Source organism: Lacerta agilis, chromosome 1, assembly GCF_009819535.1.
Source record: "Lacerta agilis isolate rLacAgi1 chromosome 1, rLacAgi1.pri, whole genome shotgun sequence".
In the NCBI taxonomy this organism is placed as follows: Eukaryota; Metazoa; Chordata; class Lepidosauria; order Squamata; family Lacertidae; genus Lacerta; species Lacerta agilis.
The window spans coordinates 70,862,509-70,934,597 of record NC_046312.1 but is presented as its reverse complement, the minus strand read 5'-3'; the positions used below and the strand labels follow the sequence as shown (position 1 = coordinate 70,934,597).

Genomic DNA, 72,089 nt, shown 5'->3' with positions numbered 1-72,089 from the left:
AGAGTCAGAAGAAATATTCGCTGGGGATCCTATTGGTAAGTACCTGCCCTGATTCTGTTAGATAAGATTGCCATCTAGTTGCATGCTTAGAGCATTGAATGATAACGTTTGCCATTATCCAGTGGGGTTTTTTAGGCTGGTGCTGGCCTTATCTTAACATAAGGTTGCACATGAAGAGAATTACTTAAAACATTCTCTTATGAAAGCTCAATTTGCAGGCTTGGGTTTTGGTCAAAATCCAAGTCATTGCATTTGTCAGGAAGGAATGTTTACCTGGGGCAGAAATCATGTTGGCTTTTAGCATCTTAGCCGATTCATGGAGTTGATTTAACTTTAATCATGTGCCCCTTGATCTACTTAATGCTACATCTGGTCTGTATATTATGGGATAGTACTGGGTAGAGATGGTCCTGCCTGAATCACTTAGATTTCTAGAACTCCTCTTGATGGGGGTAAGAACCCTTTTTCAGCCTGAAAGCCTTATTGACAACTTTCTGGGGACTGCATACCATGGCCAGGAGTAATGGGCGGGTGCAGGTGCAGAGGTAAAAGTGGCGGGAACAGTAGCTGTGACTCTTGCCTTGATTATAATTTCATAAAAAAGCAGCTAAGAAAGAAAAGGCTTCCACTGTAGTCCTGATTTCCTTTGTCCTCAAATTCTTTTCAGATCCCCCAGGTCAGGCATCTCAACCTCAAGTTACTGATGTTACCAAAGATGCGATTACTATTACCTGGAGTCCTCCAGCTAAAGATGGTGGCTCTCCAGTAATGGGGTATGTTGTGGAAAGGAGGAAGAAAGGCAGCAACCTTTGGGTCCCAGTGTCCAAAGAACTCATTCAAGGTCAGAAATTTATCCCAACCAACACACACACACACACACACAATTGCAACTGTCAAGAATGTAAAGCAATGTGTGTATTAGTCTCTCAAGAACAAAGTGTAAAAAAATGGCCTTGCTCAGTCAGACCAAGATTCGTGTAGTCCAGTATAAACACAACCTGGAGCACAATCTCAGAATACCTGTCTATTATGTTTTTACTAAGCGCAAAGTACCTGCTGGTAGATACCACCTTCCCCAAATACAGACAGCGACCATTTTAAGCATGTCCAAATGATGTGCCATCGTCAACATGCAGGTCCTTTTGGACCAGGAAGAGGGACGAATGGGGCCATAATGGGGGGGGGCACACTTATGCACGCTCCACTGATGCACATGGGGGCCAGGAACGGAACCCCTCATGCAAAATTTACTCTCTCCAATCACACTTCCAATTTTACAGATGGCTCACAGTTAACCATTTCGTCTTAACTTTCAAATGGTAACTGAGCCACACAATTGGTCCTGGAAACCACCTGACTGTTGATCTCACTACCTGATTTGTCCTCTGTTCCCGTAAGAGGGTATGGCCTTGGTTAGCTGAAGTTCTTTTCCTCTTCTGTTACCCATTTGGAAATCCAGAATGCGTCTAAGCTAAAGACAGATATGCAAACTGACTTAAAGGCATTTGTGATGTTACAGAAGCGAAGAGGGCATTGTTTGTTTGCCAATGTTGTTGTTCTGCTTAGTAAGCTATCTTGGAGGTGCCTTGAAGCCAAATGGCAGCATTAAAATAGTTGGGCGAATAAATGCAATGTATAATTACTGTATTCCTGAATTTGCTGCTGTTTTGTTTTGTTTATAATATGACTCTCCTGTGCACAACTGCTCTGTATTTGCTGCTTTTGTTACCATTGCATGTGCTGCATGTCAGCTTGAAAGTCTGTGGTGCAGAAGTGCTCCAAGTGTGCAACTACAGTTGTACCTTGGGTTGCGGACACAATCCATTCCGGGGTGCCATTCGCACCCCGAAAAGTCCGCAACCCAAGTGGCAATTTTGTGCATGCGCAGACTGCGCAGAGCGCTTCTGCGCATGTGTGGCGAAACCCACAAGTAAACACTTCCGGGTTTGCTGCATTCGTAACCCGCGCTGTTCACAGCCCACAGTGAACGCAACCCAAGGTACGACTGTATTGCAAACTTCTCTTTGTCGGCTGGAAGCTGTGTTCGTGGCCAGAAGGTGGCAGCAAAAAGCTGCAAGATGCCCCAGTTATATAAAATGAGAAACATTGTGTCCGCCATGAGTCCTAAATGATCATCACCCTTTAAGACTCAAGGGGGACACGATGTTTCTCATTTCTCACTTGAACATTCTTCTGTCTAGAAAACACCTCCTCTCTAGTAATTACGATACCTGTGTTCTTCTGCATTCTCTTTAGATACGAAATGCAAAGTGGATGGCTTATTGGAAGATACAGAATATGAGTTCCGTGTCATAGCTGTGAACCGAGCGGGACCTGGGCAACCTAGCAGTGCTTCAAATTCGGTTGTGGCAAGAGATCCCATCAGTGTGTCCCTAACATTGATCTGTTCCTAAGTGTTCCATAAATATGTTTAAAAAACAAAAGGTTTGCTGTACATGCAGAGAAATGGGGTAGACCCCTGCAACAACCGTTCCCTATCTGGCTGTTTGTTTCTATAACCAGTTTCAATAACAATTACAGCGGGTATCAAGGTGGCCCTTTTTCAAATAATACTGAGCAGGCAAGGCACAGCTGCTGCTATTTGTTTATGAATTATTAGACCAACACATATCATGGACTAGGTCCATGATCTTCCATGTACTATCTGTTACACAGGCTCTCAAATCTAATTTCTGCCTGCTTGAAATGGCTGGTCATTACTGAGGCCTATGCATTACAAAATGGTGGTTCACGGGCAGGGCCAGTCACAAAATGGTGGCAGACAGAGGCAGAGTTTGGTGTATATAATGAGCTAGCAATTACTGATAACACTTTCTGCTGATATCTGATCCATCTTTGAAAATTGCTAAATTCTTTGCCATAGCGTTTTCATTGTGACAAGGAGTGTCACAGCTCAGCTTTCCGCAAGCTAAGTACAAACATTTGCTCTGGTGATATTGTGACTCAGTCTCATTATTTTGGGCAGAATTTGCTGATTCAGAGGCAGTAAGTGGAAACTTTTTGTTTTATGGTTTTCCCTTCACATCCTCGCATGTCTCAAAGTAATTTTTACCCATCTCCTGCAATTCTCCCATGTTCCAGTTTCTTTCATCCCTCTTCCCTGGTCCTTTTACATTCAGTTCTGTCTTCTAAGCAGGACTTCTTTTTTCTCCCTTTCCTTTGTTTTCCCTGATTATTATTATTAACCTGCTATGTCACTTTCCTATTTCCTTTAACACCTCCTCTGGTGCTTTCATTTCAGAGGAAGGAGGTTGACTTTCCTTCTCCCCACTCCCCGAACTTTTCTGTCTCCTAGCCACCTTTATTTAGCATCGAAGGCCTAACCAGAGCTTGCACTGGTCCAGCCCAAAGGCTATGGGACAGCTATGGGATGGGATAGGCAAGTGGAAAAGGCATGGGGCAGACAGGCTGTGGCACTGAGGCCCACCCAAAAGTGACCCAAGGCCCACTGGTGGATCCCAAACCACTGTTTAAGAAACACCGATCTGTTCCATAAAATTGTGCACACATGTGCACAGACACGTTCTCTCTTTTCCACAGTCACACATTCAGTCTAATCTAAGCTGCCCCTGTCCCCCGAGTGCAATTTGGCTTGGGGGGGGGGGAATACTTCTCTTGGAGCCCATATGGATAGCCCTCATGAGATGACCTATAACTAAAGAAGAAGATCCAATTGAGATATATCTGAATTTTAGAAAAGAAGAATCTAGAATTGTAAGGATGCACAAAGTCTCAGGAATCACCAGCATCGAAAAACATTGTGGGAAGGAGGGGGTTATTGTTTTGTCATTTTTGTTTTAACTGCTTTCTTGTGTTTTAGCTTGTATTTTATCCTGTGAACCACCCTGAGATCTTGTGATGAAAGGCGGTATATAAATCTAATAAATAATAAATAATGATAATTGTTAAATAAATGCAGACAGCAACATATTATTAGTCTTTAAGGTGCCAAAGCATCCATTGCTCACACTTGGAAGGGTAGGACTGAATGTTGCACCAGGGCAGAGCAAATGTGTTTAAAACAGTATATGCAGCTGTGCCTTTAAAGTGGATATTTTGCTATTTCTCCCAGAGCCTCCTGGACTGGTGAAAGGTTTGCATGTAGCCGATTCTTCCAACTCCAGCATTTCCTTGGCCTGGCAGCAGCCAGAGGAAGGTGATCCGCCATCAGGATACATCCTGGAGATGCGAGCTGAAGACACCAAGGAATGGTCCAAGTGCACCAAGATCCCAATTTCTGGAACCAACTATACAGTGGGAGGACTGCAGGAGAGGCAGAAATATTTCTTCCGGATTCGAGCTGTGAATGAAGCTGGAGTGGGAGAACCAATTGAGTTAAAGGATGGAGTTCTGGCCATGCCCCCTCCAGGTAAGTCAGTGTGCATAGACTCCAACTACATGGGGACTGCATTTGCCTTGTGCTCCCTTTCCCCCAAAGTGGAAGGAATGCTACCAAGATCATCTGGTGTATGCTTTGTGATATTTTATGCATTGTGGTTTGCTGTTGTTTTTATTGATTATAGATTGGCCATTCTTTATTGTGTTTGATAAGTGTGAACTGATTATTATTTGCTGGTGTTTAAGTTTACTCTTTACTATTAGATTCTGATGGATTGTTGAATATTGCTTTGTTCAGGTATACTGAACCGACGGCCTTGGTCCAGTATACCTGAAGGAGCGTCTCCACCCCCATCATTCTGCCCGGACACTGAGGACCAGTGCCGAGGGCCTTCTGGTGGTTCCCTCGCTGCAAGAAGCCAAGTTACAGGGAACCAGGCAGAGGGCCTTCTTGGTAGTGGCACCCGCCCTGTGGAACGCCCTCCCACCAGATGTCAAAGAGAAAAACACATACCAGACTTTTAGAAGACATCTGAAGGCAGCCCTGTTTAGGGAAGCTTTAAATGTTTAATAGATTATTGTATTTTAACATTCTGTTGGAAGCCACACAGAGTGGCGGGGTATAAATAATAAATTGTTGTTGTTGTTGTTGTTTGTTGTTTATACAAGTTGTTTATTTTAAAGTTATTGTGACTTTTATATTGGGTCAGATTGTTACTATTAATGTTTGATTTATTATGCTTTTATGTGTTGGAAGCCACCCAGAGTGTCTAGGGCAACCCAGCCAGATGGGCAGGGTATAAAAAATTATTATCATCACCATCATCTTCAGTAATGAGTCCTGCAGTCCACAGATCCCTCACTTTGGTCCTTTTGTTGTAGGGATGATACCATGCCTGACCCTGAGTGTAGTGCTGCTAGGGATTGTAGTGCATGCAACAGGACAAATCCTGCACATTGAGAGGCACCTAAAACAGCTCCAGTGCACAGAAAACCCTCATGCAGTCACAACCAAAAGCACATCAGTTACCAATGTATACTGGACTGGCAACTTATACAAGAGCAAATGTGCAGAGATATTTTTCTGTTAGGAAACGTCAAGACTCTGGTGCAGAGAAGCAGGAGGAGAGATGTGCAAGTAGTACAATGGGACACTTCCTAATTACCCTTGAACTACAGCCCACAAATAGCATTTAAAAATCCCACCAAGGATGCAACACAAATAGAACACACCTTTGAGGACATTATTCTGACTGCATAATTCATCTTTGTTTTGGATTTATTTGTGTTCTTGGTAAGTTCCTTGCATACATCAGTAATATTAAAACCCCTGTGCAGTGTTTACTGCTGGTGCCTTTATAGGAAGGAACTGGGAAAGCAGCTGGAGAGGAAGGCAGTTTTGCTCTAAAAACTCCCCACAAGAAAAGGCTCAAGCCCTTCCTCCCTATGCCCTACACACTGATCAGATTCAGAGCCTACTCTGACTACATTAAAACAAAGGAAGCACAAACGCTGGGAAGTGCTTCACAAGTCTCCTAAGCTATGTAGTTACTCTGTCAATTCTTGGTTTACGCACAGGGTGTGAAAACTGAATAAATTTAACTGTACAGTGCCGAAGTGACAATATAGGTAACAGGGAAATGTGTGTTTTCTGATTAATAGTTTTAACTACTCACTCCCACCCATCTTTCTCTGTTGTTGTCCCGGTGTGTCTTATAGCTGCTCCGAAGTTTGATCTGAGTGCCAGGCTGAAGAGTCACATGGTTGTTCGCGCTGGGACTGCCCTCTGCATTCATGCCTCTTTTACTGTAAGCTGCTCTTCCTATTCCATCAGAGAACTTGCGCCTCTAAATTGCAATGGATGCTTTTTATATCCCACTTGCAATGGCCTTTTCACTGACAGAGCTTTCCAGCACCCATAACAAACCTCAGATCCCAGGATGCTCTGGGGGAAAGCCATGTGCTTTAAATGTACGGTGTGGATGTGACTCGCTCTATCTTTGCCTGTATTGTACGATTTCAAGAGCAAGGACCTGTATTTTTATTATATTGCTTAGTAAAGTAGTTACAAAAGTTGGATGCCACCTCCAATCTCCGCCGACCTGTGGCAAGATTTGGTGGTGGTTTCCCAGTGCTCACCCAGGGTCTGTGTTCCTTTGAGAATCAAGATGCTGCAGAGGCTGTTGTAGCTTTAAAAATAATAATGATTTATTCACATATGTACTCCATCCTGAATTTGGATGGAGGGAGTCCAGCTCTTACAGTGTGGCCATCTCAAGAGGGGCTTGTTCCCCACAGCAGTGCAGCACTGGAGTCCAAGGCACCTCTCCCAGCTTGCCTTCAGCCAGCCAGCCTAGATCCTTCTACCCATTTTTCAGGTATTCCAAGCCTAGTGCCAAAGCCCCCAAACTCTTCCTGTGACACCATGCCCAGTTACCCTGGCAACCTTCCAAATCTCCTGTCTCTGCCCCACACCTCAAGGCAGGGGGTGAAGGACAGTTTTATTGCATTGCCAACGGCCCTGTATTGTTTCTTAATTTATTTATTTTGCATAGGCTAGCCCAGGAATTCCTCTGCAGCTTGTATTTTTCATTCATATCCCAAAAAAAAAAAAATCCTACCATTTATTAATTTGTGCTATTCCCTAATAGATCCTGTTACCTCTTATCTGTAGCAATACATTAACCGCTTAAGGATTTTGTAAACTATTGGTTTATAAATGGATTTCAATAAATAAATAAAGTTTAGTTTATTGATTCTATTTAAGGAACTCATATGCCGTAGTACTCAGGGCAGCTTGACCTAAGTAAACAGCAACATTAGGCAACTATACCCAGTGGCAAGTTTGCTGAAGCAATAATCATAATGACATTGATGTTCCCCCCTTGTTATCTCTTAGGTGCTAGGTAAAGTGTGCCACACTTTTGGCATTTAATTTGATTGCTTAATTTTATTTGCATTGTTTGGCTTAAGTTGCTGATATGCTTGTGTTTTTGTTTGGTACTCCGTTTCTGTATGTAATCTGTAATCACACATAATCAGTAATAATCAGCTATTTCCTTGCCAGATCAGTTATGGTTGCTCTAGACTTCCAGTAACAGGAAGTTATGGTCCCAAGAATTTCCTTATTTGTTCAATTGCACTTCCTCTTTGCTCACCAACCTTGTTCATCCCATTGATGTCTGGACACTGTCTTAAACATTATTATGATTCTTATTAAATATTTTATAACCTTCTAAAAGGGCATCCAGATTTTAATGGAGGAAAGGGTTTTAAAAAAAAAGCCTGCAGTCTGGCTGCTTATTTAAAAACAAAGTAAATATCAAACACATAAAACATGATCAAGCATTGAAGATAAAGTATACTTTGCCCCTAAGAGATCACAAAGGCAACCTTCCCAGACTAGGAATAATTAGGTAGGACTAGGAGAGAGGTAGCATTTGAAACATGTATGCTTCTCTGTTAAAGTACTCACAGTAATGCAGAATAATACTGATTGGGATGCCAGACTAATCAGGGCTTTACAAACCCTGTAATCTCCTCCTCTCTGCTCAAATCTGTGCCATGAAGCTTTATCAAGGGGGATCAGGCAGTGCTGCTAAGAAGAGTGGCTTATTGAATGCGGGTTCATTAAGATTCTCAGGTTTAATTCTGAGTGATTTTATGTATAAGAAGTTGTCCGGGTTTGTATGCATGCATGCATGCCCATCTTTCAGCTGTTGCCAGTGCTTACAGGATCACGGGACTGGGATAAATAACTTAGCAAAAAAAGCTATCTCCTTCCATTGCTTCCCATGCCCATTTTTTTGCAACTGTCTCAAGAGTTCCCACCTTCCTACAGCTTTTAGGGTTGACAGCTTGCAACCAAGAGAGTTGCCTTGTTGTTCCCTTGAAGTCTGGGGTAGCCCTTCATGGTGCCCTCCAGGTGTTGTCGGACTCCATCTCCCATCATCCCTGCCCACAGATCATGCTGGTTGGGGCTGATGGGAGTTGGAGTCCTACAACATCTGGAGGACCTAAAGCTAATCATTACTTGAGAGAAGAAGCCCCAGCCATGGTTTCTCCTGCCCATTTCTTCCCCATTCCTTTAATCTTGCCTCCTTGCCTCGGCAGCTGCAGTAGTAATTACAAATGCACCACCCACAGCAGATGAAACAGAGTCAGATTAAAGGCCAGGGTGAAGAGTGAATGGGGAAAGCTATGTCTCCTGCTTAGGCTTGACATATTCAGCAAGTTTTGCTTCTGGCAGGGTTCCCCTCCGCCAAATGTGGTGTGGCAAAAGGATGGTAATACCACAAGGGGAAGAGAGAGCATCACTAAAGGCAAGAACCACTCCCAGTTCCTCATCAGCAGCACCAAACGCATGGATACTGGACTCTACCGTATTGTACTCAGCAATGACTATGGAGAAGCCCACTACGACATTCATGTGCGAGTGACAGGTAAAGAGAGTGTGGTAAGGGCTTGGGGTGGGGCGAGCCTGTGAAACTTGATGAGAAATGAATGCCAACCTCTTGACAATTGCTCAGCTGATCAACAATTTGAGAAGAGGTTCTAATGCAGGCGGTTGGTTGCCAGATCATACAGTACAGGCAATGTTTGCCATGCTTAGTTTAGCTTTTCAAGCTTAAGACCATCATGGGTATGCTGAAAAAGCATGACTCTGTCTACCGTTCCAGAGGGAGATGCTGCCTCCCAAATAAATTATAGAAGACTGCAAACAGAAAGATGAAACACTGTTTCATACTCAGTATTTCTGCCTTAGATTTCCCAAGGCCTCCTACTAACCTGAACCTGTATGAAGAGGTGCCAAACACTGTATCACTGAAATGGGATCACTCTCCAGACATAAAGGAGGATGGTGGTGCCCATTACGTCATCTTGAAACGCGACACTAGCACAGCCACCTGGTTCACGGCCGCAGAGAAAGTTTACAGCAACAAGTACACTGTCACGGGCCTGCTTCCTGGCAGGAAATATTTCTTCCGGGTTATTGCCCGCAATGAAGTTGGGGACAGTGATCCTCTAGATTCAAAGGATTCCTGGCATATCAACAAAGATAAAGGTAAGCATCTATGTCTGCATAAGTAGCCAAATAGTGTTTTTGTTGTGTCTCAGCAGATTGAGGCTCAGTTTGCAATTTTGCCCTGGGCTTTCTGAAACTGGAAATGGACAGAGAGTTGAAAGTAGAAGTGTTGCCAAAGTTCATCATTACGTGGTTTGGAAGAAAAATCTGTCCAGCTCAAAATGCCCAGGTGTCTTATGAAATGAGGATTATTTTTCCCCAGGAAGTTCTTCTCCATTTCAGCATGTAGAATAAGATTCTACATAGGCGCTGTCATGCATTCCAGGTGGCCACAGTACTTTATAGGTGGAAGCACAAAAGTTTTTCCATGGAAACCGTCCTTGGGCACTGAAAGAAAGTGAACTGCAGAGCTAGCTGCTTTATAGGCACATGAGCAAAAGTTCCTTAAAGTTGTCCCATTCCTCTTAAGTCATAGACAGCTGTCTATGACCCAGCCAAGCAGCCTTTTGTCTGGAGAGCAACTTCCCTATTTTAAATAGCACTTTCAACTGCTTCTTGTATATGTTTCATGCAGAGCTACAGCATCTCTGTAAACCCATCTAGTCCAGCATTCTTTCCCCCCCCCCCAAAGGGCTGGACAGATGTTTCAAAAAAGCCCATATGTAGTACATGAACATGACACCTCTTACCCACTGTTACTCCCTATCAAATGAGGTTCACAGACATTGTCCCTAAACCTGAAAGCGCCACACAGCTATTACAGCTAACAACCATTCATACACCTACCCTCCATTCGTTTGCCTAATCTTTTAAAACCATCTAAGCCAGTGGCTTAGCAAATTCCATTAATATATTAATTATATCTTGTGTGCCTTCCATGTCACTGAACCACACTAGTTAATCTATCTTAATGATAGCTGCTGGCTGTGTTCAGGAAAACCTCCTTCCAAAAGAGCTATATTTAATGACAACTCAAGCACATTGCAGGTCAATAAATACCCAAGCAAATGACATTATGCCTCCCTTTTCTGTTGTATAAGTTCTGCAAGAATGAAGCCTAGGACCACTTAAAAATCCTGTGACATAGTCACATCAATGTACAAATGAAGAATAACTTCTTCCACTTAATCCCGTGCAAAATTAAGTTTACCAGAACTACCTTGGAGAAAGTTAGCCATTGAATTCAATGGCCTTCCAAAAATAGGGTGGGTGCATTCAAGGATAAATGGGCATTGGAGAACAGAAGACAGCTTGATTCATCTCCAAATGTCCACATGTCTGTGGAGTTTTGGAACTACTGTTTTCTGGCCCAAGTATCTCAGTTGCTAAAAGTGAGGCTGAGTCGAGCTGTCTTCAGTTGTTCCAACCCCTCTTTCCAATGTCATTTATTATTCCAGCAAGTCTTTTAGGGTTAGGGACGCGGGTGGCGCTGTGAGTTAAACCACAGAGCCTAGGGCTTGCTGATCAGAAGGTTGAAGGTTTGAATCCCCATAACGGGGTGAGCTCCTGTTGCTCGGTCCCTGCTCCTGCCCACCTAGCAGTTCAAAAGCACGTCAAAGTGCAAATAGATAAATAGGTACCACTCCGGTGGAAAGGTAAACGCCGTTTCTGTGCACTGCTCTGGTTCGCCAGAAGTGGCTTAGTCATGCTGGCCACATGACCCAGAAGCTGTACACCAGCTCCCTCGGCCAGTAAAGTGAGATGAGCGCCGCAACCCCAGAGTCGTCCGCAACTGGAACTAATGGTCAGCGGTCCCTTTACCTTTACCTAAGCCTTTTAGGTAGATATCTTTTTCCACTCTGCATCTGTATTGGAATTGATTTCAGATCCATCCAATGCTTAATCATTTGTATGTTTGCTGCCCTGAGCTCCTTTTGCAGGAAGGGCAGTACAGAAATTTATTAAATGAGTAAATAAAAGAGATCAGTAAGAAATGAATGGTTGTAACAAATAAATGCCCTGCAGCTTTTGAGGAAGTCCATGGCCTGAAAGCAAAGTCATAAGGCCATGTCAAGTATTTGAGCTTTGTATCATCATATCATGGAGGCACAGACAGCCAAACATGGATATCTGAATAGGAGGAAACCCCTTTGGAACCAGTATTGATTATGCCATTCCTTCAACAGAACTTTTCCATGCCAAGATAAAAGAATATCATGAGCGAGACTGGCGCCATGCTCCCCGTTTCATTACCCCACTGAAGAATCATGCCGTGCGCCGGGGCCATGACTGCACCATGAGCTGCGCTTTCCTGGGAAACCCCCGTCCTGTGGTTACATTGTACAAGGGTCAAATCAACATCACAGCCAATTCCAAGTTCTGGTACAACTCAACTAGTGGCGTCTGCACACTGATGATCCCCACTTGCACTGCCAAGGACACGGGAGAGTACACCATAGAGATTGAGAATGAGCTTGGGCAGGAAAAATGCAGTTGCACCTTGATGGTGTATGGTAAGTTGAACTCCTTCCTTGGTGAAGGTTGGCGTAGTTAACAGCACCAGCTTATTAGTGTAACTGTATATATAGAGCGTGAGAAAGCCAAACAGGACAGGCCCCCTCCAGAATGATGTTCTATTGTGGGTGTGCTCTGCAACATGTTCCTCACACAATAATAGTGAATTCGTGGTGGATTTATTCATTGTTCAACAATGTTTCTATAATGCTGTGGCATTCTGGCTGTCCAGAAAGGCTATGATGCAACAGAAGGAGGGCCAAAAAAAAGAATATTTGTGGTATGAAAAGTTACGGGATTTCACCCAGGATGTGATTGTACATGAAGCAGAATGGCCACCCCAAACTTTCGGCTGGAGCAATTAGCATTGAAAGGAGAATTGCGTGTGACGGTTCTGATAGCATCATTAGCATGAACCACCATGAATGTGGAATAAAAAGGACATCTGGAGGAGGCCAACATGTGTCTAAAAGAATTAATTCTGCCCAATGTGGCAGTTCGCTCAACCTGCACAGGTCCCCCAGACGTTTAACGGTCCGTTGATACCTGCACTCACCACTTTATTAATTAACCGCTGCCACCAACCAGTCTGTCTGGTATTTACTTCACTCAGTTCAGTCAAGGAGAATATTGGAACAAAACTGTTTTATTTGAAGTTTAGTACATAAGCATGTGGTTTCTGAATAAACAGTACTTTCTTGGTTGTGTTCTTGTTAACAACAGTGCCCAACGATTTCTCCCAACCCTGTTCTTACTCCTTCCCTTGCCACCCTTCTTCCAACCTCTCAATATCCACAACAAGCCCCAAAGACTCAAGACTAAAGAACCAAAGAACTAAAGAACCAACAGACTAAAAGAACCCCCTTCCTTCCCCGGGAGGGGTTTATATAGCCCACATAACTCCGCCCCCTAAAGGCTTTTACTGGTTAATCCTTTTAACTCCTTCTGTGCCAATCCTAAGTTTGGGTGATCGCCACACCCAAGTTGGTATTTTCTCGCACTAGCCCCGATCTAGCCTGGGCCAGATCATTCATGCTGGGAATAAAAACTTAAATAACATCAAACCCCCCCCCCCCAGTTTTCCTCTTGGGGATTATTAAGTCAATATTTCACAGAGCAGGTTGAAGGGGGAGAGGGGGAGATAAGTGGCATACAGGATGGGTGATCTATGTGGGAGTCCTTGCTACCTATTTCCTGCCCTTGCTTATTCTGCCTGCCTGTCTTCTGCCCCTTCGCCCCTCTCCTCCCCATGTGTCAGGATCCCTGCCTTGTTCTTTTTAAGTGAAAGCTGAGAGTGGTGTTTCCAGGCACAGCTCAGAAAGAAACTGATACAGCACCAATAGAAGGGATCTATATTTGGCTGGTACTGCTCAGCTTTATTTTTGTATCTGTGGCTACTGCTTCAGCAAAACAGGCTGATGGGAGTCAGTAACAGCCTGCAGTTTCAGTTCAGTATCATCTGGAGAATGGAGAAGTCATCCAGCTTCAGCCTGCAGTCTGCATTATTACTTCAGCAAAAACAATGGTTCATTGGAGGTCGCCCTGTGAAACTGCCTCCCACCAACCTTTTAAACCTCTGGAACTAGGGGTGAACAGGTTTCTCATTTTTCCTATCTTCAGTTCTCCACATTTCCACATCAGTTTCAATTCATCTGCATTTCCATGTGCATTTCTCCTAATGCACACATTGTGTGTACAATTTTGACCGGTGCACACATTTTTTGCAAGGAATTTCCTCTAACATAATGACTCTTTGTATGCTCTGGTCCATGGGGTCACGAAGAGTCGGACACGACTGAACGACTGAACAACAACAACAATGCTTTTTTTCTATAAGTTTTCCTAATGTGCATTTTTTGCACACATTTTTTGGTTAGAGAACCACACTGCAAAATTTGGGGAAGTGCCGATTTTGAAGGATAGCTGTTGTTGTTGTTGTTGTTGTTCATGTATCATGTTGGGCAGTGTGAATTTCTTACCATCTGGAAAAAACAGGAATATATTTTCAGACTAAACAGTAAAATTACCTATCTGCATGATGATAAACTTACCATGCTACTTGAAACTTACTGTTGAAGCAGGCATGAATGGAATTCAGAAAGTTTAATAGACAGCCTGCCTGCTGCTATGTCACCAGGTAATAAGTTTCAGACAGATAAGATTGTGTGATAGCATCAGTCACAAGCACATGCTGAAATATGGGAGTGACTGATTTTGATTTGCTTCAGCTCACAAGTGTGCATAACTTCACCTTCCAAAATCTATATATACTGACACCAGTTGATATGTGTCACAATTTAAATGGTGTTAAAATTATAAGAGGCCGAGTTCCCCTTAACTTTTGTCAAAGTCTCTTTAGCTATTGATTTTAGAAGGGAATTATTTGCCTAAAACAGAAGAAAGTCAGGTTGAGGGGCTTGTGGCTCTCATTAAGCCCCCCACCCACCCTCCAGTACAAGCACTGTTCTTAAATAAACATTCAGGAGGAGTACACACCTGCCACAAGCTCTTGACCTCACAACCCTGAACAGAATTTTCCATGAGCTCAGTAACAAAAAATCCACTATGTGTTAATATCTGGCGGCCTTTCTCTTTTAGATAAAGATGATAGAAGCCTCCTGGAATCAGTGACTGAGAGCCTGCAGAAGTCAAAACACCTCATGTGAGCAACACACAAAAACCAATTTTAAAGTCGGCTGAGTGTTCAGAATAATTATAGTTGCTGTGCATGGCTTTAAGTACCACAACTGTGTTATCACTTGTAGTCATTAGCCTAAAGATGCTGCTGCAGGATTCATTATAGGCTGCCTTCAAAGCTTCATGATGGCAGATATGGTTGCCAATACCTTTCAGAGAACTTGGAAATAAAGAAGATCCCAGTAGAACTGCTTGTTTTCCTTTATTCCCACCCCACCCACCTCACAAACAAATCAGGATGAACACTCATAAAAGACCAGATGTAATCTAACCTCTGTGTAAGCTTTGTGCAAGCAAATCTGAATAAATAAGAGTGTCTGGAGGGGCCCTGTATCATTAAAAACAAAACAAAAAAACATTAAGCTTAAGCAATTTGAGCCAATTTAGTTCCAAATACTTCTTCCTGATACCAAACCAATTTATCTGGTTTGTGGACCAAGCTAAATGAAATTCTTTACACCGTTAACTTATGGAACCCAGCCAGATGGGTGGGGTATAAATTGTTGTTGTTGTTGTTGTTGTTGTTTTGTTGTTGTTGTTGTTAGGGTCTGGGCATATTGATTTAAATTATGTTTGAAGCAGATTCTTTAAGAACTTGAATGGCCTTGCCTTCTAAGCACATCAAGCCGCAGTTATAAACCTTTTCTCACATAGCAATACTACTGATAGCCCGCTAGTGATGACAAGGCACTTAAAAAGGTAAAGGTAAAGGGACCCCTGACCATCAGGTCCAGTCGTGTCCGACTCTGGGGTTGCGGCGCTCATCTCGCTCTATAGGCCGAGGGAGCCGGCGTTTGTCCGTAGACAGCTTCCGGGTCATGTGGCCAGCATGACAAAGCTGCTTCTGGCGAACCAGGGCAGCGCACGGAAACACCGTTTACCTTCCCGCTGGAGCGGTCCCTATTTATCTACTTGCACTTTGACATGCTTTCGAACTGCTAGGTGGGCAGGAGCTGGGACCGAGCAACGGGAGCTCACCCCGTGACAGGGATTCGAACTGCCGACCTTCTGATCAGCAAGCCCTAGGCTCAGTGGTTTAACCCACAGCGCCAGCCAGTGAATTGATTGAGAAAGGTTTAATAGTGGTCCAAAGGAAGATCAGGGACTGAATGTTAATCTCCTTAGTCCTATTCACTTCATTGTGCATTAAACCACACACACAAAATGCAGAGCATTGAATGTTGCCATGGAAACATGGGAGCTGGCAAATCAGAGCAAATGTGCACATTTTGCTAGCATACACTTCACATGTTTTCTATAAATCAGAATGGACACCAGACCATGCCTGTGAACTGGTAAAGTACTGTTGAGAGGAGCATTTGTATGCATTAAAGTCTTGAGGCTGGTTCACACACTCACCCACACACCCCAAATGTGCTGGGCATATATGTGCAACAGAGTGCAGGGTACAAATCTCTCCTCCATGACTGTATATGAAACTCTCCTTGGAGGAGCAACTATGGGGCAGTTTTGGGAGCAGCAGAAGCCAAATGGCAGTAAATCCCAGCTGAGCTGATGGACTGGGACTTGCAGCTTTGCCTCATTCCCTCTGAAGTGAAGATAGTTCTGGGAGGGCAAGAGCCCAGTCAGATGGGCAACAGATCAATAAAAAAAATGTTGTTGTTCAAGCTGCAATGGATGAGGTCACCGAGGTAAATAATTGCACTTCAGGAGCAAATTTTACAGCTTCCTGATATTGGGAAAATGTGACACCAGTCTGACTCCTGCAGGTGCACACAACAGAGATGCCAGGCACGAAGCTTTTACTTGCCAGTGTAGGCTGCTTGTGTCCCCAGCAATCGCTGACTATCTCCATCTCTTGGTGACCAGAGAGATTAGCTTTTAATCAGGTGCCATGTAAACAAATACAGTATCCCGACTGGCAGTGACTTTGTGCAGTTCTCTCAGTTTTCCTTCCAACCATATACTTGCTCTTGGGAATCGCAGGTGAAAGCAGGTGAAACCTTTATACCAGGGGTGAGGAAAAACTTTCAGAGGGTTATATTTCCCTTCTGGACAACCCTGAGGTGGGGAAACTTGACAGTGGTTGATGGGGCAAGAGGGGAAAGCATATATATATATAAATTTTATTACGGTCCCAGACCAGTTTTGAGGGGAAAGCGAATGGAGCAATGAATTTACATTTCACCTTTGCATAGAAGGCTAGTTTTACACACACACACAAAACCTCTATCCAGGCAAGCAAGAGACATTATCAGAGTTCAATGACAAATGACAGCCTGGCAAAGCACTCAAGGTGGGTCCAGAATTGGACCAGTGAGGATTATGGCCTGGGAAACAGTCCTGAGGGCCACAGAGAGAAGCCTGGAGGGCCAGAATTGGTTTCCAGGCTTGAGGTTCTCCAGCACCACTTTACAGTTCTACAGCACTGTGAAGAATCATAACCACCACATTTGTGAGCAGGGCTTATGCACAGCATTTTGTTGCCTGAGGCAGAAGAGCAAATTACACCTCCTCGAGTCAAGGTAGATAAAACCCATGTTATCTTGGCACCTAAGGAAGGAAAGCCACTCCCCGGAAGGAAATGTACAATAAGAATGCATTAAGCAAATTAACAATTTGCTGCTCTTTCATGATACCCAAAATAGGCATCACCCTGCCAACCATAACTATGAACTGTTTTTCATTAAAGTTGGACTTCCTCTGCCTCTATGGTTTTAGCAGGATCATGACAATTAACAAACAAACAAAACACAAATGAGGCCAGTGAGGGTTTTTTATTTTACTTTTAGTACATCTATATGCACAGAGCGTTTTACATTGGGGGGGGGGGATGCCCACAATAGAACAAACTGAAAATAAAATAAATTTGAACATGAAAAGAAAAACACCAGTGTTTGCATTGTATCTGCTTCTGAGTTGAGATCAGTTTAGGTTTCATCGCAGCTATTTGGAACCTATGGTCTATTTTTATGTTGTTTTTTGCGTAAACAGTTGAAGCAAATATAAAATGATTTGCGCTGTGTTTGTATAATGGTGAAAACATTGTTAGCATGTGGGGGAAATAATAATTTGCAACTCACCAGATGAGGTTTGATGTCTATCAAGCCCAACTTGATCAATACTGGGAAGTAGTAACCCTCTGAAGCCAAAATTCTATTGGGGAGGGTTTCTGTCAGTAAAATAGTAGAAATGCATCTCATGCAACCTCTGTTACATTACCACACATAAATGCTAAAGAATGTACAATTTCTGTTATCCAAAACCTCTAATTATTCACTATGTATCCACCCTCGGTCGCATCCTCCTCAATCTCATGTGGAGGCTTTTCATTCAAACCTGGAACCTGAGCCTACTTTACAATGCCCTTGAGAGTTCACAGGTGTAAAGCCATTACCAAAGGCCCTGCATGATGTCACAAGGCAATGCTGCTCCGTCTGTTGGACTCTGGCCCTTTCCTAAACCTACTCTGCATTTCCAGTTCAGCAACAGCCATCTCCTTCACAGCCAGGTGTGCACACACAATCCACTGCCACGTGCATGGAAATCTGTGGACAGGAGTGTTGCTAATCAAACACTGTCATTAGAAATAGACCAGAATTAGAGCGTCTCCCGCCTGCAAACAGATGAGAAATAAATCAGGAAAGGGACAAGCTACTATATGGAGAAGCTCCCTTATGTCCCTGCTTCTCTGCAGCTTTGATAGTCGACATGGCCATTTTGGTCTGCTGCTGTAAGGAAAGAGTCCCTGGTTTTTCCTGCTTTTGAACTGTGCACTACCTTTGAGAGGATTGTCTCAAAGTTGGAGAAATGCTGTCATAAGAATATTTCTTCTTAATTATATAGCCCAGTGGAGCTATATCCATTGCAACTTCCTTTTCTAGATAACACGTTTGTGTAACAGATAAGTTCAATGCAACCCTACCTCTTTCCCCAAAGTTTTCAACAGCGTAATTAGGGTTTGCTGCTGTAGGTCAATGCTGACTTGAAATTCAATTTGATGGGTGTCCAATTTGCAGGGTCTACACAGCCAAACATGGGCGGAGGGTGGAAGTGCCGCTATTACTCATCTGCTTGAGATGCAGTGTAACTGTAAATATTCCTACTAAAATGCACCAAAAAATCAAAATGGCAGGAGACAGAACTCCTATGGTATTTGGCCATTGTGGTATAGTGTTCTGGGTGAGCTAGTTTTGCACCTCTGACAAACATCCGGAGGCACTGAACAATATATTCAAGGGCCTATTCACACATTACATTTTTATATACGGACCATTACATTCATTTAGAACAAAAAACGCCAGTCTAAAACAAAGTGGTATTCACTGATGCTGGTTTTAAAAAAAATTGTGCAAAGCTCCTAAAAGCGACTTTTAGGTAACACTGTGGTTTAATATATAATAATAGTGCTTCTGAAAATGTGTCCCATTTGAGAGGGATTCAAAAACATTAATTTTTCCTCACACCACCCCGGTGAGGTAGGTAGAGAAGCATTGCAATTAATTCAGTGTTTGCTAACCAAGGAAAGGACGCAGAACCCAGGTCTTCCACTGATGCAAGCCACTACAGCTCCTTTAACCCTAAAGGCATGAATTAAGCTTTCCTGAAGCGGCACTCCAGTCACAGTATTCCATGAGCAGAAGCAGCCTTCCCCACGCCTAGCAAGTGCAAATGTTGGTACAAATCTGCACATTCCCATTCCCATTGCAATGTTCAAGCCCCATCAAACCAGCTAAATGTGTCTTCTCATGCTCCAGGGAACACAGAAGTCATTGTGTACAACTAGAGTAGGGCTGGGCGATATCACAATGTCTGCAGTAAGGATGGAACTAGATAGATGTGAACTAGAGCCCAAGCCAATAGAGGCGAACTGGAGCCCAAGCCAACAGCAATAAAAGCCAGCTTTGGAGATTTCAGGCAATGAAGATTAGATCTGATCGTTCTAGAGATTAGATCACCCTAGATTTGAGCACACTTTTCACATTGTGCCTTTCCACAAAGGAAATAATTCTCCCCTTTCTCCTTAAATGCCAGCGGTCACTTTACAAATGGCCATGATGCCCAGTACACGTAACCACTTAAGAGCCCAACAGTGCTCATATAAATGGCAGCATGAGTAATGAAAGAGAGGAGGAGAGAAGCCTGCTTCTTTCCTGAGGGTTTTTTAAAAATATCTACATTTTTTAGGCATGATTTCTTTAGCTGTCATGCACCCACCACCCCGCATACACTTCCTAACCTGCCAATAACAGTAAAAACAGATCTTCAGCTGAGAGATCTGTGTCTCCGGGAGGAGGTTATATATGTTCAGATGGGGGAAAGCATCTATGATGCTGAGCAGTCTCAGTTCTGCCCGTTCTAATCGTTTTGTTGATGAGGAAGGGGAAAGGAAAGCATGCCAGGAAGTAGTGTCCTGCACAGCCTAAACACAGGACAAGCAATGTCTGGTGCACAGCGCACAAACACACACATTCCTTTCCTCACCTACCCAGCCCACCCTTTTGAACATATAGGATTCAATCCAAAAGGGTGCTTTGCAAGCAGAAACAAGTTTGTGGAATGTCAATTTCTGACAATTGAATCATAAGACAAAAAGGTGTTAGTGAGTGACTGTTTTTACACCAGATTTCTCCTTGAATCCCAAATCCAAGACTGTCATTAAATAGTAATCTTGGGGGAAGGGCTTCAAATTCCATCAACTAAATTGAGCTTGGGGAGTTTTGCCTGAGAACTTTTTTCTCATGTTTATTTCAACTCTGCGACAAGTAAACGAGAAATGCCTGAATGGGCAGAAATGACTGCCTACCTCATCTTAAACTCCTAACAGTCTGATTTATATATATCAGCTAAAACAGGCAAGCTATGGATAATAATATCTGTAAAGATGCAAGGAGGTTGGGAAACATAGAGAGGGTTCTGGACATAGAGTAATGCACAAAAACAAATCTTTTATTGAGGATTGCTTTCTTCTAAAAAAAAAAAATACTTTAAAAACAAAAAAGTAAAGAACTCTTTTACCCAAAAGCAATTGACAAGCACATTTATCAAGACTGCCTATACTTTTAAGAGAGCCATGATAACACTACTGCCAAATTAAACTGCCACAGTCCGAAAATGGATGATGGTAATGCTTCTCATTAAATTGCTTCTTCGCTAATGACCAAGCTGCAAACAAAGCACTATCTTGCTCACTTTCTCCACAGATTCCCTTCATGACACAAACAAAATGAAAACACAGACGAAAAACAATCAAGGAAACATATCTGTGCACAAAAGGGGAAGTGTAATTGTACAATACTCAGAGCCAACCCGTTTGAACTCACCATCTGCTAGCAGCAAATTGCTTTTCTGAACTCTGTTCAGGGAAGAAGAAATAATACTATTCGGTGAAGAAGAAATAATACTATATTCCAAAGAATTTTAAAAACAATGTGATTTCGGTTCCACTCTGCCTTAATGTAGGCAGCCCCCACAGCAGCGGGAGATTGTTGGCAAAGGAAAAACAAGGATGACAGAGGGTAAAACATCCTTGCAAATACCCCCCAGGGACAGTGGGAATAGGCTTTACTCTCAGTTCGTCTTGGTACAGTACCTGGTTCTCGCTCCGGCATGGAATGTGGGAGACAGGGAGGCGCTGAGTGCAAAAGCACTTCGCCTGGCAAAAACTCTCCTACACCGCCATTAAGAAGCAGAGGTTTTCCTGTTAATTAGAGCTTAATTGAACTAAAGTACAGGTGCATACTAGAAGTGATGAAATTGTAAACTGCGGAACAAACCAACTGCAAGGACTTTAAGGTTTGAACTTGAGATAAGATTTCATTCAGTGCAAAAGACGGGGGAGGGGAGCCTACGGCTTCTTTATTTAAAGTTTTCTTTTCTACATTTATGATTCAGCAACCCTCTGAATGTTAGTTCAAATTATATTTGTACAAGCAAGGATGAAAGAAATGGGATTATAAATATGGAATATAACATCAAACAGAACTGTGTGTGTAGAAAAAATGAAAAAGGGAGGGAAGCTCTATTTTGCAAAAGGTTTACGGTGGAAGGTTAGAGCTGACTCTTCCCCATCCTTTATTATTTACAAAGTAAGCTGAATAATGCTAAGAGGACTTGGAATTTAATTTAATTGGAAGTATATCTTCAGCTGGAAGGATGGATGAAAGGAGTCTGTGAGGTATCTGAAGAAGTGTGCATGCACACGAAAGCTCATACCAATAACAAACTTAGTTGGTCTCTAAGGTGCTACTGGAAGGATTTTTTTTTTGATTTTTTTTTTACTATGGCAGACCAACACGGCTACCTACCTGTGCCAAGGAACTGAAAAGGTTCTTTCTGAGTCATCTGCAGTTCGACAGGCCGCTATTCTTCCCAGGTTGAGAGGGAAAATGGTGACAACAGTTTATTTACTGGGACAAAGCGACTTCTGCAGCTGTTGCTAAAGTTCTGGGTGCAAAACAACAAAGCGCGGGACGGAGCAATGGAGAAATTTCTGGAACAACAATGGGATATCAGCTCTGCCCAAGGCATGATGAATAGCAGCAACAACTGGGGGAAAGAAAGACATCTTACAAGGACAGGAAGAAACAACACGGACAGAATAATTGCCACAGGAAGAACAAGGATATAGTTTGAGTTCCTCACTTGCAGTTTTACAAAATCATTTAATGTGTCAACACAAATAGGTTACTAATATTGCAGTTGTTGTATAAGGGATTATTATCATGGCAGGAATGCAGTTGAAACTAAGATGATTTTGGAACTCAGAAATAAAGAAACCCATCAAACCATCAAATCTAGCACACGGGGGGCATATTAACTAAATTATATAATTCAGTATTTGAATGATTGGTATTAATAATTGTATTATAAATTGGTATTGTTATAATGAAGCTGTTATTGGACTGTAATTGAAAACTAATAAAAACTTATTACAATTTTTTAAAAAATGTTTTAGTGATCTTCTTACACCACATGTTAATATATCTTCCAAACTAGATTTTGGAAAGTTTGCAAAAAGTGCAGACAAAGATCTGCAGGTCACACCCTGCGATTCTCTAGGGCAGCAGGTTCATGTTGGGGCTAGCAGTTAAGCAGGCTGAATGAAGATGCCAACTGGTTAAATCCCCTTACTGCTGTTTCACCCTAACCAGACACAATTTCCCTCATGAATGAAATGCTGACAATATTATGCAACAGCATTAAAGGCAAGAGATTATACACCCTGTGTTATTTTAAACCAGATATTTCTTTCAAGACCACCAGAGCTTCCCAATACCATTGCCAAAGTTTCCCCAAGTGTTTTGATGTTGGTTTTTTGGATCACTTCCTTTTTCTGTCCTCTCAGGGCTCCTGATGCCTTTTGACAACAACACAACAGGCAAAAATTCAACAGATAGTAAAGTAACATGACAAAAAATATAATTCTGCTCCTAGACATATTCTTTCTCTAAAAGTTCAGTAAAAAATTTTAATGCTGCATATTTATTTTTTAATTTAATGAAATGTAATACATTGCAAATTCCTGTCTAGACCAGGGGTCCCCAAACTAAGGCCTGGGGGCCGGATGTGGCCCAATTGCCTTCTAAATCCGGCACGCGGACGGTCCGGGAATCAGCGTGTGTTTACATGAGTAGAATGTGTGCTTTATTTAAAATTCATCTCTGGGTTATTTGTGGGTCAAAGGAATTCGTTCATTATTATTTTTTTCAAAATATAGTCCGGCCCCCCACAAGGTCTGAGGGACAGTGGACTGGCCCCCTGCTGAAAATTTTTACTGACCCCTGGTCTAGACTTATAGCAGATTGTAGGAAATATTAGGAGAAGCTTAATGGTTTAATGTTTAAGAATGGAACAATCTAGCTTGGAGGGAGTATTTAAGTATCCAGAAACTGGATATACATCTGTCAGTGACACTGTAGTTGTGCCCTGCCCAGCAGATCCTGCAATGACTAGGTGATCTCCAGTGCCTCCTCTAGCTCTATGACTCAAGAGCAGCTGTTTCCAATAAGGATACATTTAAGTTTCCTGCACATATCGTTCTGTATCCCATTTTAATGTAGCATACCTAAAAAATGCTTTCCATGTTTTCCTGTTTTACCATTATTGCTTCCCAGGCTTTCTTTCTTTCTTTCTTTTTAACCAATGCTTCAAAAAATGTAAATAATCATAAATGCAAACAGAAATAAAACAAATTCTTTCTGATTGTGGTCTTAACAGCAGCAGAACATTCCTAGAGACTGGAGGCAGTATTTATACATATATAGTGACTATTTAAAGCCAACGTGTGTACAGTGGTACCTCTGGTTATAAACTTAATTCGTTCTGGAGGTCCATTCTTAACCTGAAACCATTCTTAACCTGAGGTACCACTTTAGCTAATGGGGCCTCCTGCTGCCGCTGCCGCACGATTTCTGTTCTCATCCTGAGGTAAAGTTCTTAACCCGAGGTACTACTTCTGGGTTAGAGTCTGTAACCTGAAGTGTTTGTAAGCTGAGGTACCACTGTATATATATGGCACACACACACCTATATTGTCGATAGCTATCTATCACAAGGATCCTTCCTGGCTGCCGTTTCAGACTGTGAAGAGGAGGTGGTAGAGGCACTTTCTAAGGCCTGTGAAATTGTGGTGTCCTGAAATGGGGGAAAAAGAGGCCATCTGTTCTATTCTGGTTCTTCTCTAAGCAAAATACACCCATCAAAGTGAAGTTAAGGGTGCCTGGCTGCTCTAAGGGGAGGAAAAGCCTCTTCACCAGTGAATGCAAGGAAAGCGAGGGCTATGAAATCTGCTTAGCGTCTGGATAAAGAAGCGGATGGCCCTAGCCAGCAAACAGCCAAAGGGCTTTTAACACTGACTTTAAGGTCCATTGGTTGCCCATTTACAATAGGCAGCCTGAAAAGTCCTCAGCCTAACTAGAATGGAATGGAATGAGGCTGAGAACTTGTCCCAAGAGCCTTCCTCACAGGGCCGCTCCACCTGTTAGCCACTCTGAGACCTCTACCTCAGGTGGCAAAATGCAAAGGGTGAGGGAATTGTGCACTCTTGCCCACCTGCCCACCCTCCTGCTTTGTCCGCTTGAAGTGCCACTGCTACTCGGTTGCTTCAGCAAAATGCTCAGTGCTGCTCCTCCAGCGTTGCCCATGCTAGAATGCCTCACTCTGTGGAAGCCGCCTTCCATAGATCAAGGCATTCAAGGTGAGGTGGTTTGGGGGATTGTCAGCCCAAGACATTTTGTTGCTTGAGGCAAAATAGAAAATAGTGCCAGCAGCAGTGGCCCCCCTCTTCCCAGGCGGCAGCCACAGACAAGAAGTGCAGGAGGCAGCAGGTAGCATGCTCCTTGGGGGCCTCCCAGCTGTTCCCAGCTTGCCACCTGAGGTGACTGCCTCACTGAGGCTGATGGGCAGGTGAGCCCTGCTGCAGCTCCTTTGCCACAGAAGATATTGTCTAAAGCTTAAAAGTAGTATACTGCTCAAGTCTTAAACTGGATGCTGCAACAAAGCAGTAGTGGTGTGGGCCCTTTTCAAAGGCACCTTTCCCACAATGCCTCACCCTGGAAAGACCCTGTGTTCCTTGGGGTCCTTCATCAGAGTGCGGCAGCACATGGGGCAGGAGCAGAGTGTTTACACTCAGAACCTTCTTTCTTGCCTCTGTGGTTTCAGAGCCGGTCTGAAACAAGCCACTTTCTCTCGAGTGCTGTCGATTAAGGTTAGAGAGGATCGCTTTTACTCATACTGTTAAGAGGAATTCTTTTAACTTTATGTCTTCCATTTGTTACTTCTGGAAGCCTCCACATACCATGTCATGCCCACTTGGATAGCTCAGCCGGTAGAACATGAGTCTCTTAACCTCAGGGTTGTGGGTTTGGGCCTCACATTAGGCAAAAAGATTCCCGCATTGCAGGGGGTTGGACTAGATAATAATAATAAATAATAATAAATTTTTATTTATACCCCGCCCTCCCCAGACAGAACCAGGCTCAGGGCGGCTAACACCAATAAAATTACAATAAAACGTAAAAGAAAGAAAAAACAGTTAATTAAAATACGGGTTAAAATATAATTTAAAATGCAGCCTCATTCTAGTAGTAGCCCATAACTCAAAACCTTAAGGGGAGGGAAACATAAGGGTCAAACTGAGTCCAACCCAAAGGCCAGGTGGAACAGCTCCATCTTACAGGCCCTGTGGAAAGATGTCAAATCCTGCAGGGCCCTGGTATCTTGTGACAGAGCGTTCCACCAAGTCGTGGCCAGTACTGAAAAGGCCCTGGCCCTAGTTGAGACCAATCTAACCACCTTGTGGCTCGGGACCTCCAAAGTGTTGTTATTTGTGGACCTTAAGGTCCTCCGCGGACCTTAAGGTCCACAAATAAGAGGTGGTCCCATAGGTACCACCTCTTATTTGGGAGAGGTGGTCCCATAGGTACCACCTCTTATTTGGGAGAGGTGGTCCCATAGGTACGAGGGTCCTAAGCCACATAGGGCTTTAAAGGTCAAAACCATTACCTTAAACCTGACCCTGTACTCCACCGGGAGCCAGAGCAGCTGGTAAAGCACTGGATGAATGTGGTCCCGTGGCAAGGACCCCGTAAGGAGACTAGCTGTAGCATTCTGCACCCACTGGAGTTTCTGAGTCAGCTTCAAGGGCAGCCCCACGTAGAGCGAGTTACAATAATCAAGCCTGAAGGTGACCATCGCATGGATCACTGTGGCCAGATCAGGGCGAGAAAGGTAAGGGACCAACTGCTTGATACGGCGGAGATGGAAAAATGCCACCTTTGCTGTGGCTGCAACCTGCACCTCCATGGAAAGGGAGGTGTTGAAGGTTACACCTAAACTTTTGACAGAAGGCACTGGCACTAACTGAGCCCCCGCAAGAGATGGGAGTTGGCCCCCCAACCCCATGTTGTCCTTACCCAGCCAGAGAACCTCTGTCTTCGAAGGATTTAACTTCAACTGGCTCCCACACAGCCATCCAGCCACAGCTTCCAAGCATCTGGTCAGTGTGTCCGGGGCCGAGCCAGGGAGGCCATCCATCAACAGATAAAGCTGCGTGTAATCAGCATATTGATGACAACCCAGCCCCAAACTCCAGAAAATCTGGGCAAGGGGGCGCATAAAGATATTGAAAAGCATCGGGGAAAGGATTGCACCCTGCAAGCCTCCACACACCAAGGAGTGCCGCAGAAACAACTCCTTCCCAAGTGCCACCATCTGTCCCCAACCTGATTGTGCCCTGAATCCCCACGTCAGAAAGGCGGTGGTCCAAAAGTTCATGATCGACCATATTGAAGGCTGCTGACAAATCTAAAAGAATCAGCAGTCCCAACCCGCCTCAATCCAGCTGTCTACAGAGATCATCTGTTAGGGCAACCAAAGCCGCCTTGGTCCCATAACCAGGACGAAAGCAGGACTGAAATGGATCCAGAGCCGATGTTTCATTCAGAAACCTACCAAGCTGTTTGGCAACTGCTCTATCAGTTACCTTACCCAGGTACGGAAGACTCGAAACCAAGCAGTAATTGGATAGATCTAAAGCAGGCATGTCCAAGAGGTAGATCGTGGACATCTGTGGTAGATCACTGGTAGATCATTGGCTCCCTCCAAAGAAGCTGAACAACTGTGGCTCCCCTAAAAAAAAGCTCAACAACTTTGACCCGAACCCCAAAATAGGGGGCAGTTCACTGCCAGTTCTTAACTCTGTGAGTAGATCGCAGTCTCTTGGGAGTTGGCCACCCCTGATCTAAAGGATCTAGAGATGTTTTCTTTAAGAGCGGACGCACCACTGCTTCCTTCAACTCCCTTGTGGTCCCTTCCAACTCTATGACTCTAAGTTACATAAAATAAGCATTGTGCTGAATTAAAGAGGGGCATAGTAGATTCCAGACGACTAACAGATAGAGCTCATGGCAGCATCTCGTCGTGGAGAATGCATCAGACCCAGACTCAAATGGCCTACCCAGATGTTTTATTCACGCATGTGGCGTAAAATTCTCCTTGTTTCATTTGTAAAAGCAATTCCTGCATTTGGTCAGAATACTCATTCACATTTCAAATGCTCTCCTCCTCTTTCATATCTGCCTTAACAATAACTAGCTGTTCACGTAAATAGCACAAGGGAAGCCAAAATTCATAGGCCATATATGAAAAAGTTAATTCAAATTATGTGCCTTACCAGGCTCAGACAGCAGAACCCCAATTCCAAATGGAACACAATTGGTCAGCCAAGTAATCCTCCTTGGGTCAGATACACGTCACCATCATCATCCCATGAACAGAGTTATGGTTTTATAATATGTACAACATTGCAAAGTAGCCTCCCGATGAAACTTGCCCCAACATGCTGCCCTAAAACAAAATATTCCATATGTTAGCCTACATGCACACATAAAACTTAATCAACTAAATCCTGAATGCAGTCAATGCAGGGTGCAATCCAACAGCTGGCATACAGCCAGCATTCAGTTGGCTGAGGCGCCATAAGTAGCAGCCCAGCTGCCATTCTGCTCCCTGGGAGGGTCGTCCAGAGGGCAGGATTCTCTCCACTGGGGCTCTGCACGTTTAACTGCCCTGCCAGCAGCATTTTGCTGCTTCCACTTCTGCTTCTGGGTTGAAAAGTGGGGATTCTGTGGCTATGTTGATTCATGGGACCCCAAACCCCCTGTGTACAGTTCTGGTCACCTCACCTCACCTGAGTGCTGAAGAAGGTTCAGAAAGGGGCAACCAAAAGGATCAGAGAGTTGGAGCAACTCCTCTGTAAGGAAAGGTTGCAACATTTGGGGCTTTTTAGGCAAGCAAGGGAGTGGTGGTGGGGACAAACATGATAAAGTTGTATAAGATTACCCAACATACGGTGAACGTGGCATTCGTTGGGAGAAGCCACAGTGGTTCAAGTGCTATAAGACCAATACTTTTCTAACACAGCGTTTCCTCCACTGATTGGATGTTGCCAGAACTGACTATTACAGAAAGTCATATGAGCAGCTTCCACCTTCATGACTGAGCCAGTAGCAAACAATTCAACGTATTGGAAGTATTCCTGGGGAAAGGTAGATACTTAGTAATAGTTATTACTTTGTAGTAATAATACTTGTAATAAGGAAATGCCCATTACAATAGGTCAGCCATGGGAGCAGAGGAAAAGGCCTCATCCTGAGTCAGACCAATTGGCCCATCCAGCTCAGCATTGTCTGCACCGGCTAGGAGCAGCAGCTCTCTATAGGGTTTCAAGCAGGGCTCCTTCCCAGCCCTACCTGAAGATGTGTCGGGGATTAAGCCCGATACCACAGAGCTAGGGCCCTTTCTCCAGCAATTGTAGGAATCATCAGAGGCTGAAGTGCCCAGCAAAGTGGGATTATGGGAATTGAGAGAGCACCTCCGAGCTAGACTCCGAGGAACAGTGTACGCTGTAGTTCATTTCTGAATGACAGACTGTGTGTGTGGAAGATTTATCTTGGGATTTTAACCGGGTGTGGGTGTGTGCGATCTACCTGGAATATGTAGTGCACCTCTGTCAAGATGCGGCTGTTTAAGGATGCTCTTTTCATATGATTATTTTTTTTAAACAGATAAGCAAAGCAAGGGGAAAGGTAATTATCTGCATAGGTAATTTTGTAAGCAAGGGCAGAATTCTACTGAAAGAACACAGTAGAGGGAACCTAACTGTTCTAACTGTAGAGACTCAAAGTAAATCAACACTTAAGCTCCTGGGAAAGGCAGCTGAGAGGCTGCAAACCTCCCTCTTCACAGGAGAAAAGGAAATGGGCCAGGAAAAAGAATACAGATAAGAACCCAGCAGGGCTTTGAAAGTGGTGGCTCCTTTGACACAGATTCTCCCTCCTCCAACCTTTGCAGGATTGCTCTACCCATGACCTCCACTTACTAGCTTGTACGGAGAACTGGACAGAAAAAAATACATTGCGGTCAGTAAGTATGATGTATCCCTCAAAGTCCGCACAAACAATTAGCTGGGCACACACAACCAGGGATCTTCACACCAACAGCTGCAGTGCAGGCCAAGCTAACCTATTTTGCAACTTGACACCGAAACAAAACAGCAAGGAAGCTGCTGACACAAAACTTTTGCCCACTGCACTTCCCTGCCAATTGGATCTACAGTGACTCAGTGCTGCCCAGTGAAGATGGATGAGAGGAGAGTGGCGCATTGATTGGTCTCTCAGCACTTTGGTGATAGGCTGTACCTCTCGGCAAGACCCGCAACTGCAGGTGTTGGTCTGAAGGCACCTGCAGATACTACAGTCCTGGTGACAGTTGGTGGGAAAGTAACACAATTCTTATTGTGCAACATGTACACGGAAACAGGCACATTACACATGCGCAAATACATGGAAGCCCATTGGCTTAGTTTCAAATAAATATTGTTCCCTGATAGTCCACTGTATAGAAACAATGACTTGCTAATGCCTGTCAGGGATCCACCGCACAGCGCTTATTCACAGTGACCAGAGCACCTGCATGCGCAGGATATAACCCTGACGATTCTTCCTCTTTCAATACATGGGATTGTGTCTGGACTCTGGAGTGGAGGCTGGGAGGAGAAGCTGCCTCCATGCATTGTCACTAATCCAAGTCTTTCCCAGACCCATCGTGTAGCAATGACAGCAGATCTGACGAGCCGGTGCTTTCCTTGGCCAAAATATTCAGCCAACGAAGCAGCTGGTGAGTTAGATTTTGAGAGTGCTCACAATGTTCTCCTGTTTGGTGCTCTAATCTGAGATTATGCAAGCTAGAAATTGCTAGAAAAATTGACAAACCATATACCATTAACTGTGTTTCACACGCACACGTACAGTGATCTTTTCATTTCCCGTGTTCCCTCCCACCCACCCAAGCCTGAGAAAATGGTTGCATTTTGTTGTTGCTTTTAAGCCTGCAGAACAACATGGGCTCTGCAGGATTCACATTCAGAAGAAAGGCTTTGAATGGCCCATAAATAAAATGGTTGTAATGAATCTGGACTTCAGACTGGTTTCTCCCGGGGCAGCCCAAGCTTTACGGCCCACATAAACTCCCACAGAGTGCTCCCGTGTCCTGTTGTAGCGTTTGGGCCCTGGGGGTTCCTTGTGTAGTCACACAATTGTTTCACAGTTGTACTGTAATGCACGCAAAACGGGGCTTGGTCAGACAGCACCAAGGGTCATTTTCACATGACTTTTGCACATTCAGAGTGTTGAAGGCAAGGCTCTTAAATGCCAGTGCACTGCCTACCCTTTCCTTCTTTTGAAACGTTGTCCTGAAACGAATCTTCTCCTTCTGGAATGTTCAGCATCAGCTCCAGTATTATACAAACACAACGAAGTAGTTAGAGAGGCCCTCCCTCCCATGAAACTTCCAAGATGCGAAAGGAGAGAGAGAGAGAGAGAGAGAGAGAGAGAGGGAAATGTCAGATAGTTGGTTCTGTGTGAACTAAACTTCCAGTGTGGCTTCTAGGCTCTGGCAAACTGGACTGGAGAAGAGCCAGCTAAACACTAATTATAATGCTTCGATGAAGCAAGATCTGCAATCACCGGTTCACCTAGAGTCAAAACTCTCCTCCGGAATGAATTGCAGTTACAGCACTCCCAGCAGAGTTTGAGAGCCTTCTGGCACCCCCGTCTACTTCCTCTTCCTGAAGATGTCTTCGTCCCTGCTTTCCACCGCAGAAAGTGCAATGAGCATCTGAGCTGCATAGTACGTGGCCATGATGATGACCCGCGAGTAGGGCACAGGGAAGCAGAACTTGTTGACGGCGATGGTCAGGTCAGACACCATGAAGAGCACCGAGCCAATGCAAGCCGAGAGCTTGGTCCAAGTCCACAGGTCATTGCAGAGCTGCACACCGGCCATGGCCCGCCAGCCCATAAAGCCAATCAAGGCAATGTAGACAGCTACTAGGTAGGTGAAGGGGCCCGAGAGGTAGGAGTACAGGAAAGTGTAGGAGAAACTGGACACCAAAGTCATCACCAGGCCAGCTTTCAGATCTAGAGGCTTCATCCCAAATGCGGAAGAATACAAGATGTGCGTGATGGCAAACATGAGCAAACCTACAGAAAAGGAGAGAGAGAGAAAATGTGAATGAATGTCAACAGTGGCATACATGGAGACAAGCAACGGATAGACTTTCTGGGAGACTAAATGCAGGGTGAAAAAGCTTTCACTTCTGACAGGAAAAGGCCATCTGCTCTCCCTACATTTTCTGGTGTGAGCTGCTTCTGCAGCAGCAGCAGCAGCTATCTGCAAATCATTTTAAGATCATCAGATCAGAGAGAACTGGTTACAGAAAACTCAGAGGCAGGTGAAATAAATGCCCAAAGCATTGACACAAGGCCCTGAAGCTGATGGGAGCCATATACTTTAAAATAAAATAAAAAGCGGAAAGTTTTAAAAGGCTTAATTGGCAGGAAGATTTCTTCCCTCTGCAAATTAAGCCACAGATGATGGCTCCCCTTAGACAGCAGCATGTGACTTCTTAGGGCTTGTGCTCCCTTCCCAGCCTCGGCACAGCTTGCCAAACCACTCTCTCTTCCCATGGCAGTCAACCCTGTGCTCTGTGTCAGCACATCTACAGCAGCCAAAGCCCCAAAGCTTATCTCATCAGCCACTCACTCCTCTGCCTGCAAGGTGAAGAAGTGTGCCTCTGTCATAGTACAGAAAGGATCTCCTTCCCTTGTTCTCTGAATCATGCTGTGCCTCAGGCTACATGTCGCATTCCATCTCCTTTCAAAGGAAGATTGCAGGAGGAAACATCGGGGCTCCAGCGAGAGAGAAGGTGGAGTCAGACACAAGGTAGCTCCTGCTTCTTCAGGGGCATAAAGGAACCTACGTGGCTTTTTCATTTTTCTGGCAATAAATCCCCCCCCCCCACTCCCGTACATCCACACCATCGAAGTTTCACTAATGCTGCTTTTTAAGGTGTGGTTGCTCCATTTGAAAAAGCTGAATTAGAGACATGGGTATATACACCAGGCTGGAGGCAGGCAATGGCTTTGATTTAAAAAAATATATAGTATGATTGGACCATCATCACCGCTGTTGTCTCTGGACAGAATGAGATACAGTAATCTACTTCTTTGTAGTTCTTCTCTCCCCCATCATCTCAAGTAAAAGTCACCACGTAATATCACCAGACTAAGAATTTCCTGGTTTAGTGATTAGAATGTTGGACTAGGACCGGGAAGACCCAGGTTCAAATCCTCACCAACTCATGAAACTCACAGGGTGACCCCATCACCATCTCTCAGCTTCACCTACCTCACAGAGAACAGAACGGGAGGGGGGGAGGGGGAATCAAGCATAGCACCTTCAGCTTCCTGAAGAAAATATGGTATTTAATTTTAATAAACACACAAATAAATAAATTCCCCTCCAGCATCAGAGCATGTGGCAAAACTCATTGTGATTATGTTGCATCGGCAATGACTTATATTAGACAGTATAAAGAGAAGGGGAGAACGAGACTTGAGTAATGTCATTTTTAGGGGCTGCCCTGGAACTTCAGCAATGTCTAGACTGGCCCTCTGTGCACACAGTTTGTAGATTTGTAAATCTGCTGTATGACCTTCTTTAAACTATTGCTCAGCCTAAGGCATGTTGCCATTATTCAGAGTAATGGGTTGCATGAGAGAATCAAATAAAACAGGCTAAAAGTTATGTCTAAGAAGTTTGGAAAATATTGACCCATGATGGGGCCTTCTCGGTGGTGGCTTGCCATTTGTGCAATGCTCTTCCTGATGAGGTGCATCTGTCACCTCATTAGCAACATTCAGGGGGAACTTAAAACATTCCCAGGCATTTGATAGCGAAAAGACACTGATCCTTGCAAACTTGAAATTATTAGCTGTGAGGGTGTGCGATTTATCTTTAGATGCTCTTAATGTTTTTAGATGGTTTTAAACATTCTACGTGTGCTTTTATTTTATTTTTAATTGCTTTGTGTTTATATTTTGGTGTTTGCCACCCTGGTGCTCCTTTGAGAGGAAGGGCAGGAGAGAAATTTAAATCACCATGTTAATAATATTCATGAAAAGAAATAATTATTGTACACTAAGGTATTGAAATATAGACAGATAGATAGCCAGTCAGCCCGCCCACCCTATATGTCTGTTAAAAATATTTTTAAATGTATTATTATTATTATTATTATTATTATTATTATTATTATTCCCCGCCCATCTGACTGGGTTGCACCAGCAAAGATGTGTAAATTTGCCTCATAGTGTATGAAGATCATGGCTATATTACTTCAGCCACCTAACCCCAACAAGACAAATGACGGACTTTTCTGGCGCTGATTCCTGCATTTCCAGTTATGTGCTAAAGCTCCAGTGCAGGAGCACACATGGGCAGACATCTGTATTACTTCCACACTTCATCATTGACAGTACATGGCACATGCTCCAGATGCTTAGTTGCCCAAGCCCACACACTGGTGCCCCACTGACCGTGAATGAAGTAGCCTTGCTCTTGCCAGATGAGGAAAGCATCTCCTATAGCTGAGAATATCAAACCGGCAAGGATTCTGCAGGCGCTGCGATGGGCCGTCAGGAAATTGATCCCGTGCGCCAGCAGGAAAACCCATAAGCAGAAGATGGGCAGACACTTGATGAGGGCACTGAACCAGGAGGGGCTGGAGGTGGGCAGCCAGAGGACGAAATAGACACAAGTGGCTTTGAAGAAAGGGACAAGCTTCGGGCCTTCACTCTTCACCTGGAGGGGAAAAGACACACATACAAGATGATGGGCTGTGAGTTTGTTTGCTTAAAGAAACAACAACCCCAACCAACTGAAATCCATCAAATCGTTCCGCAGAGACTACGCAGAGCCTGTAAACATTACCAAATTGCTCCCCTCGCTGCTTCCCTTTTTGTTCAAGAATCCTGCTGACCAGCAGCAATTGCAAGAACAAAGGCTTCTTGAACTTTACCATAGTTCTTTTTCCCCCATTGTCATCAGCTGCACAGTCTCCAAACCGCTCCATGCCAAAAATAAGGGCTTAAGAGATTTCGTTCATTCCCCGTAAAGTACAAAAGCCCTGGAAATCAATCTTATTCATTAAACTGACTTTAAAGAATAATGCTGCTTAGGGCCGTTTCTAATGTTGCCCCAGCCCTGCCCTTACGGAAGACCCAGTGCAATTTTCAAAGATTTCACACACCCATTCTGCTGCGTGCATATGTTGGGAACTGCTGCCATTTGCGCTTTCCCAGTGGTGGTGCATGCCATCGAGGGGCCACAGGTGATTCTCAGAGCATGCAATGCACATTCAAAGAATCATAGAATTGTAGAGTTGGAAGGGACCTTGACAGCCATTCGAGTCCAACCCCCTACAATGCAGGAATCTTTTCCCCAGCATGGTGCTCAAACCTATGACCCTGAGATTTAAAATCTCATGCTCTACCGACGGAGCTATGCTCATTCAAAAGATTCCAGGCTGAGTTCAAGGTCGAGTGCTAGTTTTTAACTTGGCCTCAATCTTACTCAATAAACATAGGCCTGCATACATTTAAATGACTCAACACACTCAAATAAGGTTTTGGCTTCCAGGTGGCAACTATATCACTGTAAAATGCTATTCAAATCCTGGGATCATTCTGTCCAGGTCCCAACACAACAAATGAAGGTTGCAGGCCATGGGAGCTTGGCAGATGCCATCCCAAAGCTTTCAGAAATAACATTAAACATGCTGCCCAGGACCATATTTAATTTCAAATTGTATCAGCCCATTATATTTTGCTTCTTAGCTGTCAGCCTCACTACCAACTTCAACTCCAACCTTCTATACCTAGTGAGTGGGGTTTATTTTTGAGCAAGCACACACAGAATCAGACTTAATTTGCTTACATGGGGCACACCTACAGAATGGTTTTTCTATCAGCCGCACACTGGGCAGGAGCCAATTCAGTGTTGAGAAAAAGCATGTGGCCCAGGCTTTATGGACTGAAAACAATTGCTTTCCAGGAAAAGCTGCCATAAATATTATCACATGGAGGAAAAAGTTTGAACTGGACAAAGCTCCCTGTGAAAAACAACAGAGCTCTGGGAATTTCTCACCTTTCCCATGCATCTGCTTAATTAAGCACAATCTTGACAGGACAAAAGCAATATATTTCATTTATTTATTATATTTATATACCCCCATCTTCATCCAAGGATCATTCTTTACCAGCCGAAGTTTCTGAAACATCTTCAGAGGCAGCCCCACGTATTTGCAGCAATCTAACCAATATTTTAAATGGCACTTAAATACCCACTAAAATTCAATGTTGGACACACACACCCCAGCAGTAGTAACAATTGTCATTCAAGGGTGGGTTATTAGCAAGAGGTTTAATTGACCAGCTCTTTTCAGTGTGGTGGAAGATCCTTGGTTTCAATGAAACAACATAGCTATTGAGATGAGATACAATGCAGTTTTTTGTCTCATGTTTGAGCTTCAGGTGCAAATTGGCAATGTCTCATTGGCGCAAGATCCACTTCGGAGACAATGGCCCCAGTTCCCGTGTCACTCTATGGTCTTTTAAATGTATTAGTAGGAGGGAATTAACGGTTTGTCCACAGACAGCTTTCTGGGTCACGTGGCCAGCATGACAGAACTGCTTCTGGCGCAACGGAACACCGTGACGGAAACCAGAGCGCATGGAAACGCCGTTTACCTTCCTGCTGCAGCGGTACCTATCTACTTTATCTACTTGCACTGGTATGCTTTCCAACTGCTAGGTTGGCAGGAGCTGGGACAGAGCAACGGGAGCTCACCCCTTCACGGGGATTTGAACCGCCAACCTTCTGATCGGCAAGCCCAAGAGGCGCGGTGGTTTAGACCACAGCACCACCTGCACTCCACTATTCAGAAGGATACTACCTCTGACAACGGAGGCAGAGCGCTGGCCAGCAGCCACGGATAGCCTTATTGTCCATAAATTTGTCTAATCCTCTTCTAAACCATCCAAGTTGTTGCCATCACTGCCTCCTGTGAGTACAAATTCCACAATTTAACTAGGCCCTACATGAAGAAATATTCCTTTTGTCTGTTCTGACTCTTCAGACATTCAGCTTCATCCGATATCCCTGAGCTCTAGTATTATGGGAGATGGGCAAAAACTTCTCTCTGCCCACTTTCTCCATAACATACATGCATAACTTTACACACTTTACTGCTCTTCTGTAAACCTTGAATCCACCCTCCTCCCCCCCCCCCCCGCATAACTTGGCCTCTCTCTTGTTTCTTAATGGCCCCATTTTGGCTGCAAAACCCCAGCGGCACTCACCATCACAGCTTGCTGTTAGAAGGAGGAATACTCCTCTCCAAAGAGAAATACAGATTTCTCTGTGGAGAGGAGTATTCTGACAGCGGCACTCACCATCACAGTTTGCTGTTAGAAGGAGGAATACTCCTCTCCAAAGAGAAATACAGATTTCTCTTTGGAGAGGAGTATTCCTCCTTCTAACATCCTCCCTTTAACTTGTCTGTCATTGAGAACCAGGACAGACATTAAAAGTTGCACAGGATTTGATAATCTGAGGTTACTTTCCCCAGAACAACATTGCCGAAAGACGGGTGGGGTTTTTTGGGTGTTTTTTTATTTAAAAAAATGTCCTGTTGGACTGTGTGCAAATTTCATCTGAAGTCTTCGTTACCTCCAGGTCCTGCAAAAATAAAAGACTTTTGCAACACTTCAAAGCCTCCCTCCTCAGCTGACTGGAGCAGCAGAGTTGGCAGCCAGTAATGCTTGACTTTTTAAAGAGCAAACAATGGTCATTTGCCAGAAGAATATAATTAAACCCTTGGCAATTGGCCTTGAGATTCTGGACTTGAATGTATTAGTGCTTTAGTTTATTTGGCACTGGCCGGGGGAGGGCGGGGGGGTGGCGGCACTGCGGTGGAGGTGCAGAGAAAGGGAAAGGGAATTAATCAAAGTGGTATTAAAAAGAGGTGGCTGCCTATCAAAGGAAGACAGAAATTCCTTTGTAGCTGTGCACTGCAATAAGTCTTTGCACCCAGATGCTTTAATGAAAAGGCTATTCAAAAAAACATTATGAAGCGGGATATTATTTAAATAGCTGGATATCATTATTAGAGGATTCTGGGGTTTAAAGAGGCACTTGTTTAGAAAGGGCGGGAGCTTTTATTGCTCTTGGAACTTACCTAGTCCCTATGGAGGACTAGGAGATAAGTGATCTATCAGTAGTGATGTAATGGGTGGGATGCAGACACCCCACCCCTAGTGCCAACATTGCTGCTGCTTACCTGAGTGGGGCTGTGGCAGAGCATCAGTGAGACCTATATTGACTCCCAGTATGTTTCTGAGCATAATTCAAAGTGTTGGTGCTGACCTTTAAAGCTCTAAAAGGCCTCAGCCCAGTATACCAGGAGGAGCATCTCCACCCCCACCATTCAGCCTGGACACGGAGGTCCAGCTCCGAGGGCCTTCTGGAGGTTCCCTCACTGCGAGAAGTGAGGTTACAGGGAACCAGGCAGAGGGCCTTCTCAGATGTCAAGGAAATAAACAACTATCTGACTTTTAGAAGACATCTGAAGGCAGCCCTGTTTAGGGAAAATTTTAATGACTGATGTTGTACCGTGTTTTTAATATTTTGTTGGGAGCTGCCCAGAGTGGCTGGGGAAACACGGCCAGATGGGCGGGGTATAAATGATATTAATTATTATTATTATTATTATTATTATTATTATTACTGTATTATTATGAGGTCAGCACTGCTGTTAATGCAATTTGGGTAAAACTGGCGGTCTGGATACTGCCTTAACTGCATGATGCTATCTACTCAGAAATAAGTTCAATCAGATTTATTTCCAAGTAAGTCACTATAAGGCAAACATGAACTGTGCAAAATCATGCACATAAATAACTGTAAACGCTATTATCCAAAACCTCCAGCATTTTCCTACTAAGAATGGTCAATGTCATAAGAAGGAAGAGAAAATTCTAACGCTCTAACACAGAACCTGCTATAATCTACTCCTTAGCAAGTTTTGCAGGTTAAGGATATCCCTGCACCGAGCCTTATTTTTTTATATTGCTGTATAGCAGCAGCAGCAGCAACAAAATGCTGTCTCTGTCTAGCTGTCCATCTGGATTCTAAAAAAAGATTTGCATTGATTGAAGAAACTGCTTAAAATGCAGGAAAGATCATGACCACAATTGCAGAGGACCTTTATGCAACAATAAAGGCAGATTTCAACTCATCATACAACTTAGGTATAATTAGGAACAAGGGAGAAATTTGATGTTGTTTGCATTTTAATGAGAAACTACCCAATTTACACTTTGCGAACCAAGAGACAAATCAAAACACAACCATCCTACAAAGTTTGCAGGCCTCCAAATTTCACAATGAAGTTTTCCAACAAGAAAATGTGTTCAGAACTGTATATATTAGGGGATTCGTGCATAAAAAGACATATGCTAGTGGACGCGGGTGGCACTGTAGGTTACCGGTAAACCACAGAGCCTAGGGCTTGCTGATCAGAAGGTCAGGGGTTCGAATCCCCACGACAGTGTGAGCTCCCATTGCTCGGTCCCAGCTCCTGCCCACCTAGCAGTTCAAAAGCACGTCAAAGTGCAAGTAGGTAAATAGGTACTGCTCCAGCGGGAAGGTAAACGGCGTTTCTGTGCGCTGCTCTGGTTCACCAGAAGTGGCTTTGTCATGTTGGCTACATGGCCTAGAAGCTGTACGCCGGCTCCCTCGGCCAGTAACGCAAGATGAGCGCCGCAACCCTAGAGTCGGACACGACTGGACCTAATGGTCAGGGGTCCCTTTACCTTTACCCAATTTACACTTTGCAAACCAAGAGACAAATCAAAACACAACCATCCTTCAAAGTTTGCAGGCCTCCAAATTTCACAATGAAGTTTTCCAACAAGAAAATGTGTTCAGAACTGTATATATTAGGGGATTCGTGCATAAAAAGACATATGCTAGTGGAAAATAACACAAAATTGCAGGGAAATTGCTTGCAAAAATGTATATATAAGAAGAAATTAGAATAAATATTGATCCATTTTTATGAGTCTTTAGTGTTGTTTTTTAAAAAAGCAAATTGCTGCAGAAATGTGGAGGACTGCATTAACACTTGGAAAAAATAGAAACTGGGGGGAAACCCAAATTGACAGATTCATCTATCCCTACATATAATCTCAAAATATTCAACAACCCAGATGTTGTTATGCCCTGCCACTTCTTTAGTCACTATATCATAGATGCAGCTATGGATGGATGGGCTTCAAGTGCTGCTTAGCTTAAATTAGCATTAAAACCTTGATTTCATGGCTGGTGATGATGTAGGAAGCAACATTAAAGGTAAAGGTAAAGGGACCCTTGACCATTAGGTCCAGTTGTGTCCGACTCTGGGGTTGCGGCGCTCATCTTGCTCTATAGGCCAAGGGAGCCAGCATACAGCTTCCGGGTCATGTGGCCAGCATGACTAAGCCGCTTCTGGAGAACTAGAGCAGCGCATGGAAACGCCGTTTACCTTCGCGCCGGAGCGGTACCTATTTATCTGCTTGCACTTTTTTGGCGTGCTTTCAAACTGCTAGGTTGGCAGGAGCTGGGACCGAGCAACGGGAGCTCACCCCGTCGACCTTTCGATCGGCAAGCCCTAGGCTCTGTGATTTAGACCACAGCGCCACCCGCGTCCCATAGGAAGCAACATTAAAAGAGACAAAAACCTAACTCATTCTCTTCCGGAGATGCAATTTCCCTGCACTAAATGTGGGCATGTTCTAGTTATTAATCTGATCATGTACTGTTATGCAAGCAAAAGTGTTTCTCACAGGAAGTTAATCACACCAGTGAGATATGAACAGGATGAGGGATAAATGCCTTTGCTCCCTAGCATTCCTTAGGGCATCATCAGGATGGAAGACAATATGATGTCAACATAACTATATCTGAGCTTAGCAATACCTTTTGAAATTATTACGAGGCAAGGAGAGTACCACAATAAGTTAGCCTACTGTCATTTCCTATTTGTGCACAGTCTGTTCTGCTCATAGACCCAGCCCTACCAATTAAGCAAGCCAAGTAGGGTAGGCTGTTTTGCATTGCCAAAAAAGAGGGTTTGCATCACCCAAAAACAGGACAAAAGAGGATGCTAATTTGTATAAAGTTTGCACATGGTAATTTTTGGGCATGCTTTTAGACATGTAGGGAAATAGCATAATTAAATTAAATGTATAAATAATTAGCATAATTAAACACACCTCACCATGGCGTGGAAGGCACCACCAGGAGATTTCTGTGGATGCTCAGTCTGCTGATTGGCTGCTGCCAGCTGTTGGTGGGCAGCTTCAAGGCCCCTCCATCTTGTGTTTTTTTATGGTTCCTTATCTTTGAAACTTTTATATGCCTGTTGTTTTTGTCCATGGAGTTTTCTTGGCAGAGATACTGGAGTGGCTTGCCAGTTCCTGCTCCAGGTGGATCACATTTAGTCAAAGCATGCTGGAGGAGCCTCTTGAGAGTCCCATGGACTGCAAGAAGATCAAACCTATCCATTCTGAAGGAAATCAGCCCTGAGTGCTCACTGGAAGGACAGATCCTGAAGCTGAGGCTCCAATACTTTGGCCACCTCATGCGAAGAGAAGACTCCCTGGAAAAGACCCTGATGTTGGGAAAGATTGAGGGCACAAGGAGAAGGGGATGACAAAGGACAAGATGGTTGGACAGTGTTCTCAAAGCTACCAACATGAGTCTAACCAAACTGCGGGAGGCAGTGGAAGACAAGAGTGCCTGGTGTGCTCTGGTCCATGGGGTCATGAAGAGTCGGACATGACTAAACAACTAAACAACAAAACAACAACAACAAATCTTCGAAACAGATTGAGCAGTTAGCCCTTCAAATAGAGGACTGTCCTCTGTAAAGTAGGCCACACACCATCACCTCAAAGCTGAGACAGCCCATCAACAGCAGCTTGTTCATTATTTACCACAACATTATTATATCTTTGCCATGCCACATTTTGATTTTCCAGGCACCAAAACTTATTGGGCCGCCTCTAGTGCCCTTTTCCCCAGAAAACCAAGCTAGCACAGAAAAGTTCTAATGTGAAAGGAAGACTCTGGGCCTGAGACCTAATGAAGACTTTCAAGCTTCACAGCACATATTCTCCAGAGACGGTTCATTATTTATATCACAATCTCCTGTGAAAAGAACACAGATTGTACATTACCAAAGGGGGGGGGAGGAAAAGGCACTGTTTTATCAGGTATCATGAGATTCTAAATTTTGTCTCGCTGAGACCAGCAGGCTGAAGGAATGGGTAATGAGATACAGAGATTCAAGGCTGCAGCTTCAATTAGTCTTATATTGAACTTTTGTGGTGGGGAGCAACCGGAGGGGTAATGAGGTGGAGGACCAATATGATCTCCATGCCCTTGAAGAGCACAGGTTACGTCAAAACCGCAATATATATCAGGTCGACGGTTTCTTGCACCAGTGCATAATATGACACATGATCAAATTTGGCATCCAAAGAATCTCATAGTTGCCTAAAGCCAAATTAAAGTTATGCCTAAAGCCAAATTGAAGCAGAGTGGTGCTGAGGGGGCAGCTCAGGAGTAACAGCAGGCAGTGGTGTGATAAGGCCTCTGCAGAAAGCTCTGACTCAGCCTTTGAACAAGCGCCAACACCAAGAGGTGTCAGTCTTAAAATATATGTAACTAATAGATATATTTAACAGTGCATAGGCAATCCTCGCGTGAAGGGTTCATTGGCAGACTTTATGCCAAACTGAATACATGTAATGCAGAAGACCGGGTTGAATTGAAGCACAACTTTTTTGGCACAGTATATTATATAAATAGTCAGCTGGATACAAAAACACCCTGAGTATGGCATCTCTTGGAACTACAGCTAAAAAATTCAAGAACATTTTGCACTTGACGATCAAAAAAAATGAGTTGTGGAAAAATGACCATGATTCTTGTCTGCATAGAGATACCAGGAATGTGTTCAGATCATTATTATTATAGAGGAGGGATAACCAACGCACAGAGGCAGTGCGTCCCGTTTCACTGCTTAAGGCGAAATGGAATGTGTTGCCTTTGCCTGCCCTGCCACTCCTGCCACTGGTACAATACCTGATACTGCCAACACTGCTTTCCACTCACCCTGCTGCCTCTGCCATGGGCAGAGAAGCAGTGGTGGTATCAGCGACAATTTCAGGCAAGAACTCACCCAATTTGGGTGACATCTCATTAGTCAACTCTGAGGACCAAGTAAAGTTTCTGCTGGTGGACGCTGACCCACGGATTACCCACGTGGTAGCGGTTTTCATGGGGAGGGCTATGAAAACCAGGGTGAGGTTCCTGAATGAGGCAGAGAAGGCCCTCCCATCGCTCTCCTAACCTGTTGAATCCTTTTTCCTGTATGGGGGGTGTTGGGTTTCATTTTTTGCCTCTTTGTTTTTTTGTTTGGTCTGGATTTGTCCCCTTTGCTGCGGCAGCGCGGCACAGGCTTTTAAAATCTTAAACCTATTTTAATAATTTTATTGTTTACTTTTTAATGGTGTTGTATGGTGTTTTGTGTAAAGGCATGGACCTCACAAACCTAATAAATGTTGTTGTTGTTGTTGTTGTTGAAGTTCACCCAAATCATGAGATCTCTCGTGCTTGAGCAATTTTGGGCACAATTTCAGCCAATACCGGCACCCCTTCTGCAGAGGCGGAGGGGTGCCCGCAAAGCTGCCGTATTGGGGGCTGCCACTGCTGAGGCAGCCACCTCAAATTTGCCTACTGGATGAGCTGACTCTGCCAATGTGATGTCCTTCAGATGTTGTTGAATGACATATCCCATCGGTTCCAGCCAGCTACATGCCCTTCATGAAACAGCAGCAGCTCTATGAGAAAACCGGCTGCAGGAAAACCAGAAAGGTGAAGCGGCAAATTCAATATTAAAGGGAACACGTTGGTTGTTCCTCCTCCAAGTACTTTCATTATGCCGAAACACAGGTTGCTTATATCTGTGGGTCATTTCCCTCACAACAGAATGGTTGATCCAGTAAATATGACTTTAAACTATTTCATTAAGCAAAATGATCCACAGCCTTCTGTCTACTGGGTGTAAACATGTCAAAATGTACCAATTATCTTATTAACCTGCCTACAAACTGCAAACATAAAAACAATCACTTCCTTAATCTCCTTGTGTCCCTGGGTTTCGTATCACACTCTGGAGCATCAACAACTGAACTGAGAAATGTTTCGGGGAAGAGCTACTTATGCAACAAGGGCATAAAAAAAAAAGCTTTGGCCTTTGCGTAATTTTCTTCTACCTGTCTGTGAAGTAGAGAGGCAAGTGAGGGCTTGATAACTGGGTGGGTTCCACTGCTGGGTCAAGACCCACTAGTAGGATGTGACCTGATCCAAGTTGATTTACAAAAGGAGCACCACCACCATACAAATATGTGTTAAACAATTAAGAAATGGGTCCCCAGGTGCACATTTAGGTTAAAAGTGGATCGTGGGTCTGAAGAGGTTGAAGGTACCTGCCCTGTATAATAGTGTCCACACCGTATAAAGTGTTGGTGAGACAGATGATTCCTTGAGTTGTTAAAAAGAAGAGGTTGCCCTCAAACTTCCTTATTCTCTCACACATCTCTCTTGATTAACTCTTACATCATGAAACTCCAAGATGCCTGGAATTAATTAGTGGTAGATAAATTGGACACATATTTCCTTGAACATGCTACAGCTAACCCAAGAAAAATGTCTTGTGAGTTGCTCACTCCATCCTGCTGCACTCTTCTTAATAGGTCAGCTGCCAGATCTGTCACAGCAAGTCCTAGCTGATCAAGATGAGAAATCAGTCCAGCAACAAATTATCCACTTCACTAGCCACAGCCTAGTCTGTCCCAGATTAATTCCCAAACATCACATCCCCTCTCAAATTTCACTAACAGTGAACCTTCAGTCATGGGTTGTGTTGGATGGTTTGTGAATGCTCATTCTCCCACTCCACAGAGTATGCACCTTGGTCCTTTGCAAATATTATGTCCTCCTCCAGAAAGTCCCAAATACACAGGAGACGTGCTTCCATTTGCACACTACTGACCAGGAGTTCTCCTCCTATCATGCATCACAAGCTACTCTAGAGGATCTCCTGAACTTCAAAAGCACTTCTGTCCAGGCTCACACATGTTGCAGAAATATGGAGGTCTAGAGAAGACCCTGATTCTGGCTTATTATTATTAACAACATAGTGTTCTACAGGCTTTCGTTAGCAGAAACCAGCACCTTGCCCCCAAAGCTCTTGCCCTCTAAATTTTGATGAGGGAGAAGGACAAGAAGGAGGGAGGAGGGAGGACAACAAGGGACAGATGTCAAGCAAAAGCAATCCCATGTGTTATTTCAGCTGGAGATCAGGAGTGACTCCAGACAGACAGCTTCCTATATGGTAAAGATGCCAAAATTCACCAGGAATGAGAATGATCAGTAAAGAACATTTACACCATATGGGTAGTAATACAGATAAGTGAGCAACCATACCTTACTACACAATAAAACTGCTTGTGTACATTCACCGAAGGAGTGAAGGTTAACATCAGAATCAGCGGGGGTTTCCAAGGTGATCTAGGATAGCCATTATTAACAGACTGCAAATTGATTTTTGCTTCCGATAGCTCCAGCATGCATGAAAACTGCATAAGTCCATAAAAACTAAAAATAGCAACCCTACTCTGTTGCAAACAGGAAATGATGGTTCTGTTTAAGATTCCAGCCAGGCTCCTTTCCCTTGGAGAAGACATGAGTCTATTATCTCTGTGAATTGCCTGGAGGGGCTTCTGCAAACCTGCTCAAATAGCTCTTTCAGAGCACTGCTACAGCCAAATGAAAAGTGGTATAGAAATTTATCTAATAAATAAACTCTCAAGCCATGTGTACACTTGTCAACAAGCAAAAATTAGTAATGACCAAGGCTTAGGTCCTTGGAGAAGACATGAGTCTATTATCTGTGTGAATTGCCTGGAGGGGCTTCTACGGAATTCAGCAGAAGTCAGTTCTAAATAAACATTAACACTCCACTGAAAACAAAGAGGATTCAGTTTGTTGGAACTATTTTTTGGCAATGGGTTCAATGGGACTTAGCCAAGGTAACTTCCTCCCAGTGGATTGAAGCATTTCAGTATAAACAAACAAATGAACAATTTTATTATTTGTACCCTGCCCATTTGACTGTGTTGCGCCAACCACTCTAGGATGCTTCCTACAAATATAAAAGCACGGTAAAACATAAAGAAATAATAAAGAAAAATAAAACACAAAGGAGTAATAAATGCATTAATTATTGCCGTTGACATCATTTTGCGTGTTTTGCTACTAGAACACATGAAGTAGCATGAGTTCTTATGCCAGCCTGCATGCATTCTCAGTTTCCTTTCCACTATGCTCAGTGCCAGCAGCTGGGCACTGGTAGAAGTCCGCAAGGGCTCAAAAAAGGCCCCTCACCAGAATGACTTGGTCAAACCCCAAATCATTACCCTTCCCACTGTCTTAGCAGAGGGCGGGTGCAGGTGCTGTTTTTGAATGAGAGCAAAACTCAACTCTCATACATGGTGGCTCCCCAGTATTGTAATTTGCCCAAAATGTAATTTGCCTACTTATAAATCAGTAGCACCTAGCCTACAGATATATGACTATGACTAAATGGCTGTCTGGAGACTCATCAGGTAGGGTGGTGAGTAGTGTTATGGTAATTGCAGTTGAATAATTTTTTTAAAAAATACAGTATCATTGTGGCTATTGGGGAGATGGGTGCTGGGCCCACTGATAGCCCCATGCTGAGGCCTGCCGGGAGGTTGGTGATATCCTTGCTTTTTTTCCACAGTTTGACTCACAATGCTGTTTGTTTCCTAAATCTAGATTTGTACTAAGGATCATTGCTCCATGACATCTTGATCCTCAGTTTTTAATCGACAAAGCAGAAATAGTTAACTACTCGTTAGCAGCAGAGTTGTGAGAATGAATTAACAAGCACATTTGAGATTCAAATCCTCCTATTCAGCTCTAATATGCTTAGTAATAACTTCACACTTACAAGAGTATGACAGACATTTTTGGCACGGATGATATTCTCACAACACTCGCATAGGAAATACAGCCTAGGAGCCAAAGGAAAGAGATATTGGGGTCATGGTGAATAGTTCAACATGGTGGATAGCTCAGTGAAAACCTCAGTGGTGTGTGTGAAAACGGCTGACTTTGATGAACACAGGATGAGGTGGGAATTGTTGCCTCCCTATATCCCTGCTTCTGAATAAACTTGTGCATGACTGCACTGTAGCTAACCCAGTGTTCCTACTTCAGCTACTTTGATGTCATGAAACGTCTCACATTCTCCCCAAAATGGTTCTGCAGACCCCGGCCAAGGAGGTGGGCTCCTAGACATTACAGAGGAACATTTCAGTGATGACCCTGCATTGTCTGTCCAGTGATGTTTAGTTGTACAGTATCTTCAGTGGTGAGAAAAAGCATGACTCAGGGACACTCTCTATGCACCATAGCTGGGTCCTGGCATCAGACTATGCCCTTGCCATTATCTGCTTATTCTCCATGTTCAGAGCAAGCAGCACATAAAATAAACGCATGACTCTCACATGCTCCATGTTCCAGATATGGAACTGAGACCACAGGGACTCGGTAAAGATTAGATCCAGAAAGACGGAGAAGGGAAAATACAGCAGAGAAGAAAATGGAACGCTGAAAAGATAACCAGGTAAAACATTCCTTCTGCCTTTCCACATTCATAAGGAAAACACAAGATAATGAATTCATTTAGGCTCCGATACATTCTTCCAAGAAAATGTCAGAGTTTAATGATACAGGAAGCTGAAAGAAAAGACTATGGAGTACTTCATCTGATTGTGTTTTTCAGTTTAGCAAGATCCCAGTCACTCTCCCTCCTGCCCTGTACTATGTTATTTATTCTCGCCCCTTCCCTTCTGTCCTGCATGCTCACAAAAGCACAACAAAAGCAAACAGAATGTTTCAGCTGCAAGGCTACATCGCTCCCAACCATATAGCAATGACGTTCCCATAAAAGATTTACAAGGCACTTCCAAGGATACTTCCTTGATCGCTTAACTCCTGTGAGGAAGGGAATCTCGGGACTCAGCCACCTGCTTAAAAAACTTAACAGTTATTGTTTATTGAGAAAATGTTTGTTTGAGGAGGGGGAATCCCCTCCCAATATTGTATCTTTCAAGACATAAGCAATGAAGAAAAGAAAAGGAATGCCGTGCCTCTTTTATTTTCATCTCAATGCTGGATAAGTTTGCATAATCTGACAGGTGTTTCTTCTTCAAAAGAACCATCAGTCATGGACCACCACCAATCTCTAAGGCGACTCATAGCAAGCAAGGTAGACAAAAACGCAGACATCATGCCTACTTCCCCCAGGCCATTTACAACCATTTTTTATGTCATTTTTTATTTCAATTCATATTCTGCCCTTCTTCATTTCCCCTATCCCAGTGTGAGGCACAGAGTAAAAAACCGAAGCAACCTCGTAAAATGATCAGCCGCAATTAAAGCCATCATGAAAACATTGTGCAACAGGATAGTGCTACTATTTCAACCCATTGCATTCCAGTGTTTTCTCCCATTACTTTTATATTCATCCCTGATTTTACTTAAAAATAGAGTTGTAGCGCCAGCCTTCCCAGGATGGACTGAAGGTTATCCTTGCAACTGCCCTTTTAATTAGATGTTTCCCCTCTGTCCAGTTCTTTTGAAGTGGGTTCTGCTTCTTAGATTTTTCCCTCCTAAATTGGTTTCTTCTTCTTCACCCTCCTGACCAAGGCATTCAGTCAGTTCTTGTCCTCTGCTTTGGGTGACTTTAATTACTGGTTTCTTCTTTGGAGTCAATGCAGTTGTTAATTTGTTTTATTTCTAATTTATATTTAATTGTTTCAAACATGTAAGGTGTTCAACAGTTTCCTTAGTGAATTTATTTTATTTTATTGGGGGGCGGAGGGAATCTTATCCACTTGAAACTTTTTATTAAAATTGGAAACCCAAAACAGAACCATGGGTTTGCTTTGGTTTTTATAAAAGCAGCTTCAGGAAGCAAAAATCTGAAGCAAAAAGGCAGCAGGATTAGGTAGCTTAACCGCCATGGGGTTCAGTGTTAGCAAAGTCACTTAAATAATACAGAAGGAGTCCAAAGAAAAAAGAAATCCTTATAATACTTTACTGAAGAAACAGAACAAAATGGTATACAGTGGTACCTCCGGTTACAAACTTAATTTGTTCCAGAAGTTCATTCTCAACCAGAAACCGCTCGTAACATGAGGCACACTTTCGCTAATGGCGCCTCCTGCTGCTGCCACACTGCCAGCGCGCGACTTCCGCTTGCATCTTGGGGCAAAGGTTGCAACCGGGAGCATCTACTTCCGGGTTAGCGGAGCTTGTAACCCGCAGCGTACGCAAGGGGGACGGTACGTAACACGAGGTTCCACTGTATCATTGGGGGAGGGGGGCAGATAAACAAAGAGATTTTGTTTTTCTTACTTTAGGCCTTGTACATAGTAGGAAGAAATACAACCAAGCATACAGAGGAAAAACTCCCTCAGAACTACACAGCCAACCAGAGCATGTGCTAACTCAATGAACATCATGTCACTCTGCCTTGTTACTAAGCAAGTCCTCCACCACCACCCTCTACTTTAGTTGGCTTATTGATTGTTACTTATTCTGTTAGAGAGGTTTGTTAAAGTGAGGTTTTCAAGTAGTGTTTATATACTATTAGTGAGATAGAAGAATTATAGCCTATATCAGAATTAAGCCTGAAGTCACACATTGAATGATATTCCAATATTCTAAACATCTGTTTGAGCTCTCTTAGAACCCAACTGCTTCACTACTCCAAATTCCCTCCTCTCAAAGTTGTTTTTCTTTAAAATTAAAATAAAACAAAAAGTGCTGGGGCTCTAATATACAGTTGCACAGGATATGCAGTTGGCATGCAAAACCTGAATGACTCCAAGAACCCTTAAGATTTTATAAGGTTCCAAGACTATTGTTGACCTGTATCACAAATATCTCGTGTCAATTAACTTATAACATACTTTCTACTTTGGTCAGTTCCAGGAAGAAAAACAAAATTCTGTGATTCTGACAAGGGCAATGAAGGCACATCTGTGCTTAAGCAGTTTTACAGGGCCAAATTAGGTGTGACACAGAAGAGCCATGATTAAGATTTCCTGTGAGCTTGCTTTGTTTGTTTTCTTACTAAATTGCAAACCCATGTGGCTGCTTTGAGGATCAGCAAAGTAGCACTCTCTGGGAGAGGAAGTTTAACCTTTACTTCCCTCGTCCCCTTCCCAAGCCTAAGGCTATGTGCACACTATAGCGCACATTTGAAGAGCATTCTCTCCCCCAAGAATTCTGGGCACTGCCGTTTGTTAACCAGGGCTGGCCCAAGACATTTTGCCACCTGAGGCGAACCACAAAATGGCACTCCCTTTCCTCCCAGGGAAGGAGGAAGGAGTGAAGATCACCAGGAACAAGGGGTGGAGTGGGGGATAAAGAGCTACATCGGGATCTGCCCTGTGGGTCCTGCCATCCAAAGCCTCAGCTTGCCTCATGGGTGGGTCAGCCCAATTGTTAAGGATCGCTGGGAGTTGTAACTCTGTGAGGGGTAAACTAAAGTGCCCAGAATTCTCTGAGGGGAAGAATGTGTACTTGAATGTGCTTTAATGATTTAGTGTGTAAACAGCCTTAGCAACAGCAGGAAGCCGCCATTAGTTCTGCCGGGGTGGTGAAAGTATAAATGCCATAGCGGTCTCCCTCTAGATCAGCACATGTTTTATAAGTGCAAGATCCCAGGCTCCACAACCTTGGGAGCTCCAGGTGAAGAGGCTCAGATAGCAGGAGCCAATGTGGTGTAGTGGTTAGTATGCCAGTTTAGGACCTGGGAGACCAGGGTTCAAATCCCCCCTCAGTCATGAAACTCACTGGATGACCTTAGGCCAGCCACCGCCTAACCTACCTCTCAGGGTTGTTGTGAGGTTGAAATGGGGGAGGAAGAAGAACCATGTATGCCACCACCTTGAGCTCCTTGGAGGAGGTGGAATAATAATAATGTAAAGGAAATAGAATAAATTAAATTAAATAAGGCTGGGGAAGATCTCTGCCTGAAACCACTGAGAGCTGATGTGGGTTGGAATAGCTGAAAGTAAAAAAAACCAACATTTTTGGCCTTGATGAATGGCCTATGTTCTCACTCAACTCCCTTTCATCACGTACATGTTCCCATATTCTTCAGAGTATTCCCCCTCCCCCCTTAAGTTAAACTAAGAACCATGGGAGAAGCAGTGTGCTTTATAACAGGTAGATAAGCATCATAAGATGACCTAAACAAGACCACACCTCCTCTCTCAGGCCAGCAAACTAGCCATTCCTATGTGCCAACTATTCCACCACCTTTAGCCATGGAATAACGGGTAGGAATGTCAGCTCTTTGGCGTCAACGCACTGTTGCCCTACTGCAGCAGAAGCACTGCAGCACTGATACTCTCGTTGTTCCCATGTATTTTTGCAAACAAACAAACAAAACAAAACAAATCTGCCCTAGTTACAATCAGCTAAAGCCTTGTCCCCTGAATTAGCAGCAGGACAATATGAAGGGACAGTTGTTTTCAGCAGCAGTACCTTTCACAAAGCGGTTAGGCCGGCAGGGTAATCCCTTTTCAGTGCCACTCAGCTGGTGATGAAACCTTAAGGCAGTGCCTACTGAGAAAGGATAGAATTAAGCATCAAATATTCACTAAAAAGATGTTCTCCAGTGTCCTTTGAGTGGTGATGCCTCGCTTTCTGCTTTCCAGCAGAGGGGCCTTTGGGCAGCTTTGTTCCCAGTCTGTGTCCCAAGGAATTTCTGAAACCCTCTCCCAAAGGAAATCTACTTTCCTTCCATCTTTTTCACTGAAAGGAAATCATCTACAAAACAAGCAGCATAATGCACCAAAAACAGATATGGATTTAGTGTCAGCACCAATAAAGTCTTAGTTGATGGTTTTGAAATCTCTGGGTAGCAATCAATGCCTGATACTTGCAGGGTGCAATGACACCAGAACTCCTGTCACATTTCATCTTCTGTTTGTCACTCAGTGGCCTCATTTGCACATCACATTAAACCTTTGGTCAAATTAACTGTGGTTAAATGTGAATTTGCAGTATTCTGGTGCATTCTGAAATTGACGGTGCTTTGCTCCTGCCTCAATGCTGAAGCACTGCTGGGAAACACAGAATCATAGAATTGTGGAGATGGAGGGTCCCCAAATGGGCAATGGTCGGGCATCATGTGACATCTGAACCCGGCTCATGATTTATTCCCCCCAACAAATTATGAGCAGCAAGTCAAGAACAAGCCTTGGTTACAGTTCATGGTTTGCTTGCAGAGAAATAAGCACAAATCCGCCCCCCCCCGGGGGGGGGGGAAGGAAAGTTATGGAGACAAATTATCTCTGTTTGCGCTTTAACTTGCACACCTGCCAGAAATAGCTTGCAGATTTTTGCTGGTAAGGAGTGTGATGAGACCTGAAGGCTTGCATAATTCCCTCAGCAAAAATGAGAGCGGGGATTGGGAACCTGCGGTCTTCCAGATGTTGTCAAACTCCCAACTTCGATCCATCCCAGCTGACATAGCCACTGGTGAGGGATGGTGGGGGCTGCAGGTCAACATTTGGAGTGCCTTGGGTTCTCCATCCCAGCTATAAACAGTTAGAAAGAATATATAGGTTACACTGCAGGATGTATCTTTAGTTATTAATGCCAGGGAGCAATGATCCACATACCCTTCAATTTTGTCTGAGTATAGCACAGAAGTAATTAGACTCCATGCTAATCTAGTCCTATTTGTAATTGCTATTGCAACAAACCACATGCTTAACAGCGCAATCCAACACACGCTGACTCAGAAGTACTGAATCCAGTAGGACTTATTCCCAAGTAGGTATGTAGGATGAGTGGGAAGAGTCTCATGACTGGAATGTAGAAATTGAGTATACAACCTGTTCAAAAGGAATAGACCAAACAGGAAGAGAAGAGGAGTAGCATTATATGTAAAGGATGTGTACACTTGTGAAGAGATCTATGACCCAGAGCATGGAAGGCAGTTTGAGAGTATATGGGCAAAAACTGTAGGAGAGGGAAACAACAGTGACCTTACAGCTGGTGTCTGCTATAGACCTCCAAGCCAGACTGGTCCAAAGGAAAGTAGAGCAATATGTTTGGTACCAGTTTGGCTGCAGGAATTGCCAGAAGGAGGCATACAAGACACCATCCAACCATCTTAGGGACTCCACTCCGGATTTGTGTAGGGTTTACTCAGACTTTTCTTCTCCCAAAGATATCCCACAAATCAGTGGAAGTTTAGGATCAGAGTCTTCCTTCTCCTAGGGCTACCTTCCCAGGTTGATGAGCCCCCTCTGCCCCTCACTTCCCTCCACAGCACATGCAGAAACTGCCTTCTGGACCACTGGACCCACTATTGGTCTCATCCACTCACATGCAGGGGAAGTCCCAAGAACTAGGCAGGAAGAACCAGCTACACAAATATGGTGGGGGACACCTGGCTTGCCAGTAGTACAGCCGTACCTTGCTTGATGAACGCCTTAGCAGTCAAACGTTTAGGCTCCCGAATGCCACAAACCTGGAAGTGAGTGTTCTGGTTTGTGATTGTTCTTTTGAAAGCCGAACGTCCGGCGGGGCTTCCGTGACTTCCAATTGGCTGCAGGAAGCTCCTGCAGCCAATCGGAAGCAGCACCTTGGAAGTCAAACGTTTTGGACGTCAAACAGACTTACGGAACAGATTCCGTTCTGCTTCCAAGGTACAATTGTACATGTAAAAAGGACCTGGGGGTCTTAGTAGACCACAAGCTTAAAATGAGTCAACAGTGTGATGAAGCAACACAAAAAATCTAATGCTACTCTAGGCTGCATCAACAGATATCTATTGTCCAGATCAAGGGAATAAATAGTACCGCTCTATTCTGCCTGGACTCCTGCGTTCTGGGTGCCACAGTTTAAGATAGATATTGACAAGCTAGAACATGTGCAAAGGAGAGTGATCAATATGATAATGGGTGTGGAAATTATGCCTTAGGAGAAACAGTTCAGGGAGTTGGGTATGTTTAGCCTGGGAAAGAGAAGATTGAGAGGAGATATTATAGCTATCTTCAAACAGCTAAAGGTTTGTCACATGGAAGAGGGAGCAAGCTTGTTTTCTCTTGCTCCAGAAGGTAGAACCAGAACCAATGGATTCTAGTTAAAGGAGGTTCCAACTAAACATGAGGAAGAACTTTCTTGTAGTAAGAGCTGTTTGACAGTAGAACAGACTTCCTTGGAAGGTGGTGGACTGTTTCCTCGGGGGGTTTTAAGCAGAGGTTGGATGTCTATCTGTCATGGATAATTTAGTTGAGATTCATTGCGTTGCAGGGGGCTGGACTAAATGGCCCTTGGGATCCCTTCCAATTCTACAACTCTATGATTCTATGAATAGAATTGCTTCTGGAAAAATATCTCCCATTGAAATTAGTGGGAATTTAAAGTGTTTAGCTTTCCTGCATTATTAGAAGAATTAAAGCATATGTTATTAAAGGATAAATAAAGGAAATGACATAAATATGCACAAACATCTTATTTTTACAAAATGCAATTCTCTTAATAGCTGAATTGGGCATTTCAAATACACTGCTAGTCATAAACTGCACAGCCTACGATAATAATAGCCTTTCGTGATGGTTTTGTTGTTGTTGTTTTTAATACTATAAAGGTACATTCACATTCATATCAATTGTATGAATAACAAGCATGGTGATTTAGGCTCCAAACCCTGCAGTGCTGCCGAATGCTCTGACTGGCTCCTCTAGCCTCTCAAGAAAGGAGATACTCTGAGCCAGGAGAATCAGTCTAAGATCTGACTGCAGCATTTAGTGTACAGGGAACCCTCACTAGCGTCTGCTGGGGAAGGAAGGGAACCGTCAGCTTAGTGAAATTAGAGAACATGGAGAACTGAAACTACAGACTCCAAATGTGTGCACGCACACACACACACACACACACATACGTCATTTTAAATAAAATAAAGCTGACTCTTCTCAAAGGACCTTGAAGCTTACTACTTCCTCAGGTATTTTCTGAAACTCCTGCAGTAGATCAAAGGTTTCCATTAAGTGTACAGCAGAATAGGTGAGAAGGCATGGACATCTCTGAACTTTCTCTTACAATGTAGGAACCCATCAGACAAAGGTTTCTACACAAGCTATGATCCTCAGAATGAACAAAATCTGTTTACTTTCATTTGTATGGAGAATCCAGATGCCGCTGATGACAAACACTTGCATTCCAGTACTTTCCACGCTGTCTATGCGCATTTTTCCAGACTCAATTTGTGAATATTTTGTTGTCTTGAAATATAGTTGTATTGTCCAGTGTGGATTAGCAAAAAAGCGTAATGGCTTTTGGAGGCCACTGCCCCTTTAGTTGAAAGCTCCCTCTTTTCCCATTTCTTATATAGCTACTTCTGCCCCTGAAATTAATTGTTCCTGTTCACCAGTGTGATGTTGGCATTCCTGCTCTGTACAGGACACACTTCATAGCCAGTGCTGGATCTGCCATTACATTCTGTTCTGCAGCCGGGAGTTAAGATTGAACTGTAATTTTTTTTTGGGGGGGGGGGTTATGAGTGCAGTTGTGAAATTGTGAACAGCCAGAAACTTATTGCAGCAGAAGAAATTGCTTTGAAAGAAAGGGGGTGAGGACAACCATGGAGAGTAGCAGAAATAAGCAGGAACTTTGCTGTAATATAACTTACTTCTGAGTAAACCTATAGTAAGAGGGGGCAGGTATTGCCATGGTTTTATTTATTTAGCTATTTATAAACATTTATATACACCCAACACTAATAGAAAAAATCATGAACAGCATCATCATCATAATTTATTACTTATACCCTGCCCATCTTGCCGGGCCTCCCCAGCCACTCTGGGCACCTTCCAACAGAATATTAAAAACACAGTAAAACATCAAACATTAAAAGCTTCCCTAAACAGAACTGCCTTCAGATGCCTCCTAAAAGTCAGATAGTAGTTTATTTCCTTGACAACTGGTGGGAGGGCGTTTCACAGGGAGGGTGCCACTACCAAGAAGGCCCTCTGCCTGGTTCCCTGTAACCTCACTTCTCGTAGTGAGGGAACCGCCAGAAGGCCCTTGGCACTAGACCTCAGTGTCTGGGCAGAACAGTGGGGGTGGAGACGCTCCTTCAAGTATACTGGGCCAAGGCCGTTTAGGGCTTTAAAGGTCAGCACCAATTGTGCTCGGAAACGTACAGGGAGCCAATGTAGGCATTTCAGGATCAGTGTTATATGGTCTCGGCAGCCGCTCCCAGTCACTAGTCTAGCTACCACACTCTGAATTACTTGTAGTTTCCGGATCACCTTCAAAGGTAGCCCCAACGCAGAGCACATTGCAGTAGTCCAAGTGGGAGATAACCAGAGCATGCACTACTCTGGCGAGACAGTCTGGTAGGTAGGGTCTCAGCCTGCGTACCAGATGGAGCTGGTAGACAGCTGCCCTGGACACAGAATTGACCTCCAGAATGACTCCCAGGCTGTGCACCTGGTCCTTCAGGGGCACAGTTACCCAATTCAGTCCTCCACACCTGCCCGCCCCCTATCCCCCTAAAACGGTACTTCGGTCTTGTCAGGATTCAACCTGTTAGCCGCCATCCATCCTCCAACCGCCTCCAGACACTCACACATAAACTCAACAATAAAATTACATACATAAAACAAACACAATGTATACCACAAATCAGCATGGCTGGATTATCTCTCAGGGAAAGCCAAGCTTAACAGCTGAGTTTTAAGCAGGTATCTAAATGTCATTGGTGTAGGTGCCTGCCTGGTGTTCATTGGAAGGGCAGGTGCTAAAGCCCAAGGTCTGAGTGGAGATATAAAGAACTATGGCAGGATACAGCACTATCAAGAGTATTTTTATACTATAAAAATAGTATCTCTCCCAAGACTCAAAGTGTGGAAGCAACCCTAGTCTTCATGAAATGGTACAAAGTCTTTCTATCATTTTTCAAAGTGCCAGAGATAAGTCCCATTACATTTCAAAGTATCTTAGTTTGGCTAGATTGTTCCCCCAGGGCTTTTCTAAAAAGTTATTTTAACTATCTACTGTCCCTAGAGATATTTGGGGTACTGACCACAGTTTTCAGACACCTAATAAAAATGAACAATTAAATAAGCCTTCAAGGACTTTTGGACACTATAGCTGCCAAATCTGTTTTACCAGAATATATGCAGTGCGGTCCTCTGTATGCTTTATGCGAAAATAAGTCATACTTTTATGCTCAGCAATGCCAGCTCTGTAGCTAGTAAATGTCTTTGTGGTCTAAATGTTGGTCAGTAAAAGGAGCAAGAAATCTAACAGAAGAAAAAATTAGGGACAAGAATAGATACCTAAGACGGCCACAAAATCTACCTGCAGAAAACTCCAGTTCCAGCCTACATAAGTCATGTTCAGAGAACAAAATGTTTTATAACCAGGTGTTTCATGTCCAGAGGAAAAGAGCAAAAAGAATTCAAGCTGCTTCTGGCAGGTGAAAGCTCAAATAGAGATAATCTGTACCTTTCCTTTATCAGACAATATTTTTTTGGCACAATCTTCTATTGGTTCTAAAAGAAGATTGGCAATGAGGTAAAGACACAGAAAAGGCTTTTCAGGCTTACAAGGGCCAAATCTTGGCCTGAAGCTTCACCAGTAAAATAGGCTGCATTTCACTTCATCACCATGTATTCAGTTAAAGAAAAAGCATTATCTCCTTCCAATACACAGATGGAATAGATGGCATTAAACTAACATGCAATTGACAGGCTAAGAAGGATCAGGTTAGGGTTCCCAGGATGGGTGCTGTCTATTTATCTTTCCGTTTAAAACAAACCCAAATAAAGGGGCCGGTCAGCAGTCTGGCCCATGATTTTCATAATATAGCACTAGTTTTGCCAGTGCTGAAGGGGGGAAAATGTTAAAGTATGAGCTATGCATGTGCTTCAGTTTGTACAACAACAAAAGTTCATTTAAGGACCGCAATACCACTAGGACTACCTCTCCACATATGAACAGACCCAGACCCTGTGATCATCATCTGAGGCCTTTCCTTCACAAGGCATCTGGAGGGTGGCAACATGAGAACAGGCCTTTTCTGCAGCGGCTCCTCATTTGTGAAATGCTCTCCCCAGAGAGTCTTGTCTGGCGCCTTCATTACATATCTTTAGGCACCACGCAAAAATGTTTCTCTAGAACCAGGCTTTTGGCTGATTCATATTTGTGGCCTATTAAATGTGCTTTGGGGGAGGGGGGGTCATTGGTTAGTTTTTGTTTTATTATGGATTTTGTGTTCTCATTTTGTATTTTTGTATTGTGAACTGCCCTGAGATATTTGGACAAAGGGCGGCATAATAAATAAATAAATGGATAACATGCCTTATAATTAAGGCAAATACCTGTTCAGCTTTTCATTGAAATACCACAGGGAAGGAAACACCAAATTGTGCTTAAAACGTTTACTTATTTGTTACACTATCCCAACAGTAAAAAACACTTTCCTGATTTTCAAAATCTTCCTAAATTTTAAATTTGTCACTTTTGTCCTCCTTGTATAAAAGTAATGCAGATGATAATCACTGAGTCTTATACTGGTAATTAAATTCATCAAGGTAACATGAAAACTACATTATCTTTCAGTATTCTTACCAGTACCCAAGGACAAAGAGGTAGCACTTTGTTTCTTTGCAGAGATAAATATTATCCCCGTGGAACCCCTGCAGTAACTTCACCAGATCTCAGTCCCACAACCTGCTTTTGTGGCAAAGATCAGCCCTTGAATATATAAAGTAATAAAAAGAAAGTCTCTTTTCACATGCAGAGAACATTTCCCTGCTGACCTCCAAACCACTCATCTGGAATTAAAGAGCATCAAGATCAGGAGGTGAGGCACGTAACTTTGAAGAAGGCATTAATCACAATTTTATTTCATTCCTATCCCACTTTTCCTCCAAGAACCTCAAGGAGTGTACATGGTTCTCTTGCTCTCATTTTATCCTCAGGGCATCCCTGTGAGGTAGGCTGGTCTGAAAGACAGTGACTGGCCCAATATTAAGCCAGTGAACTTCATGGCTGAGCAGGGAATTGAATCCTGGTCTCCCAAGACCCTAGTCCAACACTCTAGCTCAGCCTTTCTCAACCTTGCGCTCCCAGATGTTGTTGGACTACCATTCCCATCATTCCCCTGCTGGTCATGGATGATGGGAGTTGTAGTGCCAAAACATCTGGTGATCCAGGGTTGGGAAAGTCTGCTCTAGCCACTACAGCACACATCCTCAAGTGCCCAATGACAGAAGTCACTACAATACCTGTTTTAATATCATTTGGAAATGCCTGTTGTATTGTGGTTAGGACAGACAAACTAGATGGATGCATGCAGAAGGTCCCAGGTAAGGCTGGGAGAGGCTCTTGCCTGACACCTTGGAGAGATGCTGGTGGTCAGTGTAGGCAATACTGCTCTAGATGCTTCCTATGTTCCTATATAGGATCAGGGTTTTTTCAGCTGGAACTCAGCAGAACTCTGTTCCAGGTGGGTACCATGGGCATAGCCAGGATTTTGGGGGGGGGGGCAGAATCTCAGTTTGCTATGTATTTTTATTGATTGGGGGGCAGCTTTCCCCCCCCTTGGCCACACCCATGGTGGGCACTATTGCCATTATAAGAAAACAAGGGAGGCGTAAGCGTTCAGGGTGAGTTCTGGCACCTTTTTTTCTAGAATAATAGCACCGCAAAGGATTATCCTATTTTATCCTCACAACAGCTCTGTGTATGAGAAATCCAGTAAGCATCATGGGTAGCAATGGATTTGAACCCAGGTCTCCTGTGTCCTTCTAGCACGCTTTTGACTACATCACACTGCTTCAGCAACCTATCTACTATTTTTATTTTATTTTCAAAACATATTCAGCAGTCCAAATGGCATTCCGACAAAGATGTTTATTAGCTGCGGGCTGGGGAGGGGGCGGGGAGAAGCAAAAATAAAGCTTGCTGATTTCTCTGCACTGTTGTTCCTCGATCCCAGAGGGCACCCACCCGGGGATCAGAAATCCGTAATGGGAACGGCACATGCCTTCAACACGCACATACAGTATATATGGGCCGTGAAAGCACACACAGGCAGGCAGATTGGCAGCATGGTGCCACCCTCCAGCAATTCCGGAGCAAGGCGAGTCGGGGTGGGGGCAGAGCGAGGGGGGGAGCGCCAGAGAAAGGGGGGGTGAACTGGAATCCCTCCCACCCGCAATCTTCTCCATCAATCAGATAGTGCCTTGCCGGCAAGCCCCAAGGAGCGAAATCAACAAAGTCACGCTTCCTAGTCACATGCCCAATGTTTTCATCCTACTGTATTGACTTTTGGCAGGGTTTCCTGCTCTTCCCCACGCCCCCACACTGCTTGCTATGTAAAGCAACGAACGATCCGGTCGTGATGTCTCTCTTCCCCCTTTCCAATCTCTACCCCCCCACCTTCTTCCACCGCCATCACAGCCACATTTTGCTACCAGCAACGGAGGGAGGCGGGAGGGGAGAGTAAAAAGAAAAAGGGCAAGGAGATGGAAGTACTACGGGGTAGCGGGGGACTACTCCAGTAGCCGGCATATATGATGGGGACAGGATTCGCAGCGTAGGTCAGATGCTCTCTGGCAGCGGCTACCTGTCCAAATAAAAACCCTGAAGCGATTGCGAAGTCGTCAGCCGCGAATCTGCAGGCAGCAATTATTGCAATCTTGACATTTGATTTTATACTTGCTGGTGTGTGTGTGTGTGTGTCGTCCCCCCTTGCTCTCCCCACCCGCCTTGCAGTTACTAAAAAAACTCGCTGTTGGAACTCACCACTGTCACCGGCGACACCATATTTGCTGAGGAGGCTTCTCCCGCAATCCTTCCTTCGCCTTTGTTTATAAAGCTGGATATGACTCCGGGGTGCCCAGAGCTTCCCCTTTAAATAGGACCCGGACTGTATCTATTTCTCTCAATGCAGATTGTTTTCTCGGTTCTTTTTTAGAACGCAGTGACGTCACAATAGCTGGAGCGAATGCGCGGAGAGAAGGGAGCTGGGGGCGGCACCTCAGCGTGCGCGTTGCCTCCCCTCCTCCGGAGAGATAACTTGCTGGTGAGCAGACCCTGGGCAGGAGGGCAGGGGGCTGTCCCTATGTGAAACCCGCCTCTCCCTCCCTCCCTCCCTCTCTCCCTCCCTCACACACACAGCAAAATCGACTTTCTTTTTCACTGGCTCCAAATTTCTCCCATCTTCCCTTCAGCGGCAGCGTATGTTCTAAATTTACGTTCCTTGAAAACAATATCCAAAGTTGGCGAGTACCATGACAAAATCAGCAACAAATCAAGCAGGCTATGGGGAAGAAAAGTCTATGTTTGGAAAACGCAACAGTCACTGAGGACTGGTCGACGAGTGAGGGTCACGATGGAACGGCGCCTATCTGTATGCTGATTTAGTACGTACCCGTTTCCGAAGAATCCTAGCATAAACTTGGGGGCAGAGAGAGAATAATATTTTGTCTCCGCATCTTTATTTCCCAATTCAGCATGTTTACTCATTCATGCTCCTCTGAGATCGAGGAGCTCACTCCCAAATTAAATTTCAGAAAGTTGTTAAATGGCGTTACTATTGCATATTTCCCCTGACAATTTCCATTATCTACTAATTGTTTGCTTCTTATGCTTTCATCTGACCCAGTATAGTGGTACCTCAGTTACAGGTAGGTAGCTGTGTTGGTCTGCCATAGTCAAAACAAAGAAATAAAAAAAATTCCTTCCAGTAACGCCTTAGAGACCAACTAAGTTTGTTCTTGGTATGAACTTTCGTGTGCATGCACACTTTTTCAGGTACCTCAGGTTACATACACTTCAGGTTACAGACTCTGCTAACCCAGAAATAACACTTCAGGTTAAGAACTTTGCTTCAGGATAAGAACAGAAATTGTGCTCTGGTGGCGCAGCGGCAGCAGGAGGTCCCATTAGCTAAAGTGGTGTCAGGGGCGTTGCTAGGGGGGGCGGTGGGGGCGGTACGCCCCCGGGCGACAGGGGCCACAAGCGGCGGGTGGGGGCGACAAGCGGCGGGTGGGGGCGACAAGCGGCGCCCCTCCCGCCACTCCCCAGGCAACGCCGGTCACCCCGGGAGCAGCAGCGCTGCACGGATGGGGTGCTCCCTCGGCCGTGCGCTGTTGCTCCCGGGGCGACCGGAGCGAGCGGCGGCGCATGGGGGTGACAAGCGGCAGCCCCTCCCGCCATTCCCAAGCGCTGCCGCTCCCTCCGTCACCCCAGGAGCAACAGCGCACGGCCGAGGGAGCACCCCGTCCGTGCAGCGCTGCTGCTCCCGGGGTGACCGGCAGCGTGGGGAGTGGCAGGAGGGGCCGGCGCTTGTCAGCCCCACGCGCTGCCGCTGGCTCCGTCCCCCCGGGAGCAGCAGCGCACGGTGTGTGCGGTGCTGCTGCTCCTGGGACAACGGAGCGAACGGCGGCACGTGGGGGGGACAAGAGGCAGCCCCTCCCACCATTCCCACGCGCTGCCGCTCCCTCCATCACCCTGGGAGCGGCAGCGCACGGCCCGACGACGGAGTGCGCCTGCACGCGCAGGCGCACTCTGTCATCGGATCGCCGCTTCCACAGCCTCCTTTTGAGCCGGAGAGCTTAAAAGCGAGCTCTTCGGCTTAAAAGAGGGCTGCAGAAGCGGCGCCGGCACCCCCGGAAACGCCCTGGGGGCGGAGCGTCATGACGTCACAATGTGATGTCACGACGCCCCGCCCCCGGGGCGTTTCCTTTGCCGCCCCGGGTACCGCGGAGCCTTACTCCGCCACTGAGTGGTGCTTCAGGTTAAGAACAGTTTCAGGTTAAGAACGGACCTCCAGAATGAATTAAGTTCTTAACCCGAGGTACCACTGTACTGGAAATACATTTAGGAATGGTGCAACATGTCACATAGCAACTGCTGTATTAAAGCTGTAACCCTATGCATGCATTCTGAAGAATTTGTCCTATTGAACTCAGAATTGCTTCCAATAAATCATAATCATACATGTGCTATGGGCCTATGCTGAGTATTAGTTCCAGATTGTTATAGGTATGTATAGCTATCTGCTTTGTTTGCATTAATGTCCTGATATGAATTCATATCTGGCATCTCCAAAACTCACAGATTCATTGTGGCATTGGTTACAACAGAGGGTGCTTCCAGGTGGAGGTGTGCTCAAGCACACGAGTTTTTTGCACTGTCAGCATCAAAAGGCCATCTTTTACTTTTTCTTCTTTTTTACATTTCATACAGATTTCCTCTTACTTTGGTAAATTAGCTAAGTAATAACCCTTTATATATCCACAATAATTGTGTTTGTTGAAGCTCATTATCACATTTTTTTGCAGGGTGGTGGTGACGTTTCTTTTTCTTTTTTTAATTAAATAATAATCTTTATTAATTTTCAGACAGTTACAAAAAGAAGACAAAAACACAACTTAAAAAACAGTTCATATCTATCCAGTAAATCAATCAAAACATATGCAAATAAGATACTCATTCCAAGATATCTTTATAAAACCCATTAACCCCCCTCCCCTCCCCTCTTGCTTCACAGCCTTCACTTTGTTGCATCATATATCCCTTTATTTATCTGCATACCCATATATATAATTTTTGTCCTACTTTCCTCCCCAATTATTTGAACCTTTAAATCTCTGCAAGAAGATCAGCCTTTTCTACATGGTGCTTAATATATTCTTTAAACAATTTCCAATTTTTTCCCTTCTCCGTTTCATTTATACCCTTTATTTCCTCGTATTTTGATGCCAAATTATAATACCTTATCATTTTTAATTGCCAATCTTCTTTATTGGGTATTCTTTTGGATTTCCAATTAACTGCTATAAGGAGTCTGGCTGCCGCCGTTGCATACATGAGTATGCACCTGTCGTTAGCTTGGATATCATTATTCAGCATCCCTAAAAGGAATGTTTCAGGATTTTTTCTAAAGGAATACCTTAGTATTTTTAAAAAATTCTTTATAGACCATCTCCCAAAAAACTTTAATGTCGCTACACTGCCACCACATATGTATATATGTACCTATTTCTTTCTGGCATTTCCAGCATTGGTTATTTGTTCCTTTATACATTTTGGCCAGTTTGACTGGTGTCAAATGCCATCTATATTGCATTTTTAGTATATTTTCCTTTAGATCGTAGTTTGGTGTGAATTTGGTATCCCTTTGCCACAGATTTTCCCATTTTTTTAACATAATTGTTTACCCAAGATCCTGGCTCCACTTTATCATTGTTTCTTTTATTTGTTCATCCTCCGTTTCCCATTTTAATAATATATAATAATATATAATATATTTCATCTAATTTTGAAATTTCTTTCCCAAATCCAATTTTATTACCCTCTTTAAATCTCTGATTGATTTGGAAATATTGTAACCAGCTACTTAAATATATTTTGATTTCATTGTAATCTTTTAATCTCAACTTATCTTGGTGTTTGACATTTACTTCATATTTAATGTATTTGGTGCAAGATGCAAAATGTATTAACCATGAACTTTGTGAAGTTAGAAAAACATACAAGTGACAAACGTAAAATCACCCCTTGAATGTTAAATCACATACTGTATTCCCTCTTTTGGACACATATTCCTTCTTTTGAAGCTCTTGAGTGAGGAGAACTTAATTGGCCAATTGAGGCACAGCCTTTTAACTTCCTCCATGACTGACAGATCTAGGAGTCACCCTAGCAAATATGTTTATCTGTCCTCCAATCTAAAAACATAAGAGCCTGCTGGATCAGGCCAGTGGCCCATCCAGTCCTGAATCCTGTTCTCACTGTGTCCAAACAGGTGTCTGTGGGAAACAGAGATGAAGGATCCAAGCACAAGAACTCGGCTCCTTCTGGCAGTTCCCAGCAACTGGCATTCAGAAGCATTGCTGCTTCCAACTGTGGAGGCAGAGCGTGGCCATAATGGCCAACAGTCAACGATAGCCTTATCCTTCATGAATTTGTCTAATCCTCCTCCTACATCATGTACATTATTAATTGTGGATGTAATTATTCCCTTTTCTAGAGCCAAAGGTGGCAGCCCCTTGTGATGCAATTAGAATTCATCATCATAATCACAAAAGTATGCTGTGTTCAAAATGATCACCTTTTCAAAACTAACCTATTTATTCCAAACCCCCAACCCCAATCTGGATTCCCCCAACCCAACTCTAGAAGTGGCAGGAAAAAACTATATTTGTTTATTTGCTCACACAAAAAGCCAAGAATAAGCCCCAAATACCTGCACCTCCCTTCCTCAGAAGGAGGATGGGGAACCCCCAACATAGAATCATATTACACTGCCAACCAAGTACCGGTACGCCACATAATTCCGTATACTCTAGAAGACGAGATGAAACAATGGGTCCACTTGGAGAGAGAGACACCATCAAAAACATTCCCACAACAGCATACCCATTTCTCCAAAACAAACTAAAGAAAATCCCCACAACACTGAACAGGTTCACACAGAAGGGAAAAGTAGGCAAACTTTCCCCATCCCCACTAACTTCCCTGGCTTATCACCCACTATTCCAACACGCAGCACAAAATCTCCAGATTCCAGCACAAAATCTCAAGCCAAAGACCTACACTGTCTAAAAGACTACTACAAAAACAACAAACCCATACCATACCAAAACAAAAATTCAAGACAAACTAGGGGACACCCAAATACCTTGGCTTAACACACCATTCAACTACATGCCTTCTTAAACAATCCAGCAGTAAAATCAACAGCCACTAGGCCCTTGACCACCTTGAAAACCTTTTCCTGACAGCAAAGGATAAAGGGATGGTATCCACAATATACAAAATACTGCTCCAAAATCCCACAAACCCCTTTAATGCAATCAAAGAACAATGGGAGCATGACATAGGCTTTGAAATTAAGTCCACTCAATGGACTAGAATGTGGTCTAAACCTCCCTTTAAGTCGGTATTAGCCAACAGAAGAGAACTCACTCTGAAACTCACCTACAGGTAGTACTTAACACCATGGAAACTGGCGCTGATATGCCCAGGAACCTCACCAAGATGTTGGAGAGTCTGCACCTCCACAGGCACATACCTCCACATGTGGTGGGAATGCCTTAAAATCCAGCCCTTCTGGACAGCAGTCCTATAAGAGATATGCAAAATAACTAAACAGGTACTAGGAGTCACCCCAGAACTGGCCCTCATGAACATCTTCCAAGATCATAATGCCCACTCACATTATACAGAGCTCATAACCCACCTACTCTCAGCAGCCAGAAACCTCATAGCCAGACACTGGAGAGACCTGTCAGGAGTAAACAATGGTATCAAATTGTATGGGAAGCAGCCTTGCTAGAAAAGCTAACCAATAAACTGAAACTGACATGGGGAGAAATAGAAGAGGACGCCTTCACTCTGGTATGGCTCCCCTTTGTCACATACACAGCCCAGCAAGACAACAACAATAATCCACTGACAGCATGGGAATAGAAAGAGATGGGGCAGGCCGCAAGCCGGGTCGTCCTCTTATATACCTGCTGGGATTGACAAATTGTCTTCTTATATACCTGCTGGGATTGACAAGTCATCTGACCCTCACCTGAATCTCGTAGCTCTCCGGTAGCTGCCTCTGATCAGTTATCATTTAACTCTTGGGGGAAATAATTAGCATCACACATCATGTGCCTGGAAGTTGCCAAAACAATTAACTAACAAGAAGGATTACTGTTACTAGCACCAGTTTTCCTATAACTTGATATTGCTGGATAGCTTTGAGTTTTTAGTTTGCTTTCTGTTGCCACACTGGAACGTTTCTTTATTAGTGCCACTTTGTTTTTTATGATTCCTTGCAAATGAAGGAAAAAAACTTTTCTGCTTCTATATGTTGATAATATAATTTTGGTTACTGAGGACAAACAAGATTGTACAAAAACAAGATTGGGTGCAGGCCATGCTGTAGTGTAGTGCTTATACAACTGTGAATAAAAGGTGGCTGGGTTCATTGTCCCAGGGTTTGGGGGGAAGAGGTTCTCTCTTACGGAATAAGGGACCTCTACACCTATAAAGCAGGATGGGGAGGGTGAGAACCATAATTTGCAACCGGCTTCTCACCTCTCTCCTCTTGTCAGAACCATCCCAATCCCTTCGGCCCTGACTGGTTTGGCAACACACACACTGTTCCCCCTTTTAGGCTTATTCTCAGATTGGGAAAACCCGATTTACAAGTGAGAATGTGTGAGATAGGGGCTGAGTGGGGAAGGGCATCATGAGGGCATTGCTAAATAAACAGAGACATAAGCAACCTTAAATTCCAATTAAACTCCAGTGTGGACAACCCCTCAGAGGAGAACATTGAGTTGAACCACTCTGGGACAACAAAGTCCCTCACCACTCCTTTTAAGGCAGGCCTCTGGTCTTCTGCCTACTACGTAGACCAAACAATATGATGCTTAATGTCCTGCTTAATGTCCTCCCAGTGCTATTTTTCTAAAGAAAGGGGTGCCAGAACTCACCAGGAACAAATCTAGGAGTGGGGGTTAGAGACCCACCGGAGGAAGGAGAGAAAGCTCTCTACGTAACCCCCATAAAAAGCCTCCCTCGCCGTCTCCTCCTGTCTCTGCCTGCTTTGCCCCCCCCTCCTTCCCTGGACGAGCCACGCGGCTCTTGCTGTCCCTGCGAAGATGATAGGGGGCGATGGAGCGAGAAAAAGGTGTGCGGGGGTGGGGTGGGGTGGGAGTTAAAGGTCCAGGAGGCTTCGTGGGCAACCCACGGAGCCCACCTCTCGGTGTTTTTCTGCTGCACTGCACGATAGCTCGCTTTCAGATCCAGGAGAACTTTTAAGGGTCTCTGACGTGGCTCTCTCCTCGCTCCTCACACTTGGCGTGTGCTCCGCAGCCGGATGTTGAGGAACGTGGCACAGGAAGTTTGGGAAGCGTGGCCTCTTTCCCTAGCATGGTCCTCCAGCTGCGCGGGCGGGGAGGTGGGTGGATGGTGGACTCTCCTCCTCCTCCCGCTCCTCCTCCTCCTCCCTCAGCGGCGCTCTAGGATTGCAGAGGGGGAGAAGCTCTGTTCTCCCCGGACTCCAACTCTCCTTCCCGGACACTCAGCTTGCCGCCTGGCCCTGGTTCCCCGTGCCACTGGCGCCACAGGGTAGAGACGTGCCTGGGGAGAGGAATATTCCCTTTGAAATAAGGGAAATTTAAGGGATATAAAAAATCAGGGATAGCAGCAGGAAACTGCTTGGAATAAGGGAGTTTCCCGCAAAAAAGGGAGACCTGACAGCTATGCAGACAACCAACCACATCCTGCCCCCCACTACCTCTCACTACCAAGGAAATGCAATAAACAAATAGAAAGAGAACCTACCCAGTTGACTCTGACACAAAACCACACACACACTATACAAAATAATATAAGCTTCACCACCCCACCCCTCCTCTCCACCCCTTCTTCCCCAACCTTATATTGTGCTCAACACTAAGGTTTCACAACAAATGTAACTGATTTGTAAGACTGTACAACCTGAAAAAAGACAAGGCATGTACTTCTGAAAGCCAAGAAAATCTTTAATAAAATTAAAGTAAAAAACAAAACAAAGACAAAAGTATGCTGTGGGAGAAGAACTAAGACTGTTGAGGTAGTGTTAGATCACACTTGTTCGGCACATGGTTTCTAATATTTCCATCCTTAGCTGACACCCTGTAGACGTTACAAAGTAAAAACAAATACAATCCAGCAATCACAATAATCATATCAACTAGCTCAAGACTTCATGGCCTCCATGACAACCATGGTTTGAGCTCTTAATAAAGGGTGGCAAATATGTCCCAATAGGCATTACCGAAACCTGATGGGATGAGATGCATGACTGGAATGTAGAAATTGAGGGGTATAACTTGTTCAAAAGGAACAGACCAAACAGGAAGAGAGGAGTAGCAGCATTATATGTAAATGATGTATACACTTGCGAAGAGATCCATGGCCTGGAGCATGGAAGGCAGATTGAGAGTAGATGGGTAAAAATTGTAAAGAGTGGGAAACAACAGTGACTTCACAGTGGGTGCCTGCCATAGATCTCTAAGACAGACTGAAGACTTGGATGATGCCCTTCTATAACAGATTACCAAACCTTCAAAAAAGAGAGCTCTAGTAGTCATGGGAGACTACCCCAGTATCTGTTGGAACATATACTCTGTCTAACAAAGAAGAAGAAGAGTTTGGATTTGATATCCCGCTTTTCAGGAGTCTCAAAGCGGCTAACATTCTCCTTTCCCTTCCTCCCCCACAACAAACACTCTGTGAGGCGAGTGAGGCTGAGAGACTTCAAAGAAGTGTGACTAGCCCAAGGTCACCCAGCAGCTGCATGTGGAGGAGCGGAGACACGAACCCGGTTTCCCAGATAACGTGTCTACCGCTCTTAACCACTACACCACACCACCAAATTCTTCCATTGCCTCACTAACAATTTCCAGAAGGTGGAAGAAGCAAGAATTTTCGGGCATGCGTAGTGGATCCAGCTGGCGCTGCTGCTCCCGCGGTGAGCCGGCGAGCGAGCGGTGGCTCATGGGGCTGCCCCATCCAGACGGGGTGCCGGGCAGCGAGGGAGGGGCTGGGGAGTGTCACCCCCCTCCCCTGAAACCCAGGGCAGAGCGCCCCCTCCGCCCCACCCTTCCTACGCCACTGCTGGGAATGTTGGGAGGATATTGCTGGGGGAGGGGGAGGGATTGTTCTGTCTGGCAAGCTGCAAAACATGTGCTGATGGGACATTCACTATAGCGTGACATTGAATTCCACCCACACTTTTTTTTTAAAAAAAGTGAGGGAATCCAGGGCCTAACACAACAAACCTGGGGCTCAGGCCCTAATCAACTGCCCCCAAACAATACCCCTTGGGCACTGAAATGTTTGCTGTCTTCCTCCTGGCCAAGTGATTCACAGGATTGGGGGAAAAGGTGGCCTTCTGCTGGGGCTGATACTCAACCCCAGTGTAACAGCAGACCTGTACTGCTGTACAGCCCTCACTTTCAGTGTAATGTTAAAATGCCATACACTTTGTGGGATGGGAGGAGGGAGAGAACAGGGGTACCAACTGGCTCCTTCTGTGAATGTCAGAAGAGCCCAGCTGCATCAAGCCAAAAGCCCATCTAGTCCGGCATCCTGTTCTCAGTGTGCCCAACCAGATGCCCATAGGAAATCCACAAGACTTCTCCCTTTCCTGCAGTTTCCACCAACTGGCATTCAGAAGCATATATTGCCTCTGACAGGAGCCACTGATAGCCTTGGCCTCCATGAATTTGTCTGATCTTCTCTTGAAACTGCCCAAGTTGACATCTTTATGTGGCCTTCCAGAGCCACGGGGACTGGTATATAACTCTGCCTCAGTCACTGGGCTGTAGGGTGCAGCTAGCAAGCCCTACTTCTTGAGGGGAAAGGAAATATCGGGGAGGAGCACTTTTTAGAAAAGAGTGGCGATAGAAGATGAGCTTCAGGCTCTTTGCCAGAGTCTGTGCTCAGCATCAAAATCCTTTCAGCTGTGCAGGGATAGGGGTGTTTTTGAGACAGAGAGAAACAGAGTAGTTTTGAAGAGGGGCCTTTTACTGTCATGCAGTCAAGAGGAAAAGACTCTTTTGATTTTTTTTAGCCTTGGCTGGATTTGAAATGGCCTTTCAAGGTCTGCTCAAAGCACAGGTGCATTAATATAGGTCTCTAGGAGCAGCTCACCTAGGCTTTCGAAAAGAGCCATCATTTATTATTATTATTATTATTATTATTATTATTATTATTAACTATTTCCCTTTCTTTGTCTTGAAATCTAACCTGCCCTTCCTTTGTGTCTGTCCCTTGGCACTCCATGATGGCACAATACAAAACAAGTCTAGCGGAGCGACTGACTTCCTTTGCATTTCTTCTAACTGAATGCTGCTCCAGCAACATCCCAGGAACTAGCCATAAATCTGCTAAGATCAGGACTTCTTGCCAGATATGATAATTGATGCGGGAACAAACTGCACCAAGCTCCTTTAGTGCTATGGTGAAGCTAGTCTTATTAGCAGCCATTCTGTCGTTATTAGTATGATTTTGGCACGCAAAGTCTGTCCCGCCTGACTTAATGGCTTTTGTGTGATACTTCTCTCTCTCTCCCTCTCACTCTCATCAAAGAATACTGCTGATTGTTCAGCTGTGGGTCACTGACAAAGAGATCCGAGACTTGCTCTTTTCCGTGGAGCCTTTCCTAGACTTTTCTCATGGTGATACATCCATGAGGCTTTCAACGGTCCCCATGGGAACATCACATGAAAAAGAGAAAGAAGAAGAGAGCTGATGCTTTGGGTCTCAATTTATTATTTTATTTTTTTTGTCTTTATGCCTTCCCACAGCTTGGTTTCCATAGCAACAGAGAACTGTGGCACCATTGTGGAGCTTTAATAAAGTCTGTCTCCAACCACATCACATTAATTTAGCAGACCTCGCCAGCTGAGATACCTAGGGTGGATCAATACCTGAGATACCTTGGGTGGAAGCACTTACCGTAACTGAGGCTCTTGCAACACCAGAACAAGTCGGATTATGGAATTTGCTATGTGTAGGAGAACATTCCATGATCTTTAATATCTATATGAAGCCTCTGGGAGTGGTCATTAGGAGCTTTGGGGCAAGGTGCCAATAGTCTGCTGAGAACGTTCACCTGTGTTTCTTCACAACATCTGAATCAGGAGAGGACACAGTGGTGAAATGGATGAGGAAAGACAAGCTGAGTTTGAATCCTGGCAAGACAGAGGCTCTGTGGACAAGTGGTTCCCGTGTCTGAAAAACAGGTCAAGTGCTTGGAGTGCCCCAAAGGTGAAGTTTGGGGGTACTTCTGAATCCAGCTTTGTCTCTGGAGGCCCAGGTCACTTCAATGGCTAGAAGCGCCTTTTACCAGCTACGACTTGTACAACAGCTACAATGGTTCCTGGACTGAGAAAACTTGGCTACAGTAGTTTATGTGCTGTTTACTTCAAGATTGCATTACTGCAATGTGCTCTATATGGGGATTCCCTTGCACTTGATCCAGAATGGAGGGCCCAGTCAAGTTAAAGCTTTGTGGCAGACTAGCCACCTAAAATGTGAACATGCTACAAAGGCATAAAAAATTAATTTGGCAAAAAAGTAACAAACTAGAGCTCTTGACTTAAAGCTTCAGATGTGAAACTGCTGCAGTTGCTCCCTATAGAAAACGTCTAACATCCCCAAAACTAAGCTAATCCTAAATCACCTGTCTTAACCATGATATGTGAGAATTATCTACAAGAAAAGACTCATTTTCTGTGCAATTGCACTACCATTAAATCCAACATAGTGCTAATGTGAACGTTGCATCAGCGCATGGCTGTCTGCTTTCACAGTAGAGCATTCTTCCCCTCTGCTGTCCCACCTAGAGATCCCTATATTTATAATGCTTAACATCTTTGGG

At 44.2% G+C, this 72,089-nt stretch overlaps 2 protein-coding genes across 2 annotated transcripts in view; one reads left to right on the top strand and one right to left on the bottom strand.

Moving 5' to 3' along the window:
* Positions 1-14,724, top strand: part of IGSF22 (immunoglobulin superfamily member 22) — a 35,512-nt gene extending 20,788 nt beyond the window's left edge. The window contains exons 15-23 of the mRNA XM_033154129.1: positions 1-35; positions 668-841; positions 2,257-2,385; positions 4,094-4,390; positions 6,079-6,167; positions 8,609-8,801; positions 9,125-9,424; positions 11,512-11,838; positions 14,438-14,724. The exon at positions 1-35 is cut by the window's left edge and continues 268 nt beyond it. Coding sequence (XP_033010020.1) covers positions 1-35; positions 668-841; positions 2,257-2,385; positions 4,094-4,390; positions 6,079-6,167; positions 8,609-8,801; positions 9,125-9,424; positions 11,512-11,838; positions 14,438-14,505 — 1,612 coding nt within the window. The 3' untranslated portion in view covers positions 14,506-14,724. The remainder of the gene's footprint in view (positions 36-667; positions 842-2,256; positions 2,386-4,093; positions 4,391-6,078; positions 6,168-8,608; positions 8,802-9,124; positions 9,425-11,511; positions 11,839-14,437) is intronic.
* Positions 14,725-30,345: 15,621 nt separating this feature from the next.
* TMEM86A (transmembrane protein 86A) lies at positions 30,346-60,691 on the bottom strand. Its single transcript, XM_033154116.1, has 3 exons — positions 60,452-60,691; positions 33,937-34,201; positions 30,346-31,539 (listed from the first exon to the last, which is right to left on the bottom strand). Exons 1-3 carry the CDS (start codon positions 60,470-60,472, stop codon positions 31,112-31,114), a joined length of 714 nt encoding a protein of 237 aa, XP_033010007.1. The 5' UTR covers positions 60,473-60,691; the 3' UTR covers positions 30,346-31,111.
* Positions 60,692-72,089: the final 11,398 nt, after the last annotated feature.

Bases quoted from the DNA above. Each gene is read 5' to 3' on its own strand.
- TMEM86A (XM_033154116.1), bottom strand. From the start codon at position 60,472: ATGGTGTCGCCGGTGACAGTG. The intron at 34,202-60,451 runs GTGAGTTCCAAC...TTTCCCCTCCAG, and splicing joins TGGTGTCGCCGGTGACAGTG to GTGAAGAGTGAAGGCCCGAA. The intron at 31,540-33,936 runs GTCAGTGGGGCA...CCTTTTCTGTAG, and splicing joins GCAAGGCTACTTCATTCACG to GTTTGCTCATGTTTGCCATC.